We start from the raw sequence: 72,089 nt of genomic DNA on the forward strand, positions 1-72,089 counted from the left end.
GGGTCACGTTTTAGTTTGACACCCCTTTTACACGGAGTTCACACACACTACCAAACGTTTGTTTTGATAGTGTGCGTGAGCGCCGTGTAAAAAGTGACAGTTCGTCACTTTTTAGTTTGACTTTGACCAACCAACGGGGTACAAACTAAAAAAGTGTCAAACGAAAAAGTGACCAACCACCGGGGGTTGAGTGTACTCTAGGGAAATGAGCTGAGTGGTTTTCCCCTTGGGGCTTTAGGACCCTATCGAGAAATTAAAAAAAAGAGAGATGTGAGCCGGTAAAATTGAGTGAAACTTTCGCAAGTGTCATGGAGAACTTCACAGCAGCTTGACAGAAAGTTGAACTCCATGTTGCACTTTTAATTTCACGATAAGAAAATCAAAAGTTAGGTATTGGTTAAACCGTTACAAATCTAGCATCGAATACCTCTTAAATAAGAAAGAGAAATAAAAATAATAAATTTATATAACAACCCTGGGAGTGTGATAACCAAGTTGAAATCAGTAAACTTGCCGCTAATAGCTTATTTAAGTATATATCAACTTCCAACTACAAGATCTTTATTGTTCTTGTACCCAATTGAGACAAAAATGCTTCCTTCTACCAAGGAAGGATGTATAAACTCATTGCTGTCCGTTTTGTATTCATTAACGCCCCTCTCTCTCTCTTTCGAAATCTTTTCCCCTTTCCCTCATACTTGAACCATTCCGGATAAAATAGTCCCAACATGAATGAAGGATGGAATTTAACCTTTGTTTGTTTTTTAATTGTTTCTTTTTTTGTAGAGGTTCACCTAAAATTTATCTATTTGCAGGAATCGGTTTCGTTTAATGCAATTTGCTTACAGTTTTCTGCTAAATATGTTAACATCTGTTCTTCAAATGTACAATCTTTTTGCTTAGTTCAACGTTTAGATTTTATTTATGTGGTTTGCTTTTTTTAATGTTCGAAGTCCAAAGTGGTTTCACAGTTACACTCAACCCCCGGTGGTTGGTCACTTTTTCGTTTGACACTTTTTTAGTTTGTACCCCGTTGGTTGGTCAATGTCAAACTAAAAAGTGACGAACTGTCACTTTTTACACGGCGCTCACGCACACTATCTAAACAAACGTTTGGTAGTGTGTGTGAACTCCGTGTAAAAGGGGTGTCAAACTAAAAAGTGACCCCGTTCGTTTGACAACAGTTGGTGTCAAACCATCGGGGTTTGAGTGTACTAGGTTTATCAAAGTTTATAGTTATTTGCTCTGTTATTGATGTGATCCAGGATTGCATGCACAATTGTTTGTATTTTTCTGTTTAGATGTTCAGAAGCTTGTTTGAGTCTATATTGGCTAATAGGTTTGTTGATGTACGATACTTCAATGGAACCTTCTAATCTAATAGCTGTAGGTCTGCTCTGATTGATAGCCGTTTTGTAATAAACTTAATAAATAAAACAGAAAATATAGTATTTTAATTTTTTATTTGTTATCAATTTGTTGCAGCTAAATAAACAATACAAATAAATTATAAAATACGAAGAAAAAATAGTGGCTAGGTGAAAAACTGTTTACAGCATTCAGATTTGCTTTTCATGTTCACCTATTGTGTGCAGTTTATAAATGTTTGCTTTTTAATCTGTGTGTTTATTGTTGTATACAACTTTCTGATCGTCGTCACTTTACGACGAGTTTTCCACCTCATCGTGCTCCAAGATCTCGAAATCTTTTCCTGTTGACGACCGCTGGGATCCCTCCGACTCGCTCTCCGAGGGGGTACTGAAAGGGGGGAAAACACGTTTTACAATTAATGGTCATGTTATGCTCGTAGATGGTGTCATTCGCTCTTGGGACAATGACTATCAATGATGGTACTGAATTCAGGGTTCAGAAATAGTAAATTGAAATGAAAAAATAATCACGATATGTAAAATGCTTCTTTCTTAAGATTTGAATGTTTCTCTAAAACAAACATGGCCGACCAGGAATGATACCTTTCAGAGACATATCTACGAAGTAGAAACATCTACAAGAGATGTAGGTTAGTGCCAATGTTCGTATAAAGAAGTGTAAAATGGAGTTAAATTTTCTTTCTTCATTCAAGCTGTTGTGAAGTTTTCCATGACACTTGCGAAAGTTTCATTTCTCGATATTGTGGATTTAGCTCGTAGCTGGATTTTCTGGCATCTTCTCATGGTCATTGGAAACGGTCGTCAAATGTGTTCAATTTATAGAAAAGTTATGGATTAACATTTTGGTTTTTAATCACTTCTCCGACATCAGCAATAATTCTCGCAAATTTTTTATTCAGTCGGAAAAATATTATTTTTCTTGCAAAAAAAACTTTTATTTCTAATCATACGATAATTTTGGCTCGATGCCGCCAAGAGAATGAGAATGATGGAAAGAGAGTATAAATAGTTTCAAGATTGTTTAGGTGTAAACCGAAAACGCGATCAAAAATGAAAGTGGAAGAAATGGTGTTAAACCTGGATCCCTTCCACCCGACTGACGACGTCCACAGGATGGCGAAGATGGAGCTGATTGACGATTGGCTTCTACGAGTGCTTCCAAAGTTTTGGATGGGGTGTGCCACCTCAGCTAATCCTGTGCTGCAGCGGATGTCCCTTTGATGTGATATTAGAATAAGAAATACCTCCTTTGCTCTAACTATCCCCTATCTATTAGCAATTTCGAAGGTTATTTTGTAACTTTTTCCTTCCCCTGCTCAAATTTTCTCCCGTGTACCAGTAAACTCTAACACCGTTTGAATTAGTCAGCTGTTGAAAGGTACCCCATATCTCAGCTTAGGATAATTACTGCACTGATGTTTTTGCCAAAACAATCCAATAAATGAAATGAAATGAAAGTGGAAGAATAAGGCTTCCAGCTGCTTATTTCAAGCAAAACAATGTAAATGGGCCAAAGCCGAAGTGTAACCAAACAGTCTGTCCTGATCACGTCAGTGTATGTTTACACTAGGAACGAGCAGGACAGACCGATTGAATTGGGTACTAAAGCCCTATGTCAATTTTAATGTACAACGGTAAAAAAAACGATTAAAAACCATTTCTGATCACTTTTTTCATTTTAATGCAAACAAAAAATTTGACAAGACAACATTTTTTCGATGGATCAACTATGGTCCCCTTGGAACGAGATGTCAAGTAGGAGCTTTTCTGTCAAGAAGGACCACGAGGTTAATTTTTCAAAAATTGATTTAAAAAACCATTTTAAACTTTTTGTGGTCGTACAAAGGGTAATTTTACTCAGAAAAATAAGCTTTATCGCTGTTAACAATAATATCAGCAATCTAAGCTTCATTTTAGGACCCAATTATATCGAGAAATTAAAAAGAGAGATGTGAGCCGGTGACATGGAGTTAAACTTTCGCAACTGTCATGGTCAAGGTCATGATAAACTTCACAGAAGCTTGACAGAAAGTTTAACTCCATGTTGCACTTTTAATTTCTCGATACCACCCAGTTCGGAATTCTGAAACGGAAATCAAATCGAATCGTTTACGTAAGAACCCGATTCTGTGTACATACCGGTTGTTGCGTTTGAAACGGAATGCGTAAACGATTCGAATTGAATTCCGTTTCATAATTCCGATTGAGTTAACTGGGCATCAGTCTGATCCCCAGTTAACTCAATCCGAGCTCTGAAACGGAATCTAATTAGAATCGTATACAAATTCCGTGTCAAACGCAACAACCGGTTCTGTGTTCGAATCGGTTGTTGCGTTTGAAACGGAATTTGTATACGATTCTAATTAGATTCCGTTTCAAAATTCGGATTGATTTGACTGGGTCGGAGCTCCGTTACATTTCTCAGAGGGTAACTTTTTGCTCGGGGTCTTGGGATCGTTATAATAAAACGAGACTGTCATGCTGACAGCGCATCCTCCGTTACTACCGTTACTTTTTGGAAGCGTCCCGCGAAAACAAACTTGAATCAGTTGAAATGCGGACGTAATTTGCTTCGGATGTGCGAGAGGCCCGTGATTATTCCGGAATTTCCCAAAATTTAAAACAAGGTTTGTCCTCAACCCAGTTGAATCTCGTACAACTTTTCAAGTAAAGTAAGTCCATTCGCTTCGACCAGGATATGGCACCAAATCTTGATGCCCCCTCCAAGAAACCGGACGAGCAGAACCATGACGATTCCGCCCTGGAAGCGATCGCATCGCTGGCCAAGCAATCAACCGCTGGCCAAGCCACCTCCTCGGAGGACGACTTCAAACTGCTGAGTGACGGTGAATCGATCGAGGTACTGGAGGCGGCCCCCGATGGGCTTGGTGCCCCGGCCGGAAGCGGTTCCAGCGATCCGGAAGTGACCGTCAGAAACGATCTGCTGGCTGAACAGAACGAGGAGACTGAGATCTTGCAGGAGTTGGAAACGCAGAATGATTCCGGCGAGAAAGAGCGAATTGCGCTGTATGTTGACGAGGACCAGCGAACGGAACTAGACACTTCGGAGGTGGTCATTGCTAAAGTCGAGACCAAAGGTAAAAGATGGAAAGAGTTTGTTGTAAATGCCCCAAATAAAAATTTATCAATATAATTACAGTTCCGGCCATCGTCCACGAAGTACCGAAAAGCTTCACACGAACCCCCACCGGTGGAGTCCGGTTTGAGAGCTCCAACGGGCTGGAATTCATCTCGCTGGGACCTACGCTGCCGTTGAAGGTCAGTCAGCTGAAATTTTCGGCGCGAATCTTCCACGACGGAATGGAAATCCGGCTGCACAACGAGGGTTGTCTCTTTCTCATTGACGACAGCTTCATGGCCAGGGTTGAGCTGATGCACGCGGTTCCGGTGCTGAGTGCAGGCCACTTTTCCCAAGCAAAAACGGCACTCTTCCGGTAGAAACTATAACACCAGCACTTAGAACTATTACTGACTAAACATGCTTGACTCTTTAGGCAACTCCGCATTGGCCAGATCTTTGTGGATGAGGTGATGGCGTCGCGTGACCGCGAACGAGCCCAACTGTTGGCCACGATCACTCGCATCCAAAAACGAGCAGTGACGGATCCCGCCACCGCGATGCAGCTCTTTTCCGTTGTCCAAAAATCGCCCAACCTCAACTACATTGACTTCTGTGAACTGCTCTTCTACAGCTCAGCCACGCCACCAATCCTGAAGGAACAAGCCGTCAAACTACATCGAATCGAGAAAGTCACGGAACGCAGAAATCGCTTCCTGGGGCAATTCCACGTCCGATTTGCCAACCCGACCCACGAGCTCAAGGCCACGCTGAAGGAGTTTTGCACCGCAGTTGTGGAAAATCGCGCCAACTCGTTGCTGGACATGGCTCCGCATTGCCTTCGAGAGCAGTTGAAGGATGTTCCTCAGCGGAGCATATTTCGGACGTGAAAGTGTTTCATGATCTGGACCAGGTGCTGAACAGAGAAATCTTCCAGAAACCATTGGAAGATCTTGCCGGGCGGTGGATCAATCGCGTGAATGCTTTGAAACCCAGCGATGCGATCATTTCGGTCGTGAATCCGATCTATTTCTCGCTGTGTCGAAGTCTGGAAGAGTTGATTTTGGAGATCGTCAGTAAAACCGACCACAATCCGGAAGAGTTGCTGCTGAGCGATTGCAAAGGCTGGCATGCGATGAAGACCGCGATCCGATGGAAGTCTGAAACGAGTCTGACCAAGTGTCTTCAGCAGGAGTACTTCTACGTGGTTCGATTGTTGAAGCATTTCGATCCGGCATGGGACAATCGGAAGCCGTTCGACTACAAGCCACGTCGACTGCTGGGCGGCGCTACCAAGGAATCGATGCTGGGCAGTTTGTTCCGACGACTGATCGGCGAACCCAAGAAAAACCCGCTGGGAATCTCGGACGAGTTCTACGTCTGGTCCTGCCTGCTCGACGACGTTCTTCACCACGTTCTGCTGGATGACGACCACGCTCTGGACGTTTTCGAGCAGATCTTGCAGAACTTTGTTCAGCTGCTCAGCGTGGCCACGTTTGAGCAAATGGAGATGGTTCGGGTCATCACGCACAGCATTGGGCGGTTCATCGTGCAGATTTTCCTCTTCGTCAGCTCGGACAAGGCGCAATCCTACGAGGACAAGCAAATCCTGCAGGCTCAGCTGGACGTCATCAACCGGACGATGCTGGGAGCGGAGTCGACGAAGTTTTTCCGCGATCTGATCGACGTTTTCAGCAGCTACTGGAAGAATCGTTGCAGCATCATCGAGAACATTCCGTCTAAGAATGCCCTCGGGGAAATGGAACAGATAAAGAAGACGCTGCTGGCGATTGTGGTCGTTGCCTTGCGGAAGAACGTCGGCGCCGAACACGTGATCAGCCTGTTTCGGTGCTTGAACGACTTTATCGTCGACCTGGACGACGTGTGTTTTGATTGGTTGATCAAGGCCATCCCGGAACTAGCGATGAGTGGAATGATTGATTTAAAACTAATCAAGCCGGTGGACAACAAGTGGAATGGTACCAGGAACCAGGTGTACCACGTTGTCAAGCCTGTTGAATTCCAGCAGATTGCTCCTGTTCTGCTAGCAGGTAATGCTGGTCCAAAGCACTGCGTCATCGAGGTGATCTCCACGCTGCTTGGCTGCATTCATACTCAGCTTAAACGCGAACGCTGGACGTCCAACAAATGCCTATCTCCGTCAGACCAGATCGTGTCCAGCAGCGTTCTAATTTCGTCGATCCGAAGCACGCTGATCTATCTGCGCGAGCAGGAAGAATACGTTTCGTTCGACATGTTCGTAGAAGAAAGGATCAACCCGTTCTGCAAGGTCGTAGAGACCTGTCCATCGCTGAGTGACTTTGTCAAACGAGTCGGAATGATCAAGGAGTCGTTCTGTTACATGCGAAAGCAGAACGAAATGAGCGTCGCTGAGGCGTTGAGGATGTACGGCGAGCAGAACGACGAGAACGGGTACAACGCAGAACAACTCCAGCAAGCGTACGAGCAGTACAGTGACCAGTTTGAGACGTACATGGCAGAAACAGTTCCGGAGGAGGATTTTAAAGCCAAGGTTGCCGTTCTGACCAAGCCATTGCTGGAGTCTGTCCAGCCGGTTCTGTTCAAAGAGTGGACCGCCGAGTTCAAACGGACGGAGATGCCGAAGATCCTCGCCGGTGTGGCCGCCGTATGGTCCACCATGGTGTCTGCGGATGTCTCCAGCACTGGAAAGTACTTCAAGCCTCACTGCATCCAGATTTTGTGCGTGCTGAGGCTGCTCGGAGCGGATTGCGGAGAGAAGGGCGTGTCCAAGCACCTGGCGCAGGTTCTCACCGGTCAAGGAAAGTCGCTGGTCCTGGCACTGATCGCGGCGGTCTTGGCTCTGACGGGTCATCAGGTGCAGCTGGTCTGTTACAACCACTACTTGGTGAAACGGGACGCTAAGGATTTTGCTGACTTGTACGACATCTTGGAGATTGAAGATGCTGTTAAGTACAACACATATCGTGAAATGGCCAACGCAATGATAGCTCCGGAAGTCAATGGTAACAGGATGTGCCTTCGAAAGTTTGTGGATGACTTAATACTACCGGAACCAGGAAATACGCGACCGGAGAAACCCAAAGCGCAAGTACAGGACAACTCGGTTCTTCTCATGGACGAAGTGGACGTTTTCTTCACCAAGGAATACTACGGAACGGAATACTGCCCAATCACTATTCCTGTTGTACCCGGATTGTGTGCGATCCAGGCAGAAATATGGAATCTAGTGAACAATCGTGGTATGGTTGACGTTGAGCAGGTGAAGGAACAAATCCAAATCTTCATTTCATCACCGCGATTTGTACGTAAGGCAACATTTGACGAGTTTTTGAACCAACCAACAAGCTATGAACTACTGATCCTCAATGGCGAGAACTACGTACGTCAGCTGTTCACAAACAAACGACTTTTCACAGAGCATCTTGAGACGATGATAACGAATGCCATTTCGATCGCCACCGCTCCGTCGTTGTATGAAGACTACAAAATCAACAATGAAGGTGCGATTACGTGCAGAGTAAAGGAAAAGTATCAGAGTGATACTCTTACGGAATACCTTTCAGTTTTCAACTACTTCCGCCTAAAGAAGGAAAATTACATTCCTTTCGTAAGCGGTGGTGACAACTATGGCTACCTGAACATTGATTGCGGTTCTCTGTCTTACGCCACGCTGCCGAAGGCCTACCCGCTCATCCTGGGAGTCACCGGAACGCTAGCGGCGTTGAACCAGTACGAAAAAGCGGCCATCGACCGACTGTACAACATCAACCGATCATCGATCATGCCGTCGTTCTTCGGGTGCTCAAATCTCCATTTCAACCTCGAAGAAAACTTCACCCACATGGCCACCAAGCCACTTTGGACGGGCAAAATCTTCACCCAAGCCCACGCCGCAGTCGGAGCGAATCGTGCTGCGATCATCTTCTTCTACGACGACACGCTGCTGGAGGATTTTCGCGCGCAGTACTGCGGCCAGTTTGATCGTCTGCAGGTCCTCACCGAGAATACTGAGCAAGACAAGCATGAACACTTGATCAGCGAAGCGGGTGTCGCTAAAACGGTAACGCTGGCCACGCGAGGAATGGGCCGTGGAGTGGACTACAAGTCGAGCGTTGCGGTGGAGAAAAACGGCGGCGTGCACGTGATCCAGAGCTTTTTTTCGCTGGACGTGAAGGAAGAAACGCAGATCCGGGGAAGAACCGCCCGGAAGGACAACAGGGGAAGCTACGAGCTGATTGTTCTCGATGAACATTTGAAGACTCAAAGGTTGGTCGAGGGAGGACAACAGAAGGTGACGTACGCGGGATTAGATGCGGCTCGTACGAAAATCGCGCTGAAGGAGAACAAGGACATTGAGGTATCGATCGAGAAGAACACCAACAATCATCTGACTACGCTGGCCTACTTGCAGTCGTTCTTCAAGTGATGTAGTTGAAGCTGTACAAACAGGTACGTTCGAACGAATAAAGTTTTTAAGCGGATTTCCCCTTCCTAGTCTTTACGAGTCTTTCGTCAACTTTAGTACGTATGTCTTTATTGCATGCAACTTAAACATAATTTAAAAACAGTTACTCACTTTTTGTCGTTCTCGTCGTCTTCCTCCTCCTGCTCATCGCTGGCCGGTTCCTCGACCTTTCCCTTGCCCGTTCGTCGGTTGCGCAGCTTGCTTTCCGCGTCGGCGGCGATCTTGGCCTTGTCTTCCTCTTTGCCCTCGTCAATCTTGGCCGGAACGTTCGTCGTCGCGCCCTCGTCCTCGGCGTCGCTGTCCTTGTCGCGCTTTTGCTTTTTCTTCTTCTTGCCCTTGTCCTTGTCCGTGCTGCCGTCCTTGTATTCGTGCTGGAAGAAATGAGATTGATTAGAAGAAGTTGTTCTGAAGAATCTAGCTTCTTTTTCTTGCTTACATCATACAACGGCCAGAACGAGGCGAAGAAGCCCACGTCCTCGGTCAAATTCGGCAGCAGCCAGAAGTGATGCTTGCCACCGGTCACGATCCAAACCAGACAGAAGATGACGAACCGCAGCACGGCCAACCCGAGGATAAACACCAGGAAGCCGGCGGCCGCTATACTGAGATAGTAGACTCCCTTCCGCAGCAGCGGTGGCCACAGCGGAAACAGACAGATCACGATGGCACCGACCACGAGCAACGCCCCAAAGATCCAGTAGTGCATCGGGATCGGGTCGTAGAGCCAAACGTACGCCTCGTGTCCGTCCACAAACAGCTGCTCCGGGTGCATCTCGAGCCGGATCTTGCGCTTGCGTTTCTCCTTGTCCTTGTCGGCGGCGGCACCTCCCTTGCCCTCGGCATGGCTACTCTCGCCCCCGTCCGTCGTCTTGTCGTCCTTAGCGCCCTTCGGCTGGTCCTTTTCCTTCTCGCTGCCCTTCTTGCTCTTGCCGCGCAACTCCTGCTCACTCACCGCGACCTTCCGTGCCCGGTGAAACAGCTTGTGGTGCAGCATTTCGTCCATAAAGTCGATTACGGCCTGCCGGTGCGGAAACAGACAGTTGTCGCCTTGGGCAAACTTGGACGCGAGCAGCGCGTCGATGGCGCGCACCGCCGAAAAGTACTCCACGTTGTGATTCAGAAACTTGGTCTTCTTCGTCGGGACGTTCGATTTGAGCCACTTGGCCACCTTCAGCTCGTCCTTGGTGGCCTTCTCGATCTCCTGCTCGCCCGGGCCGGTGTATTCCTGGGGGAAAAAAGGTTGGATAAGTTGAGGCCATAAACGCTGTGACTTACAAAATCATCCGCGAATTTTAAAATTTAGTTGTTCAACCTAAAGTGTAATTTTGTTCCAGTTCGCCTAGAGGAAAACACCCTTGAGGAGTATTATTAAGCCGTCAATTCAATTCAATTCAATTGTATTCGGTTTTATTGGTGAATACAGTATTTGTTCGGTAACTGGGCTGAGAACGTAGCCCAGTCACCGAATGCTGCTCGCTAACTGGGCTGAACGAAAAATTACGAGGGGATCACCGATGCATAATATTTTCCACATGAAATATTATAATAAAAGTTACTCAAATTATTTATAATGCTTACTTTTCATACTTCTTCAATTCTGACTTGAAATTAAATAAATGTTTGAAAAAAGTTTTTGTATTCATTGAAAATCACTTTTGCATCCATTAACCCCTCGGTCATTTCGGTTTGTTTTGGTTTTTTGACGTTTGACTGCTTTTTAACTGGGCTACGGCCCAGTTATCGAGCGCCCAGTTAAAAAGCAGCCCAGTTAAACAGCGCCCAGTTACCGAACAACTACTGTAATTAAATTACAGAATTTGCAGGGAACAGCATCTAATTCCAGCGTTCCTCTAATGTTGCCATATCAGCGCTTTGGCATTCAATTACAGCTGATTAAAAGCGTTTTCAACTGAAATCGAGTGATAAATAGCTCAATAATAAGTGAGCAAGCAAGTTTCTATCAAAAGTTTAGCAAAATTAGTTGTTAAAATAGAGAAAATCAGCAAATTGGATGGAGTTAGGAGCGAGTGCTTAACCTGCCAAACATACTAGAATTTCCCCTACATAAAAGTTTTTGTGTTCATTTTAGCTGTGTGTTATCGTAAAAATTCGTTTGGCGAGATTGACCAACCGTGGTCTTAGCCTGTCAGCCCAAAGGAAAAAAATAATAATAATAATTTGTTTTAGAGCTATTGTTACTATAAGTGCGGTATGCTGATCGGAAGGAACGCGGTCAAGAAATGTTGCGTGTTCTTTTCGTGAACGGAAATTAGGAAACCAGGGAATTAGGAAATTTGGAAATTATGATATTAGCAAATTAGTAAAATATAGAAAATAAGAAAATTATGATATAAGGAAACAAGGAAATTAAGAAATTAGGAAATTAATATAAAAGGAAATTAGGATGTTAGGAAGTTAAGAAATTTGGAAATAAGGAAATTAGGAAGTTAGGAAATCAGGAAATTTTTAAATTAAGAAACTAGGAAGTTAGGAAATTAGGATATTAGGAAGTGTGGAAGTTAGGAAATTGGGAAATTAGGATATCAGGAAACTAGGAAATTTGGAAATTAAGAAGTGAGGAAATTATGAAATCAGGAAATTAGGAAGTTAGGAAATTAGTAAATTAGGAAATAAGTAAATTAGGAAATTAGGAGTTTAGGAAGTTAGGAAGTGGTTGTCCCCCTATTGCGTTTGTTTTTCTACCCGGGCGGTTTCGCGGAGTTTGACAGTTGCGTTCGTGAAGTTGAACGGTGCGGGTCGCGGTCATCACGCAAGATTTTCGTTGCCGTTTCCGTCTTGTTGTCCCCCCGATTGTGTTTGTTTTTCTATCCGAGCGGTTTCGCGTTTTCGCTTTTTCGAATATTATTTGGTTTTATCTTTCCACAGCCGGCTGTCTAAGATTGAATCATTTATTCTAAATCAACACCAAATAACCGGGAATAGTCTCATCCGCATCATCCGACTGTTTGCCTTGAGAATTCATAATCCATCACACTATTAAACAAAATTTATTGATTATTGGGCCGCATCATCATCCTCTATGATGAATCCTGGCCATTACCTTTACCCACTAACAAAATCCCAAGTAGAAGTAGTTTTCCGGCACACGTGGGGGTGTGGATATCGTATAGAACCCACCCTTGATAGCAACCTGTGCTAACTAACATTCCCGTCCCAATCCCCCGAGATCTACAAACTGACATGGCGGGCGCCGTTGGTGGCCAACGACTGTTACCTATTTGCTCCAGATCTAGTTTTGATGATCTTGATGTTTTATCTTTTCAGCGCATTCATATGTGCTGTTGATAAGGGAAACACCATTAGATCGTTGAAGCGTATGACCGGTTGTATTGATAGGATATTACGGTCCTGTTCAGCAACGGAGAAGGACAACCATGGGTGGTCTCTCATGCTCATGCTCATGCTCAAATTAGGAGTTTAGGAAGTTAGGAAGTTAAGAAATTTGGAAATATGTAAATTAGGAAATAAGGATATTCGAAAACTAGGAAATCAGGAAATTAGTAAATTTGGAAATTATAAAACTACCAGCCTTGTTTGCCAAATGATTCTTAAATACTTAAATTCTTAAATTCTTGAATCCTTAAATTCTTATATTCTTAAATTCTTAAATTCTTGAATTCTTATATTCTTATATTTTTAAATTCATAAATTCTAAAATTCTTAATTTTTTTGAATTTACAAACTCTTAATTTTTTTAAAATTTGGAAGAAATAGAGTTTTTGATTGTTATAATTTCGAGGTTTTCGGAAATTTGTATTTACGAATTTCTATATTTTCAAACTTTTTGAATTCAGACTTGTACATTCGTTTCGAATTTTAAAATTTTTGAGCTATTGAATTTATAAAAACTTTAATATTATAATTATTATTCAAATCTGTTTTTTTTTTAATTTTGAATTTCCAAATTTCAGATTTTTGATGAAATTTTCTTTAGGCTGGTACAAATATTTTTAAAAGTTTTTGTCACCCCCTTCAAAATTGGCCCGAAAAATCAGGGGGCAAAAAAAATATTTTTACAATAAATTTCAAAATTTCAATGAAAATTCAAGTGCAACCAGCTGAAATCAAATTAAAATACATTCTTCTGCGTTTAAAATCATTTTTAGCATGTTTGGGTTTATTAAAAAATCTTAATTTTTTTTGAAAATTTTCGATGTAAAATCTTTTTTTACGATACAATTTTTATTTTTGTCAGATCCTAGATTTTTTGAAAACTAGAGATTGCAAAACAACTGAACTAGTGTAAAATGCATTTTAAAACACTTTTTTCATTTAAATGTGAAGACTATGGCTTGTTATTTAAATTTTTATATTTTTTTATTTTTTTGCCCCTCCCTTGACCTCGGCCAGGGCCGAGGGACAAAAACTTTTTTAAATATTTGCATCGGCCTTATTATTTAAAAAAAATGTTATTTGAAATTTGTTTGTTTTTCATATTTTTGAATTTGTTGTTTGGTTTGATTTCAAAATTTCAGATTATTATTGTATTTTTTAGTAAAAACATAGATATTTGTATGATTATTGTCAAGTTTAATTTCACTCCGATTTACTTCATTTTGGACCCGCGAGTGTGGATCAATCGGGCAGCGCAGGGGACTCATAATCCAGAGGTAGCTCTTTGGTACTAGCAATAAATAGTTGGTGACACGATGGCCGACATCTATATAGACAACTTATTTTTTTTACTCCATTTCGACCAAAAAAATTAAATCTGCCCTTTTAATTTTAATATTTTGCTTTTCAAGATTCGGCGGGAAATTAAAATATTTTGATACCCAATACAAAATTATTAAAACGTTTGTAATTATCAGTCGCATTCAAAATGGAAAATAACAATTCTTTGATTTTTTCATCAAAACATATTACAAATAAGCACCGCGCGAAGAAACGTCAAACGCAATCTTTCCGTTTCTGTTTTTTTTTTATTAAATTTATATTTATTCAAATTTTCTTTTCCATGTACATTCATTCAGTTAAAATATTATTGAGTGTCCAATCACAAACGATGACTTTTCACCTCAATTTTAAATACTAGCAACTTTCATTTATTCATGAAATATTGTAGCTTTCGCTATTCAGTGATTTCAAATGTAGGAGGTCCTACATGTACAAAAGTTTCCGTTTCTGTTACTTTTCAGCTGCGTACCGCTTAAGAAAAATCTTTTCGTGACCCTTTCCTTGACCGTTTCTTGGGCATTTTTTCATATGGAGTTTTGCGTTCCTTCCGATCAGCATACCAGCCAATAAAATAATGAAACCGGCTCCGTGGCTTAATGGTTACGGCTTCTGCCTCACAAGCAGAAGGTTCAGGGATCAAATCCCGGTCGGTACCTTTGAAATTTGGAATCAGGAATTTGAACTTTGAATATGAACAAAAACGAAAATGAATCAGATGGGATTCGAACTCACACCTTTGAATTGGTGGTCTGGGACGCTAAGCAATCAGCCATCAGCAGGTTAACACTCTAGCTTTGAATTGATCCGTAGTGTTGAAAAATGTTATCTTCTCATATTAAATACGCGCTGATCCCTGATTTGCCTGACGGGATTGGAAGTCTAAATATAGATCGAGTTTCCTTCAGATGCTTGCTTCTATGTTTAGGCGGGGTCGAACAATGCCCAACGACCTCGGAATTGGACCGCAAGGAGCTCTGTCATTCTGAAATGGGTCGTTGGAAGCAGCGCGAGGGCTATCACCACCTAATACCCGGGACTGAGATAAGTTGTATCAGCATTCGGCACATAGACTTATTAGTTAACGAGTATTGGATTGGACCACACACACACACACACACACACACATTGTTACTATAAAATAATGAATAAACAAGAGTAGGACTCAGCAATATGTCCAGAGTTTTTATTTTTTTACCGAATACGGACAATTTTACCGATTTTTCAACTGCTGAACATTTCGGTAAACTGAATAGTACCGAATTTGGTAAAATGTTACCGAAATTCTGTAATGAAGTTCCTTGTTGTTCATGTTACTAAAGAATTTCGTTAAATTTTTGTTCATTCTGAATTTTGACAGACGTTTAACCGATTTTGACGGTAACATTTCAAAAGGCATCATGTACATTTTGACACTTTCTGGGTTATTGCATATTCTAAAAGTACTCCTAATAAGCTACCTCTCCACCAAAAATGAGCAAAAGTTACTTCAGTAAAGTCTGTTTAAATATGATTTTAAATAAAGTAACATAAACAAAATCTCTACCATCAGCAGTCCCTGTTTATATAGCCCTGTCAACCTGTCAAACAAAAGACTACATAAACCTCGTGACGAAAAAAAAGCATCATGAACAAAGCGCCATGTACATTCGGCGAAGAAAAACGAATCATAACAAAGCGTCCCCCTCAATGACAGCAGGGTGATATAGACGTTGGTGATTTCAAAAGAAGTTATGTTTGTTTTTCTTAAATAAAACGACGGAAATAATGTTTTATGGAATTTGGATGATCAAGTATCAATGAAAGCAAAGTTTTTCATCGTTTGTTATTATTAGAACAAATTATTTTGCTTTTATATTAAAATGGGAATTGAAAATGGATGCTAAACATTCAAATGCGTTTTTCTCAAAACGCATGGTTTGTACATGATGCTTTTTGAAATGTTGGCGTCGATTTGTCAACAACCGGATTCCGTAAAAATGTGTACCCATTTTTTTACTAAGAGAACTGAAGTTGATCTATAGTTTTAAAAGAATGCAAGCAATTTAAAAAATTGTATTTCCTTAAAAAATTTGAGCAAAACATTGTTACATCACCTTAAAATTTAACTTTAAAACATTAAAATTGAAAATTCTAATAAGGCTTTCTAGGCCCAGTGAAAAAAATATAATTTAACTCAAAAATGACGAACTCCTCGTCACAGTGTCCTGATGCAAACAATGATCGAGCTGTAGCTGTCACAGCCCTGCGAACTATGTTGGCTGACATATCGGGCAGTCAGTCAAAAAAACCAGCTAGAAGTCGCCTGACAAAAATTTTTGCTAGAAAGAGATAGGAAACCTGATGCAAACAAACGTCCAGCTGTCATGTAAACATACTTTGAATGTGTTGGTAAATTTCTGACTAGAAAGCCTTATAGAAGTGGCGTGTAATTTGATTTACGTGTATTTTCTTCCAGAAAGATCGTCCAATTTCCTAAAAGTTTGTCTTTGACCACTTTTAGATACGATGCAACGGATTCGAGATGCAGTAATTTTTCAATTACAAAATACAAAAATATTTAAATAACTTACTACAAGGTTTTATTGAAATCGGAGAGGGTCGGGTTCAAAAGTATCAGCAAAATTCTCGATTTGAGCTGGAATTGCTCATAAAACTCTAGAAATGAAATGAAAAAAATATTGTCGCTTGAGCACACAAGCAAACAGATTGCAAACGATATCATTTTTTACAAAAGAAATGGGCAAAATCTTCACCAACCCAAAACATAATTTCAATCAAAACACAATTTCTGGAGTTTTTTTTTTTTGAAAAGGACCAATAAACCAAATTTCCGGTTTTTGCTTTTTGGGTGTTTTTGGAAACGCCTTGAGTTAGGGGTATTGAAATTTTGTTATTCGTCCCAGCTGATCATCAACCCTCTCCTCCAGCAATCTGGCACCCCTGCCAGACGCTGTCGTCATCAATTCTGTGCCTGCCTGCTTTCTCCCAGTTTTGCGTTGTCGTCACTTTCACACTGCCGTCGTGCTTGCGTGTCCCTTTTTCACTCACTCACTCACAGCAGCAACACACTCTCTTTCCCGTTATGAACTTGAAAAACTCCGCCCATCACTCCCACTGCGCGTACAGCCAGGACACATCAAAGGAGGCCACTTTTGTTATCAAACCAGCGGTCCTTGCGACCCGGCCTCAAGTTTGCCATGGGAGGAACCTTCCTCGGAACTTTGCAGGCTAAACAAACCACACGTCATCTAATCGACGAAGACGACGACAAAACAGCAAAACTTTCACCTAATTTTCTTGAAAACGAACGTGAGATTCTTATCAACCCCATTTCTTCGCAGGCGAAAGCTGCTGAGCTCAGACAAACTTACATCTTTGCGCTTCTTGGAGCGTTTTTTATCCGCCATCGGGTGTAGGGTTTACGGACTTCCGGCTTCGGTGATAAGGTGTCCAGCTGGCGCGGCGATTTGTTTGCTTTTTGCGGGCGCAGAATTACTACGCGTATTTAAAATCGGCCACCGTCGCAAATGCGAGTCGCAGGTAAAAACGATGATGACAGCTAGCCCACCTCCAGTGGTCTTCTTCCTTTCCGCGAGTTGCTTTGCTCTCTCTCCTGATGATGTTTTGCCAACAAATCGGCCGTTTGACGTTTGACGCTGAACCGGTTCGGGAGGGGTAGGAAACGGTGAAGCTGATAATATCTCGACGAGGTACCTCAACGTCCTAAGACTGCCCTGACTGACGGACGGGGCCGACAACGGCCCGAAATCCGTCCGACGGCTCGACAAAACGGCCCGAATTCCGACGGTTTGTCCGACGGAATTCGGGCCCTTTTCGTGCCTATTTGCAACACTTTGTCCGACGATCGCCGAAATCGACGTTTGAGAAAATCGACGTTGACGGGCCGTTGTCGGGCCGTTTTCCGGCGACTTTGTTATTTAGAATGTCCTGCCACTGTCGGACGCTCACGTTTTGGATTTAGGGGTTAATTTAATAATTTAATACATAAAAAGGAAACTTTATTGCGAATGACTTTTTTTTTCTTTATAAATATCGATAATTGATGTATTTTTGTCTTCGATGAGTTCTTGAAAGCCTGTTTTGATCCAAAGAAGCAGCTCTGGCATGTTCTATTTTTGTCTTTGTCTAAGAGAAAGGGTAATTTAAGAAAATATGAAAAGAAGAAAAACAAGCAAATAAAGAATTTACCTCTTTCTCCACCGCATCACCTAATTGACTGACAGCTGCTTATCCCTGATGATGGCCGAATCCACGCCGATTAAAGTTCCCTGGTGGTTCCTACGGAGAGATCAATTTGTCCACCGCGGCCGGATTCCGTCCAGGGAAAAACATTTTTGTTTGACTTGTTCCCACTAGTATCATTTTAAATAAAATTTAATAAATTTGGTGAAAAGACAAACTGTTAAAGGCTCCACTTAGTGAAAATCAATGATCTGTCATAAATTTTATCACCGCCTACCTAGTTTTCTGTACGCCGATCAAACGCAGGATAAACGCTCGAAAATGGCAGGACAAGATCGATTTCGAGTAGATAACGCTTCGAATCGCACGACCGCGGGACTTCAGTCTAACAGGGTGGTTGCAACGCGGCTCTACTTTGTTCTAGCTGTTTCATTTTTCAAATAGAACTGAAACAGACCACCCGCAACGCGGAGTTGCAGTTTTATTTTTCGAGCAGTATTTTGAAACCGGAATAAAACTGCTCGACGAGTTTGTTTCAAACGTGAGACGATTTGGAACTGGAATAGAACTCAGTTTCAAAAAAAAATCAGATATATAGAGATATCCACGTATTCTTACACACACACTATGATGCTGTGTTGATAATCATACGCACACAATTAAAAGCATTTTTTTGAAACAACATTTAGATCAGCGCGTTGCGAGCACCGTGTTCTAGTTTCATTTCCGCCAGTTCTAAAAATTTAAAACTGCTCGCAATTTGAAACAATTATAAAACTTCGCGTTGCAACCAGTCTAAGAACAAATCCAAAGTTTTTTTAAAAAAAAAGGTCGAATAAACCAAATTTCCCGTTTTTGCTTTTTAAGTGTTTTTGAAACTGCCATAAAGGCTGGTATGCTGATCGGAAGGAACGCAAAACTCCATATAAAAAAACGCCCAAGAAACGGTCAAGGAAAGGGTCACGAAAAGATTTTTCTTAAGCGATACGCAGCTGAAAAGTAACAGAAACGGAAAGATTGCGTTTGACTTGGCGTTTGACGTTTCTTCGCGCGGTGCTTGTTTGTAATATGTTTTGATGAAAAAATCAAAGAATTGTAATTTTTCCATTTTGAATGCAACTGATAATTACAAACGTTGTAATAATTTTTATTGGGTATAAGAATATTTAAAATTCCCGCCGAATCTTAAAAAGCAGAATATTGAAATTAAAAGGGCAGATTTAGTTTTTTTGGTCGAAATGGAGTTATAAAAAAAAGAAGTTGTCTTTATAGATGTCGGCCTTCGTGTCACCAACTATTAATTGCTTGTACCAAACAGCTACCTCTGGATTATGAGTCCACTGCGCAGTCCGATTGATCCACACTCGCGGGTCCAAAATGAAGTAAATCGGAGTGAAATTAAACTTGACAATAATCATACAAATATCTATGTTTTTACTAAAAATACAATAATAATCTGAAATTTTGAAATGAAACCAAACAACAAATTCAAAAATATCAAAAACAAACATTTCAGAAATTTCAAATAACATTTTTTAAAAAATAATAAAGAAAATTTTAACAAAAATCAGAAATTTGGAAATTCGAAATAAAAAAATGCAGAATTGAATAATAATTATAATAATTAAGTTTTTATAAATTCAATAGCTCAAAAATGTTAAAATTCGAAACGAATGTACAAGTCTGAATTCAAAAAGTTTGAAAATATAGAAATTCGTAAATACAAATTTCCGAAAACCTCGAAATTATAACAATCCAAAACTCTATTTCTTCCAAAATTTAAAAAAATTAAGAGTTTGGAAATTTTAAAAATTTTAGAATTTAAGAATTTAAGAATTTAGGAATTTTAGAATTTAAGGATTAAAGGATTAAAGAATTTTAGAGTTTTAGAATTGTACAATTTCCTAATTTACATATTTCCAAATTTCTTAACTTCCTAACTTCCTAAACTCCTTATTTACTGGTTTCCTAATTTCCTAACTTCTTAATTTCCTAACTTCTTAATTTCCAAATTTCCTGGTTTCCTGATATCCTAATTTCCAAATTTCCTAACTTCCACACTTCCTAATATCCCAATTTCCTAATTTAATTTCCTAACTTCCTAATTTCCTAGTTTCCTAATTTAAAAAAATTCTTGATTTCCAAATTTCCTAACTTCCTAATTTCCTCATTTCCAAATTTCTCAACTTCCTAACATCCTAATTTCCTTTCAAATTAATTTCCTAATTTCCTAATTTCTTAATTTCCTAATTTCCTAGTTTCTTAATTTCCTTGTTTCCCTATACCATAATTTCCTAATATTCTTATTTTCTATATTTTACTAATTTGCTAATATCATAATTTCCAAATTTCCTAATTCCCTGGTTTCCTAATTTCCTGATTTTTTGATTTCCTTATTTCATGATTACATATTTTTTGATTTCCTTATTTCATAATTATTTTTTTTTTTAATTTTAGTTTTTCTAGTTTCAGAATTTAAGAATTTCTATTTTTTTTGTTTTTTTTTTTTAAAGAAATTTTCAATTATTGATTTCTTAATTTTGTTCATAATTGTTGTTAAAAGTTTTTGAATAAACATTTTGAATCTATTTAATTCCGATTTAATTTTAACTTTTGAATATTTTTAATCTTTTTATTTTTTCCTCGAAAGAACCTCAAGCGCGCACACCGTGAATCGCGCTCATACCGAACTGTCAACTTTTCTTGGGGGGGTCACGAAAAGAACACGCAACATTAGGTCTATTCCCGTACTTGCAGAATTGCAGAATTTCTGCAGCTTCTGCAGAATTCTGCAGCCAGCATAAGTCACTTTTTTGCAGCACGTTCCCGTACTTTTCAGCTCGCTCTCTTCATCTCTCTCTTTTGCAGAAGTTCTGCAAGGAGAGAAACGGCAAAAAATTTGCCTGGGTAGCGCGTTCCAGTACTTTTTCTGCAACATTGTACACAGTTGAGTGGATTTACTCAAATTGGGTATTCTTTTTTTTTATTATTTCAAAATATTAAAAAAAATGGTTGGCAAAAAAAGTAATTGAAAGAAGTTTACCTCTAGAACTGGGATATTATTGTTGTATGCAGCACACGTTTTATTTAAAAAACCAAAGATGTATTATTTATTAAGTAACTAGAAATTAATTATGCTTAGGTAGAAGTTATATATTAGAAATAATCTAAAAATTTTACATTAGGTAAACAATTTTTCAAATGAGAGTGGCAGGTACGTTTAATAAATATGATAAAAAAGACAAACAAAGTTTTTATATAGAACCATAAGTACATGTTTAATAGCAGAATGTATAAAAGATTATTCAGGATAACATAAATAAATTATGACTGGATGTTACATGAAAGAACAACGGTGACGAAGTAAAATTGACAAATAATAAAAATGATCACAAACTCAAAAATTGATTTAGCAATCTGGAAATTAAGAAATCCATACTTAAAAATATGAAAACTTAAAAAAAAACATTAAATCAGATATTTGTGAAGTAAAAAAAGTTCAAGATGGTATGTCAGAGACATAACCGAAAGACATAGGACCAAACAATTTGAATGTGTTTTTGGATTGCTAGTGAAATCTGAAATAAGATTTTTTTATTTTGTTTCATAGATTTGTCGGCAAAATTGTCATAAATGTTCTCCCAAGGTGAACCTTCTATGAGGGCACCGGCAACTCCAGGTTGTGGCCACTACGGTCGAAATGTCAATTTTCATGTTCAGTATCAAAAACCATGAATTTTGATATCCATATTGCCACAACTCGTATGGTTCTGTAAAAAGTCCTCCGGGCCCCGGAGGAACCTTCTTTGAGGGCACCGGCCGCTCCAGGTTGTGGCCACTACTGTCAAAATGGCCATTATTATGTTCAGTATCAAAAACCATGAATTTTGATACCCATATTGCCACAACTCGTATGTTTCTGTTAATGTCCCCCCAGGCCCCGGAGGAACCTTCTTTGAGGGCACCGGCCACTCCAGGTTGTGGCCACTACTGTCGAAATGGCCATTATTATGTTCAGTATCAAAAACCATGAATTATGATACCCATATTGCCACAACTCGTATGTTTCTGTAAATGTCCCCCCAGGCCCCGGAGGAACCTTCTTTGAGGGCACCGGCCACTCCAGGTTGTGGCCACTACTGTCAAAATGGCCATTATTATGTTCAGTATCAAAAACCATGAATTTTGATACCCATATTGCCACAACTCGTATGTTTCTGTAAATGTCCCCCCAGGCCCCGGAGGAACCTTCTTTGAGGGCACCGGCCACTCCAGGTTGTGGCCACTACTGTCGAAATGGCCATTATTATGTTCAGTATATAAAACCATGAATTTTGATACCCATATTGCCACAACTCGTATGTTTCTGTAAATGTCCCCCCAGGCCCGGAGGAACCTTCTTTGAGGGCACCGGCCACTCCAGGTTGTGGCCACTACTGTCAAAATGGCCATTATTATGTTCAGTATCAAAAACCATGAATTTTGATACTCATATTGCCACAACTCGTATGTTTCTGTAAATGTCCCCCCAGGCCCCGGGGGAACCTTCTTTGAGGGCACCGGCCACTCCAGGTTGTGGCCACTACGGTCGAAATGGCCATTATTATGTTCAGTATCAAAAACCATGAATTTTGATACTCATATTGCCACAACTCGTATGTTTCTGTAAATGTCCCCCCAGGCCCCGGAGGAACCTTCTTTGAGGGCACCGGCCACTCCAGGTTGTGGCCACTACTGTCGAAATGGCCATTATTATGTTCAGTATCAAAAACCATGAATTATGATACCCATATTGCCACAACTCGTATGTTTCTGTAAATGTCCCCCCAGGCCCCGGGGGAACCTGCTTTAAGGGCACCGGCCACTCCAGGTTGTGGCCACTACTGTCGAAATGGCCATTATGTTCAGTATCAAAACCATGAATTTTGATACCCATATTGCCACAACTCGTATGTTTCTGTAAATGTCCCCCCAGGCCCCGGAGGAACCTTCTTTGAGGGCACCGGCCACTCCAGGTTGTGGCCACTACTGTCAAAATGGCCATTATTATGTTCAGTATCAAAAACCATGAATTTTGATACCCATATTGCCACAACTCGTATGTTTCTGTAAATGTCCCCCCAGGCCCCGGAGGAACCTTCTTTGAGGGCACCGGCCACTCCAGGTTGTGGCCACTACTGTCGAAATGGCCATTATTATGTTCAGTATATAAAACCATGAATTTTGATACCCATATTGCCACAACTCGTATGTTTCTGTAAATGTCCCCCCAGGCCCGGAGGAACCTTCTTTGAGGGCACCGGCCACTCCAGGTTGTGGCCACTACTGTCAAAATGGCCATTATTATGTTCAGTATCAAAAACCATGAATTTTGATACTCATATTGCCACAACTCGTATGTTTCTGTAAATGTCCCCCCAGGCCCCGGGGGAACCTTCTTTGAGGGCACCGGCCACTCCAGGTTGTGGCCACTACGGTCGAAATGGCCATTATTATGTTCAGTATCAAAAACCATGAATTTTGATACCCATATTGCCACAACTCGCATGTTTCTGTAAATGTCCCCCCACGCCCCGGGGGAACCTTCTTTGAGGGCACCGGCCACTCCAGGTTGTGGCCACTACTGTCGAAATGGCCATTATTATGTTCAGTATAAAAAACCATGAATTTTGATATCCATATTGCCACAACTCGTATGTTTCTGTAAATGTCCCCCCAGGCCCCGGGGGAACCTTCTTTGAGGCCACCGGCCACTCCTGGTTTTGGCCACCACTGTCGAATTGGCCATTTTTCATGAGAACCGCCGCATCATAGCGACTTCCACGCCGTCCGCTTCGCTCGAATTTCCTCCTTCTGCTGCCGGTGGTTCTTCCTTCTGGTTGCTGGTCCTCTTCTTCTATTGGCCGCTGCTGCTGCTGCTCCGCGCCGGCCCGACGTGCACAGTTCGAGTGCTCGTTCCAAAGTGACTTGTTTTTGCGAAATTTTCTGCTTAAATAGCGGCACAGCCGGAGAACGGCACAAAAGGGGCGCGGTCTCGAATGCATACGCTCGCTCTGATTGGTCATCTGTCCGATTTGTACTGAAAAATTACTCATTTTGATTGCATGTTTTAAGTGCTTTAACTATGTTTAGTCAGACTATCTATGTAGTTAAACAATAGCTGAAGTCTTCCTCTTTCGATTGGTGGTCCAACCGTCTGGATTGATTCACAGGGAAAAAAGATATAAGCGTTCAAAATGTCCCCTTTTTTAACGCTTAAAAGTGACGCTTTGGATCGAATTTCTGAACTGGCCCCCCAATATAGTAAGTAGAGACATAGTCCTATGTCAAAAACTTAAAGAAATTATAATTTCAAATACAAGTAAAATTTAAAAAAATATTTAAATCAAAATGATTAATGTTAAAAAATAAATAAAATAGGAACAGTCAAAATTTTCATTCTCTAAATCCTCTAAATTTGAGTTTCTAACCTAAAATATGCCTTAAAAAATGTGTGTTTATTATGATTCAAGATGGCGTATAAATTAAAAGTTCAAGAATTTAAGAATTTAAAAATTTCCCTGGAGATGGAACCACACGTTGCCGTCGTTTCAGGGCTATTTGCCAAGATGGTTTCCGATGTTGATATATATCACACATTTATTTTATATTTATATACTTGTGTTGATAGAAATCACAGCTTTTATAATATGTAAAATTACAAGATATTGAAATTTTTTATTCGAGTCTCAATATTCTTGTTCGTAAAATCTGTTAGAAACAGGTTTAAAACTGTTTGAAAATGGGGAGGAATAGTTAGTTTTTTTGTATCTTTTTCTAGGTTGTTTAATAATTCCAGACTTCAGTTATGTGTAAGCCAGTTTAGTAATGCTATCAGAATTTCTGATTTCAATTGAAGTGGTATACTAACCATTCTGAATTGTCAAAAAATCCACAGAGTCTCGATCAATCAATAATGAAATGATATCGGACAAAATTCGTTAATCTGTTGAACTAACGGTTTTCGGATTATGGTTGTATCGATCATTGTTGCGAATCGAGGATCTACTGGAGTTTTGACGATCAAATAGAGCCTAACATTTCAAAAGGACACACAGGTGTGAACAGGATTGTGTCTCTTTCACTCAAATTACATAAGATATATGATAGGGATACACTCTTGTTTGCAGAGCTTGTGTGCCCTAATGAAATAGAAGGCACGAAATAGTCGTATTAACAACGAGTGTTCAACTTGTAAAATATGAACGTTTTATTAATGTTTATTGTTTTTGGAAGCAGCAAGACAGGTTTTAAAAATAGGCAAAGAAATATTTGGCTTTGTAATTAAAATTTCGGGGATTTGAGATTCAAGTTACTTTCAGACAGTTTAGTTGAGGTTGTTGTTTCAAGTTAGTTAGTTTTTTCTGAAATGAATAATTGAACATAAATGATTAGTTAAATTAAAGTTAGTTGCAGTGTACGACAAGACTACTGACGGACGCGACAGGACGGGGTCCAGAAAAAATGCCCTTGACAAGTTAGTTTTCATCTTTCATTTTCCAGTTAATTTCTTTGATTACCTTTAGATTTGAAATACATCATAGGTTCCCTTTGTATAAATCTCAATTGAGTTTTTGATTGAATCATAATTTTAGATTTCCTATATTCAGTTTTAAAGTTAGATTAACGTAACTGCTTAAGTCATCCAAGTTCTTACTACTCACATCTACACTAATTTTCTTTCACCTTCCCCTCCCGATCCCCTATATCTTCCGGTGGTGTTCATTTGGTATGCAATACTAGTTCGGCCACTACCCTTTTTTCCACAAGAAACCGGACTTGGACTGACTTGAGGCCGCGTCCCCCACCTTGCTCCGTAAAACGAAAACGAAACGAAAACGAAGAATTTAAGAATTTAAAAATTTAAGAATTTTAATTTCAACAGATAACATTTTTTTGGTTCATATAAAAATACAAATTGGTAGCACCGTTAAAGGTATAATTTATTATTTGCCAATTAAATTTACCTGTTATTTAACACACATATTTAGTATATTCCGAGGTATATTCAAAAACAATTGAAGATCAAAAAATATTCCTCAACAAATATCTATTGAAATTATGAAACTCAAAAGAAATGTGTCTTTTAAAAGTTTTTAAAAACAATTTGTTTTTATAGTACAATTTTTTGTTGGGGTACTAGCCGTGCTGTAATACTATGGCTTAAGTTATCAATTTTTTATCAGGTAAAAATATAAACACTAAAAAAATCGCTATATCATTTACATAAATGAACTAAGCCTGAAATCGTTTACATGAAAAATCGTTCTCAATAAAACCAGACATAAAAAAAATAACTCAAAAACATTTTTTATTACAACTTATAATAAAATGGTTAATTTCACCAAACTTGCAGATTTTATGTAAGCGTGTAGTCAACATCAATCACACCAAATTGCAGTAACTTTTCAACAGGAAAGAGAAGAGAGAGCTTGCAGAAAAGTACGGGAACGGTTTTGCTGCAACTTCTACCTCTCTCACTGCAGAATTTCTGCCTGAGAGAAAAGTTACTTTTGTGCAGAAAAGTACGGGAACGCTCTGCTGCCGTTTTTGTGCAGAATTGCAGAATTCTGCAGTACGGGAATAGACCTATTTCTTGACCGCGTTCCTTCCGATCAGCATACCGTACTAAAAACAGAAAATTTGGTTTATTGGATTAAAAAAAAACCTCCGGAAATCTAACGTTTTACTTGGTTATTGAAGAGTGTGGAATAAAACACGTCTGTAGAGGGTTTGGAGTTTATTCGGGTAATGAACTAATTTAACTGTTGACTTGCAGTCCTTCTTCTTCGTTAGCACCGGCCTACTCGGTTATCTCCAACACTCCTCCTCGAGGTGCTGGTGCTAATCCGCACGCTCCTGCCAGCTTGGACATCCTGACTCCCGGTAGTGGCTTCGTCAAGATGTCTGCTACCATCTCCTCTGTTGGGCAGTAGACGTACTTCACCTCGTCCTTCTCCTTCACGTCCCGGATGAAGTGGTACTTCGTCGCGATGTGCTTGGTGCGGTTGCTGAACTTCTCCTTCTCCAACATCTTGAGGCAGCTCTGGTTGTCTTCGTTGACCGTCACAGCGCCGTCCTCGTCCAAATCCTCCAGCAATCGCTTCAGCCACAAAGCTTCTTGTGTCGCTTCAGCCAACGCGATGAACTCTGCTTCCGCCGTTGACAGCGCGACGCACGTCTGCTTGCGACAGCTCCAGCTGATCGTCCCACCGTTGAACAAGAATATCTGTCCACTGTTCGACTTCCTGTCCGCGGTGCTCTCCGCCCAGTCTGCATCCGAGTATCCGATCAGTCCAGCTTGTTCATCGGTCTTGCTCACCTGCAGACGATAGTGGCTGGTCCCCTTCAGGTACCGGATGATCCGCTTGAGCTCGGTCCAGTCCGTTTGAGTCGGTGCAGCTGTCTTCCTGCTCAGTATCGAAATCGCTGCGGAAATGTCCGGTCTCTCACTTTACTGAGGAAAGGCTATAAAATCACCCGAAAAATGAACTTCTTAATACGACCTCGTAGACCCTCCTTCACGTATACCTATCGACTCAAAATCATGTTCTGAGCAAATTTCTGTGCAGATGTGTGTATCACACAAAAAATATTACTGTAATGACAAAAGTAACTTACTCTTGAAACAAAAGGTGGTCAAAATTTGCTACATTAAAAGTTTTTTTCTTGTTTTGAAAATGAAAACTTTTACTGCTACAATTTTTGAAAATCTCTTTGCTTACCGACTGTATAATTTCTTTTATTTTGTCGTTCTCGTGTAACCGTCCAAGTCCAAAATGTAAACAAACGTTTAGGTGCAGGTGATTTCGGTGGTTAGTTAGTGGTGGTCCACGACGACAATCAATACCGAGCGCGGCCACAGCCAGGACATGGACCTCGACTTGGACGAAGTAGGATGGTGCGGGTGCGGAACAAGTTTGGGGGTTTAGGGGAAAGTTGGTTTTCAAAGGAAAAGGCCAGCTTTCTGCAGGATCTGCAGCTGTTTTACGACCGGAATGGATAAAAAGGAAGCTTGGGTGTTTGGTGGCGTTTGTGATTGATTTTGTTTGTTTTTGTAGGACGCCGTTTATGCGGTTGCCGAATATCGAGGTCGGGATGTGGATTTGCACCGGTTGTATTCGGTGGTGGTGGCCCGGGGTGGGTAGACGAGATTGAAGTTGAAGCAGATTTAGGTACATCCGCTTTTTGAGCAAGTACGATAAAGTTAATTTTAACGGTGAGGAGAAGGATCCGACTGAAAAGGGAAATGAGAAGCGGCATAATTGGAGGTGGTCAGCGCGGATGTTGCACTCGGTGCCGGCGGTTTACGACCATCAGCAGCATTATGTGCCGGAAGTGATGACGGAACAGTGTGGGATGTCCCGAATGGTCCGCAGTCTATTTCTCGTTGCGGGACATGTTTGATGAGTATTACCTAAACATCCGGAAGAACAGTTTGCGCCAATTCTGGAAAATCCCAGTTAACTCAATCCGAATTCTGAAACGGAATCTAATTAGAATCGTATACAAATTCCGTTTCAAACGTAACAACCGGTTCCGTGTTCGAACCGGTTGTTGCGTTTGAAACGGAATTCTTATACGATTCTAATTAGATTCCGTTCCAGAATTCGGATTGATTTGACTGGGAAGGACCGTCTGTACGAAAGCCGCAGGTCCTGGAGCTGTCGTACTCGGATTGCTTCCAGAGGTTGGAGAACCTGATCAAGAACATCTACCTGGGGTACCGAAGAAGTCACCGGTGAGTATTGAGAATGCGTTCAGTGTCTAGCCGATTTAATTTACTTTCAAACTCTTTCAGCAACTCCCGCCCGCAAACGCACATCTCACATAAAAAGTAAAAAACTTTTACCGATACAACGATTTTGTTGCAGAAATGCATGGTACTATCAAAAACTTTCCAACTTTCAAATTAAAAAGTTTGAACTTTCGACGAATATTCACCAACGCGAACTTTAAATCCAACGAACGATCTTTTTAAATTTACAGTATTTTTTTCTTTGTGTAGGCTGACAAAAAACGTTTGCTAGAAAGAGATAGAAAATCTGATGCAAACAAACACAACATTGTGAATGCAGACAAAAATCAAAATACGAGCGCAACCTGTCAAAGCGCCACACGCTAACGACAAACTACTAGGTTTTTACGCACAACAAAAGTGATGTGCACTTCGGTTTCGTGCAGCGCGCATAATATGTCAGTGAATTTTTAAATTAGGAACGAGCAGGACCGAGAGCAGGACAGACTCCATGTTTACACTTCGGTGTTGGCCTATTCACATTGTTTTGCTTGATTTGGAATTTTTAAAATCAACCGGTTCATGACATTCGTATCCCCCGACATATTGAACCGGTATATTTTTCCTTCAACTGATGACAGGCGCAAACGTCAACACCGTCTCGCGAAGAAAAGGTCCCCGTTCGTTCTGTCATCATCCAGCAAGCGGCGTGTCGTGCGGTGGTGATTCCGACAGTTTGCAGAATTTCAACTCGTTACGGAAGCGAAATTCCGGTAAACATCTGTCCGACGCATTCTCCGGTGAACCGTCTGCGGAAGCAACCGAACCATGCCTCCGAAGAAGCCTGCCGCCGGTCCTTCCAAGAAGACCGAGACCAAGAAGAAGGAGAAGGTCATCGAGGTAAGAGGATTGGTGGGAGGAAGGATTTTTTGGGGGTAATTTTGACGATTTTCTGGTGTTTTTTAGGACAAAACCTTCGGTCTGAAAAACAAGAAAGGAGCCAAGCAGCAAAAGTTTATATCCCAGGTGGAGAAGCAGGTCAAGAGTGGTGGACACCACAACTTGGCGGCCAATCCGAATGCCAAGAAGGAAGAGAAGGAAAAGAAGCTGAAGGAGCAGCGCGAGTTGGCCGCCCTGTTCAAGCCGGTTCCGACGCAAAAGGTGGAAAAGGGCGTCGATCCGAAGTCGATTCTGTGTGCGTTCTTCAAGCAGGGCACCTGTACCAAGGGTGACAAGTGTAAGTTCTCCCACGATCTGACGATCGAGCGGAAGGCCGAAAAGCGGTCCATTCATGTGGACATGCGCGACGGCGGCGAGCAGGCCAACGACACGATCGAGAACTGGACCGAGGAGAAGCTGGCCGAGGTGGTGGCCAAAAAGCACGGCAAGGAGAAGACCATGCCGACGACGACGATCGTGAGTATTTGGGCGGTGAAGGTGGGACGATTTCAAAAACTTAACATTTTTTGTTCTATTTCTTTGTCAGATTTGCAAATACTTCCTGGATGCGGTCGAGCGCACGTTGTACGGTTGGTTCTGGGAGTGTCCCAACGGGGAAAAGTGCATCTACCGGCACGCGCTTCCGCCCGGTTACGTGCTCAAGAAGGACAAGAAAAAGCTGGAATCGCTAAAGGAGGAAATTTCCCTGGTCGACCTGATCGAGCGCGAACGAGCTGCCCTCGGGGTGAACCAGACTCGCGTCACGCTGGAGACGTTCCTCGCGTGGAAAAAACGCAAGATTCTGGAGAAGAAGCAGCGCGAGCAGGAAGAGGACGAGCGCAAACGCAAGGACTTCAAGGCCGGTCGCCAGAACGGACTGTCCGGCAGGGAAATGTTCAGCTTCAACCCCGATCTGGTCGACTTTGGCATGGATGACGGCGAGGAGGCCATCGAGAGCTACGGCCGAAACGAGGACGACGACGAGGACACCAACGAGTACAAGGAACTGGACCTCAGCATGTTGTCGCTGTCGATCAAGGAGGTGGACAACACGGGAACCGTTGCCGAGGAGGACCGCTGGGCCAAGATGAAGGCGACGCTTCCCACGGTAGAGGAAAATGGAGAAGCCACGGCGGCAGCAGCAGGCTCGACGGAACCCAGCGCAGCACCCTCGGACGCGGCACCCATCAACGAGAACCTGTTCCTGGACGAAGACCTCGAAGGAATCGACGACGAGCTGAGCGATGACGACGATGATGATGATGAGGGAGATGAGGGAGGCAAAAGTGAAAAATCGTGATAAGGAGAAATTTTGATTGTTTTATTTTTGCGTACGTTAGTTCTCTCGGCACACATCTCCTCCGGATCGGGGAAAAGACAACGAAGGATTGCGTCGAGATATTTGAAAGTTCACACCGCGCTGATTGTTCCCATTTAAATGTTTTGAAATTTGGCTCGTAATTAAATGCAACAACTTCAACAGAACCGTTTTATTTACTTTTATTTTAAGAGTATTCGAAATTTCCTCATAACATGAAAAAAAATCTTATTACTATTCATTTTCGATACACGTTATCGAAGATAATATTCGCAATTTTCAGTGTAAGAACGGGCCTTGACCGATCTTATGCACTAGGTTCCCGACGAACACGCACTGCCCTTACACCTACATCTCACCCTTGCTCTGAGTCAGTACGAGCAACACGCTGGAACACGCTTTGAGTGTTCGTGCCAGGCATGCACACCTTCTTTTCCGGTTACTCATTTTAACTCGGCCGGAGGTGGTACATTGCGTAGGGTTTGATGTAAGTATAAGGGCATCTCCACCGCAGAGATCTAATTGCGTGGCAAACCTACCCAGTCAAATCAATCTGAATTCTGAAACGGAATCTAATTAGAATCGTATACAAATTCCGTTTCAAACGCAACAACCGGTTCCGTGTTCGAACCGGTTGTTGCGTTTGAAACGGAATTTGTATACGATTCTAATTAGATTCCGTTTCAGAATTCGGATTGATTTGACTGGGTATCGGTTGGATCCCCAGTTTTAGCTTTGCTCCGTAGCTAATACACGTTTTCGCACCGCAGGGAGCTAATTTGACTACCGAATCAAGCCCACCGCGGGGATCTAATTTATTCATTTTCAAATTCTAGCCGTTTTGTTGATCGAAATCAATAAAAATACATTCTATCATGATAGAACATGCTTCCAATTGCATTATATGCCCAAATTGTTTGCTTACATCAATAAAATATCATTTTCAAATTTTTTAAAGAGTTCATCCGATTTGCTCCCGACATGTTTGCACCCCAACTTTCGCACCGCGCTTTGCTAAAGCTAAATTAGCCTTCGAGTTCATTCAGCGAAGAAAAAGTTCATCGGGGATCTGTCGAGTAGCCAAGATAGGTGCTCGAGAAGTCCCGGAGCAGCGGGTGGCTAATTTTGCCAGCGATTTTTAGAATGATTTGTATTGTGAAAGCAGACAAAAATCGAAACACGAGCGCAACCTGTCAAAGCCTGTTGCGCCACAGGCTGGTGTACACGCTTACGGTAAACCGCTCCATTTTTGTATGGCGCAACAGATTGTTTTGCGCAACAGAAGAGATGCGCACTTCGGTTTGGTGGAAGCTGCATAATATTTGTTTTGGTTGAAGATGCATTTATTTTGATTATCAAATTTGAATGAATATTGAAGAAATCAGTAATTTGGTTGAAAAATTGTGTTATTCATCATTTTTTAGTATTTTTTTTTTAATAAAAAATAATCAACCACCTATATTTGTTATAAGCAAATCATCACAGAAAATTTAAACATGAATGTTCAGAATTTACAAATAACTTTTTTTTAAATAACACATGTTTGAATTATGTATTAAAATTCAAATATATATCAAGAATTTTTATGCGACTGAAACTCACAAACGTTTTTAATAATATTGTATTCGATATAATAATATTGATAATCCCCGAAGAATCTCATGCAGAATTTTGAAATTAAAAGGACAGATATAGTTTTTTGGTCGAAATGAGTAAAAACAGAAGTTGTCTTTATAGCTGTCGGCCACTATTTCTAGTACCAACCAGCAACCTCTGGATTGTGAGTCCAGTGCGCTGTCCAATTGATCCACATGGATTGAAATGAAGTAAACCAGAGTGGGACCATCCATAAACCACGTGGACACTTTTTTGGGAATCTGTTACCCCCCCCCCCCTTCGTGGACAATTGTCCATACAAAAAAAAATCTTTTTTGTATGGATCGTGGACAATCGCCATACCCCCTAAAGTGTCCACGTGGTTTGCAGATGGTCCCAGTGAAAATAAACTTGACAGATATCAAATACCCAGTGAAAATAAACTTGACAAATATCTTTTATCTGACTGAAAAACTCAATAGTAAAAAATCTTAAATTTGGAAATTCTAAACAAAAAATATGCAGAATTGAATAATAATTTCAATATTAAAGTATTTATTTTATTCAGAAATTACAAGTCGAAATTACAAAAGCTTATAAATATGAAATTTAGAAATTCGAAAATATAAATTTGCGAAAAACCCGAAATTCTACCATTCAAAAACACTATTTTTATCAAAAATTGAATTCAAGATCAGGAATTTGAAAAATTGAGAATTTAAGAATTTGTGAATTTCAGAATTTAAGAATTTGAGAATTTGAGAATTTAAGAATTTAAGAATTCATGAAATTAAGATCAGGATTGCAAGGATTGCTTGTTTTCAAATCTGTATTGGCTTATTTAAATTGTTATGCTTGAATTTTGCTTTTTACTCAATACAAATGACTTGTCTCTTGCATGACCGGCAGTAGATCGACACCAAAACGACCATAATTAAACAAACACAGCCCCAATTTGACCTAAAAAACTAAGCTGTATCACCCCAGATTACCAAAAGTAATTTTTCATGCGTTAACTTGCAGCACGGGAGGGAAAATATCTCCAAACTCGAAGAATTGAAATCGAAAAATCAATCATTTCTCCTAATGTAAACATTTACTGACGTGAGTAAGATAAACTCTTTGTTTACAAACTCACATTTGCCCAATTACATTGTTTTGCTTGAAAAAACCATCCGTCAGACAATTTGCTCTCGGTAGATCCCGGAGCTAACCTGAGTTTTGTTTAGATTCGGATGAACACGGATGAACTCGAACCTAAATTAGCTCTCGCACAAGTACCGCGGTGGGCTTGACGCGGGTGCCAAATTAGCTTTGCAACGCAATTAGGTCCCTGCGGTGGAGATGCCCTAAGCGTCTAACCATTTTATAGTGTGCCTAGGGTATATGGCCCTATTTTGGACCTACTATGCAAAGCGTCAACATATTTCGCATTGTTCTCAGAAACAGTCTAACTAATTTGGCTCGTTTTAGGATTGTTTTGTGCCTTAATTTATGTTTAACAAAGTGCACTATTGAAATTTGGAAATAATTTAACCATTTCATTGTAATAAGCATTTCAAGTAAAACATTTTCAACTTTCATTCAACTATATCAACTTTCATTAAAGCAAAAACTGTTTTATTTTTAGTTTAAATTCAAAAACTAATTGTTATTTACTGTGTATTGTTTTCTCCTGAAATCTTCCCTAATGTTGAATCGTGTTAAACTGTTGCTATTTCTTCTGTCGCGGTGTTTTGATACAATGTTTTGGACCTAAGCATGTTATTCAAAAGTTTACCAAAAGAACAATAGTGTTATGTGTGTGATCATTCAATATATTGAGTAAGGACTAAACAATAGACAATAAAGGAAAGCAAACTACCTATAGTTCGATACTGAAAGAATAATTGTAGTTTGAACTTCAAAGGGAAGGGAAATAAGTACCTGCACTTATAGTAAGGTAACTACGATAAGCATCGAACTTTAAAATATTTGGGTGCGGTGCTGGTGCATATTTTTCAAACAAGGTAACTATGACTTGTCTTTCTTTGTTACCACAGAAAAAATAACTGTTGTCAACATTGTCAATTAAAACTTGTTTTTTGGTCAGTTCCTAGCAGATTCTGTACTTCTTGAGGAGCAATGGCATGTTACAATGTGGCCAAAATTAGACATCTGTGACCAAATTTTGAGTGTAGATCGTGAGAAGAAGACGGCTTTGAGTCCTATTTTTGAGCAGACTTCAGAATTGGTAAAACAATCACTGTCTTCAAGTGACTTTATTTGAACTTTTACCCGGAATAGGGTCAATTGGCGTGGAGGCACCAAATCCTTCATAAAGATGAGGCAGAAGAGTGTGAAAATGAATCATGAGTAATACAGGATGTTCATGGTGCAGCTGTTTAGACCAAGTAAAAAGCCACTTTGAACGCAGGCTACAATCCCCTTATGTCCCTCGATCTCTATGAAAAACGTTTAAAAAATGTCATCCGTCAATTCTCGCAAGGTCAAATCCGTACTGAGGGAAATGCTGCGGCATTTCTTCCTGTTTTCAAAAAATGCCAAGAAGCAAGAAGATTAAAATTTAAAATAACAGCTACAGCAATTATCTCCAAATATACATACAAGTTTTATCATCCTAAAGCCTAAATAAAAAAAAAAACGTTGCAAAAATAAGCACCTTCAAGCTGGGGTGCTTATTATAAGCACCCAAAATAATGGGTTCTGGTGACAACTAAAGCACTGCACCTTTGATATTTCGCAAAACATGGTGCCTATGTTCGTTCTCAAACTTTGAAGGAAAGGAGAGTAGGAGCCGATGAAAATTACATTTTAATAAACAAGACAAATTTTCAAGGAATTCATTGAAAACATTGTTTTGCCAAGTTCCTTTTTTAATTTTGTAATTTTTGATATTGAATTTTTTTATCAATGTTTATTTATCTAGCGGCCACTATTCAACTATTTTTTTAAATAAAAATTCAGTGTGATAGGGTATTTTAACCATAAGTAGACCCCCTAGTAGAGCCGAAGCGTATTTTTTTAACAATTTTTCAATATTTTAAGAACTTTTTCATAACCCTTTGTACAAAACAATGAAATCTGAAGTCTTTTGAACAATTTTGACAATTTGTTTCATCAGTTATTTGTTTGTGTGCAGAAAAATAGCCATTTGAAATTAAAGTGTTTTTTGCCTGTTATGGACCCCCTTTTCCTATAGTGGACCCGGGTCCATAATCCGATAGTGGACCCGGGTCCACTATAGGAAAACTGTTATTTTTATATCAAATTTCACCGATATTTGATGTTTTGATGCATGGTGTAGGTCTAATGATAGATATTATTAATAAAAAGATTAATTTTGCTCACTTTTCCTCATAAACAAATATGTTTTGTTAACAATTTTGGCTTAAAACAACAAAAAACCTAACAGACATTTAAACACATTTATTTCCGTCAAGTAAAAAAAAAAGGATCAGAGAAAACGTTTCAAAAACTACTGTAGACATAAAAATGATTAAAAAAGTAATTTTGATGCAATTTTTTTTATTAATTACATATTAGGGTGTTTCATCCAAACAAAAAAGTTCTCAGAATCAGGCAAACCGAGGTTCCCCTAGTAGAGGATACCCATAGGGACTCTCGTGCCAAATATCAGCCCATTTGGTTGAGAATTGGCCTGTCCCCAGCGGTTCAAAATTTACATGTAAATTACTATGGGATTTGTGTGCTTTTCGTTCAATCGTTCCTACAGGTCTGGGGACAACATGGACTGTCGGAATAAAGACAGGTGTGTAGGGGATGGTCCAATGAACAAATTCCAGAAGGAACTAGGGTTGTCCATTCTGTCCCCAAGGTGCGAATTGGATCGACGTCCGGTGTCTCCAGAATCAACAAATGTACGCATTATCCTTAGTATGCTATGACGGCTAGGTTCAAATTATGACGCCCCATGTCAGACGGTGAACACGTGGAGAAGCATCGATTGCATTATTGTTACAAAATCATCATGTTACGTTATTTGGAATAGTTCAAATTGTTACAGGAACATCAAAAATTATAATTATCGCCCTTTTTGTAGATGGGGCAAACGACATAATCCATCCATTCCTCCGGTAGCTTCTCCTCCTCCCAGATCTTGGAGATCACGCAGTGAAGCGCCCTCGCCAGTTTCACTCTTCCATATTTGAAGAGCTCACCAGGTAACCGATCCTTGCCGGCAGCTCTGTTGTTCTTCAGTTTCCTGATCTCCCTCTTCACCGTCTTTAGATCAGGCACTGGGAACTGTTCATCAGCTGCGGGCGCTCCAAGGTTAACTCCTACGCCGTCTCCGTCCGCTTCATCGCCGTTGAGGTGCTCGTTGAAGTACTCCTTCCACCTGTCCAACACCTCGCTCTTGCTTACGATCCGGTTCCCCTAGTTGTCCCTGCACACGTCGGCTCGCGGCACGAAGCCTTTGCGGGAACGGTTCACCTTCTCGTAAAACTTCCGCGTTTCGTTAGCTCGGAATAGCTGCTCCATTTCCGCACAATCTCGGTCTTCTTCATGGCGCTTCTTAAGCTTGAAGACCGTGACCTGCCGATTCCGAGCCTGTATGTACTGTTCCACGTTCCCTCTCGTCGCCTTATGCGGTAATCTGTTGGCACTCGTCATCGTACCAATCGTTTCGACTGACTCGGATCGCGCAACCCAGCGTGGCTTCTGCTGCACTGCCGATGGCTGAGCGAATACGGCTCCAACCATCTTCGAGCGAGGCTGCGCCAAGTTCCTCCTCACCTGACAGATTCGCTTCCAGCTGCTGCGCGTACCTGTGGGCCACTTCCCCGTTCTGAAGACACGCGGTGTTGAACGGAGGGGCCCGCCGGCTCCGGTGTTGGTTAAACACCGTCGACAACTTTGAGCGCATGTCAACTCCATCTAGGTAGTGGTCCGAGTCAATATTCGCACCGCGAAATGTGCGCACGTTCATCATCGGACTTTTCCTCGTGGGGGCAGTGCACGTTGATGATGCTATAGTTGAAGAAACGGCCTTTTATCCTCAACTTGCACATCCGCTCGCTGATCGCCGTGAAGCCGAACACGCGATCCTGCATCTTGCCCCGCGCAATAAAGCCGGTACCCAGCTTCTCGTCCTTGCCGCCGCTCAGAAAAAAAAACGGGAATCGGTCTGCCGACCTGGCCAGTCGAGCACCCGCTCCTCCTCCAAGCACACCTCCTGCAGTGCCACAACATCGAAGTTGCGGGGTTGCAACTCTTTCGCCAAAGCGAATTCGAAACCCAGAAAGTTTAGAGACCTGCAGTTCCAAGAACCGAGTCGCCTTTTTATGGGCTTCAGCCGTTTGTTCCGGATCTCCAATCTTCTTGCCATTCGTGATCCTCCCTTTTCGGTAGGCAGCCTTATCAGGGCCGCGCTACCTAGCCTCGGGGCGACGAGTTCTAAGAGCTACCGAAACTAACGTTTTTAAACTCTATTTTTTAAATAATTTAAAACATTAATAACTTTCAAAATTGATCATAGCTGAGAGGCATTGGAAAATATAGAAATGTTGATTACAAACTCATGAGTTTACTGCAGTTGAAACCGAACGGGTACCTATATTCTCAAATTACGAGACAGGGACTCGAAGAACCGGGTATAAAGTTTGTTGCCAGGCTCAGGTCGAAGCTAGCACGCGGTCGACGAGAAGCGGTTTATACGGTCTCAGTTCTTGAAGGGAATGGTCGATCAAGGCTTGGCAGCGACGTCGAGGTCGATCGTTCCGGCCAAGATTGACGAGGGCAAAGAGGAAGATAAGGCCAAGATCAAGGGATAGGTCGAGGACGACAAAAAGTGAGTAACTGTTTTTAAATGATGTTTAAGTTGCATGCAATAAAGACATACGTACTAAAGTTGACGAAAGACTCGTGAAGACTAGGAAGGGGAAATCCGCTTAACTTTATTCGTTCGAACGTACCTGTTTGTACAGCTTCAACTACATCACTTGAAGAACGACTGCAAGTAGGCCAGCGTGGTCAAATGATTGTTGGTGTTCTTCTCGATCGATTCCTCAATGTCCTTGTTCTCCTTCAGCGCGATCTTCGTACGAGCCACATCCAGTCGCGCGTACGTCACCTCCTGTTGTCCTGCCTCGATCAGCTGTTGAGTCTTCAAATGTTCATCGAGAACAATCAGCTCGTAGCTTCCCCTGTTGTCCTTCCGGGCGGTTCTTCCCCGGATCTGCGTTTCCTCCTTCACGTCCAGCGAAAAGAAGCTCTGGATCACGTGTACGCCGCCACTTTGCTCCACCGCAACGCTCGACTTGTAGTCCACACCACGACCCATGCCGCGCGTGGCCAGCGTCGCCGTTTTGGCGACACCCGCTTCCCCGATCAGGTGTTCATGCTTGCCTTCGTCCGTATTCTCGGTGAGGACCTGCAGACGGTCAAACTGGCCGCAGTACTGCGCGCGAAACTCCTCAAGCAGTGTATCACTCTGGAAGAAGATTATCACGGCGCGATTCGCTCCAACAGCAGCTTGAGCTTGGGTGAAGATTTTGCCCATCCAAAGTGGCTTGGTGGCCAGGTGGGTGAAGTTCTCTGCCGGGTTGAATTGGAGATTTGAGCACCCGAAGAAGGACGGCATGATCGAGGACCGGTTGATGTTGTACAGACGATCGATGGCCGCTTTTTCGTACTGGTTCAGCGAGGTCAACGTTCCCGTAACCCCCAGGATGAGCGGGTAGGCCTTCGGCAGCATGGCGTAGGACAGAGAACCGCACCTAACGTTTAAGTAGCCATAGTTTTTCACAAAATCCACTTCAACTTGAAAATTGTGTTGTTTCAATCTTAAATAGTTGAACACTGACATATATCTTGGTATGGTCCATGTCACGAAACGTTCTTTGTCTCTGTAAGCGATACAGCCGTAGGCGTCCAACTTGTAATATCTGTGCTCAGATGCAACGCTATTGACCGCAACGGCATTTTCGATCATCTCCTTCAGATGAACACTAAACAAACTTTTGTTGGTAAACTGCTTTCGAATGTAGTTTTCTCCAATGCAGACAACCAACTCGTAAGATTTTTCGTTGTTCAGAAATTTTTCAAAGTCTAGTCTCCGTCCAAAAGAGTGCGAGGAAATGAATTCGTTGATGTGCAGCGTCACTTGCTGAACATCACGCAAGCCAAGTTTGTGTACCAACATCCAGATTCGCTCCTGAATGTGATCCAAACCAGGTATAATAGGAGTAGTGATAGGCCAGTATTCCGTTCCGTAGTATTCCTTGGTGAAGAAGACGTCCACTTCGTCCATAAGAAGAATTGAGTTGTCCTGTACTTGCGCTTTGGGTTTCTCCGGTCGCTTATTTCCTTGTTCCGGTAGTAATAAGTCATTTACAAACTTTCGAAGGCCCATCCTGTTACCATTGACCTCCGGAGCTATCATTGCGTTGGCCATTTCACGATATGTGTTGTACTTAACAGCATCTTCAATCTCCAAGATGTCGTACAAGTCAACAAAATCCTTAGCGTCCCGTTTCACCAAATAGTCGTTGTAACAGACCAGCTGCACCTGATGACCCGTCAGAGCCAAGACCGCCGCGATCAGGGCCAGGACCAGCGACTTTCCTTGACCGGTGAGAACCTGCGCCAGGTGCTTGGACACGCCCTTCTCTCCGCTATCCGCTCCGAGCAGCCTCAGCACGCACAAAATCTGGATGCAGTGAGGCTTGAAGTACTTTCCAGTGCTGGAGACATCCGCAGACACCATGGTGGACCACACGGCGGCCACTCCGGCGAGGATCTTCGGCATCTCCGTCCGTTTGAACTCGGCGGTCCACTCTTTGAACAGAACCGGCTGGACAGACTCCAGCAATGGCTTGGTCAGAACGGCAACCTTAGCTTTAAAATCCTCCTCCGGAACCGTTTCTGCCATGTACGTCTCAAACTGGTCACTGTACTGCTCGTACGCTTGCTGGAGTTGTTCTGCGTTGAACCCGCCATCGTCGTTCTGCTCGCAGTACATCCTCAACGCCTCAGCGACGCTCATTTCGTTCTGCTTCCGCATGTAACAGAACGACTCCTTGATCATTCCGACTCGTTTGACAAAGTCACTCAGCGATGGACAGGTCTCTACGACCTTGCAGAACGGGTTGATCCTTTCTTCTACGAACATGTCGAACGAAACGTATTCTTCCTGCTCGCGCAGATAAATCAGCGTGCTTCGGATCGACGAAATTAGGACGCTGCTGGACACGATCTGGTCCGACGGAGATAGGCATTTGTTGGACGTCCAGCGTTCGCGTTGAAGCTGAGTATGTATGCAGCCAAGCAGCGTGGAGATCACCTCGATTACGCAGTCCTGCTAGCAGAACAGGCGCAATCTGCTGGAATTCAACAGGCTTGACAACGCGGTACACCTGGTTTTCAGTACCGTTCCACTTGTTGTCTACAGGTTCAATAAATTCCATCGTAATTAGGGCTTTCATCGGCTTTTCCGGCAAGGATTTAATCAACCAATCAAAACACACGTCGTCCACGGTAAAGTCGTTCAAGCACCGAAACAGGCTGATCACGTGTTCGGCGCCGACGTTCTTCCGCAAGGCAACGACCACAATCGCCAGCAGCGTCTTCTTTATCTGTTCCATTTCCCCGAGGGCATTCTTAGACGGAATGTTCTCGATGATGCCGCAACGATTCTTCCAGTAGCTGCTGAAAACGTCGATCAGATCGCGGAAAAACTTCGTCGACTCCGCTCCCACCATCGTCCGGTTGATGACGTCCAGCTGAGCCTGCAGGATTTGCTTGTCCTCGTAGGATTGCGCCTTGTCCGAGCTAACGAAAAGGAAAATCTGCACGATGAACCGCCCAATGCTGTGCGTGATGACCCGAACCATCTCCATTTGCTCAAACGTGGCCACGCTGAGCAGCTGAACAAAGTTCTGCAAGATCTGCTCGAAAACGTCCAGAGCGTGGTCGTCATCCAGCAGAACGTGGTGAAGAACGTCGTCGAGCAGGCAGAACCAGACGTAGAACTCGTCCGCGATTCCCAGCGGGTTTTTCTTGGGTTCGCCGATCAGTCGTCGGAACAAACTGCCCAGCATCGATTCCCTGGCAGCGCCGCCCAGCAGTCGACGTGGCTTGTAGTCGAACGGCTTCCGATTGTCCGATGCCGGATCGAAATGCTTCAACAATCGAACCACGTAGAAGTACTCCCGCTGAAGACACTTGGTCAGACTCGTTTCAGACTTCCATTGGATCGCAGTCTTTATCGCATGCCAGCCGTTGCGATCGCTCAGCAGCAACTCTTCCGGATTGTGGTCGGTTTTACTGACGATCTCCACAATCAACTCTTCCAGACTTCGACACAGCGAGAAAAAGATCGGATTCACGACCGAAATGATCGCATCGCTGGGTTTCAAAGCATTCACGCGATTGATCCACCGCCCGGCAAGATCTTCCAATGGTTTCTGGAAGATTTCTCTGTTCAGCACCTGGTCCAGATCATGAAACACTTTCACGTCGTTGTCGTGCATCCGGAATATGCTCCGCTGGGGAACATCCTTCAACTGATCGCGAAGGCAATGCGGAGCCATGTCCAGCAACGAGTTGGCGCGATTTTCCACAACTGCGGTGCAAAACTCATTCAGCGTGGCCTTGAGCTCTTGGGTCGGGTTGGCAAATCGGACGTGGAATTGCCCCAGGAAGCGATTTCTGCGTTCCGTGCTTCCCTCGATTCGATGTAGTTTGACGGCTTGTTCCTTCAGGACTGGTGGCGTGGCCGGGCTGTAGAAGAGCAGCTCACAGAAGTCAATGTAGTTGACGTTGGTCGAACTTTGGACGACGGAAAAGAGTTGCATCGCGTCAGCGGGATCCATCGCTGCTCGTTTTTGGATGCGATTGATCGTGGCCAACAGTTGGGCTCGTTCGCGGTCCCGCGACGCCATCACCTCATCCACAAAGATCTGGCCAATGCGGAGTTGCCTAAAGAGTCAAGAATTTTTGGTCAGTAATAGTTCTAAGTGCTGGTGTTTTAGTTCCAACCGGAAGAGTGCCGTTTTCGCTTGGGCAAAGTGGCCTGCACTCAGCACCGGAACGGCATGCATCAACTCAACCTTGGCCATGAAGCTGTCGTCAATGAGAAAGAGACAACCCTCGTTGTGCAGCCGGATTTCCATCCCGTCGTGGAAGATTCGTGCCGAACACTTCAGCTGACTGACCTTCAACGGCAGCGTAGGTCCCAGCGAGATGAATTCCAGCCCGTTGGAGCTCTCAAACCGGACTCCACCGGCGGGGGTTCGTGTAAAGCTTTCCGGTACTTCGTGGACTATGGCCGGAACTGTAACAATGTTGATAAATTGTTAATTGTGCGTTTACAACAAACTATTTACTTTTTTTACCTTTCGTCTCCGAAGAGACTTTAGCAATGACCACCTCGGAAGTGTCTAGTTCCGTTCGCTGGTCCTCGTCAACATACAGCGCAATCAACGCCTCCAGGATGGAATCGTCCATACTCTGATCGGGCTCGGCAGGCCGTCGCTCCTCCTTGTCGAAATCATTCTGCGTTTCCAACTCCTGCAAGATCTCAGTCTCTTCGTTCTGTTCAGCCAGCTGATCGTCTTTGACGGTCACTTCCGGATCGTTGGAACCGCTTCCGGCCGAGGCATCAAGCCCATCGGGGGCCGCCTCCAGTACCTCGATAGATTCACTTTCACTCAGCAGCTCGAAGTCTTCCTCCGAGGAGGTGGCTTGGCCAGCGGCTGGTTCAAACAGCGATGCGATTGCTTCCAAGGCGGAATCGCCATGGTTCTGCTCGTCCGGTTTCTTGGAGGGGGCATCAAGATTTGATGCCATATCCTGGTCGAAGCGAATGGACTTACTTTACTTGACAAGTTGTAAGAGATTCAACTGGGTTGAGGACAAACCTTGTTTTAAATTTGGGAAATTCCAGAAAAATCACGGGCCTCTCGCACATCCGAAGCAAATTACGTTCACATTCAGGGCCCCGGCGATGGCCTGATATGAGCTACCGAACAACATTGGCAATATGGCGTCGTTTGTTTACAAACATAAGATTGATTGTGGACAAACATAAAAATTTACTTTTTTGTAAAAAAAAATATAATTATTGTGCAATAACATTAAGTCTTACAAAACAAACAACATTTTGTCAAATTCTCGACCAGAATTTGATTTATTATTATTTTTCAATTTTAACCTCTTTTATCGTGATTCTGATCAAAATTGCACAGCAAATTATCGTGCCTTTAGTGTATCTTTAGTTTCCACATCGATTCGCTGTAGATTCGTGTTTAAATTTTGAAATTTAACATAAATTAAAATAAGTTGCAAAATTCCCAACTTCAGCCATGTGCAACAATTTCCACATCACCCGTGCGGGAAACCGATAATGGGGTAATTCATGCGTTCCAAACTGTCAAAATTCCAAAACGTCATTGCCATTCTTCGGTTCGCTGCTTTTGTTCGTGTTTGAAGTTTCGGGCCGAGACTCTGTTCACATTCCAACTGAATCAAGTTTGTTTTCGCGCGGGTTCAAAACAGACGCGTCCTAAAAGTAACGGCAGTAACGGAGGATCCGCTGTCAGTGTGACTGCCCACATCTCTCGTGATTATTTTAACGATCCCGAGGATCCCGAGCAAAAAGTTAGGCACTATCTACAGAGAAACATATTTTTACGCGATGCGTTAGGTCTTTTATTTTTCTAATTTGTCGATTTCTCTGAAACGACGCAACATTTTTGAAATCTTTTAAAAGCAATTTGTAGGTTTTGTTCAGATCTACAAAACGTTTTTTGAAGCTTGCAATTATTTTACACTGAAAGACCGCTCATATTAAAAACAGGTGAAAACGAACGCAAAGTTATCGAGAAATTAAAAGTACAACATGGAGTTAAACTTTCTGTCAAGCTGCTGTGAAGTATTCCATTACAGCTGGGAAAGCTTCACTCCATGTTACCGGCTCACATCTCCTATTTTAATTTCTCGATTGCCATAAGAACCTGGGTGCTGAATAGTGGTTCGCAAAACGGCCTCAATTTTGAACTGCCAAAGTGGGACCAATTAACTGTTCGCCAAAAGTAGAGAGTATTGTTATCGATCATTAAAAATAGTTTTTTTTTTTGCTAGGATGCAAAATGTGTGGCTTTTGATTCCAAAATCAGCCACGGAATTTATCTACGCATCGCCGAATGACACTCTCGCCGCAGTTCTTCGTCACCCGTAAAAAAAGAAAAATCTCTTTTAACGTGAAGACTTCCATCATTGCCATGATTTTTCGTTCAAAGATATAAATTTTGCGTCGCTATCAATATTTTCATAACATTCTGTAGCGGACTGTATTTAGATGTTGGTCGAACCCGCTCCGGCGTCCGAACCGGGAGGCGAAAATTTCCGGCGGATTCGCGAGCAGAAAATAAAAGACGCGTGTTTCACCCTTCAATGCTTTCCAACTGACGTTTATTGATGTTCTTCTTCTTTTCCCACCTTAACGGCAAAACAGCACGAAACGGCGCCAAAGACGCTCACGTACACAGACCGGCCGCGCACCGAGGGGTCGACCGCTGTTTAACCGCAAACACATTCTTTCTACAAGTTGTTTAGAATAGTGCCCTACACTTGCTGATTCTTTTTTGGTAACGATTATCCCATTCCTTGCGATGTTATGGAAATCATTATTAATCAATGATTGCCAACTAGGACGTCAATGATTGTACCACAAAATTATATAAATTTTTAAACACAGTTGATTTAGATCAAAAATTCCTTCAGTGGCTTCAAGAAGGCAACAACCGGCACATGCTGATTCAAATTGGTGCAGAAATTCGTTAAATTGAATTCAATAAAGATCATTTTAGAGTGATGATCAGTTTTCGGCTCCACCTTAACCCTTCTAACCGATCGAAACGCGACAATTTTCCAGCAAAAAATGTCAAAAACTAGAGTGAACAATGTGCCATTACATCCGAATATAAAAAAAATGCAAACTTTATTTTCAACATAAATATATTTTTCCTTTTTTTTATTTGGAAGGTGTGGGGGGATTTTGACGTAGACTTACGTCTTTGTCGAAGGTACTGGGGTGCCATTTCAAAAAACCCGGGCCGAAGGCCCTGGATTACTGCGTCATCCGTCAAACGCTTATATCTTCCTTTCCTCTAATCGAATCGACACGATTTATGTTCCATTCGATTCGAAAATTATTCAGCAATTTGCTATAAAACTTTCATTGAATGCAAAATAGTTTAACTATTGAAACAATTGAATGTTTTAAAATGTTTTCAAAATGCAGAGATTTTGCAAGCAAAATGAGCGCTTCCCACTCACGGACGGGAATGTCAAGTACCTATTTTGAGGGGAAAATCATCTGAGCAACGCGACCGAGTGTCGGTCGCGAAAAGGAGGAAGTAGCGGGCCGAAATGCTATATAAGAACGCGCGCCAGATCCCATTCTATCATTCACGTCTCAGACGTCGGACCGGCAGCAGCAGCAGCAGCAGGAGAAAGGGACCAGAGCTGGAAAAGAAGCGCGCATCGCCTTCTCGTCGTCACCGTCAGCCAGTTGCCTCTCGATGGCCGGACCGTTTGGATCTTTCGTGGTTGCCATGGTTTGGAGTTGCCTCACTCCCCGTCCTTCGTCCCACCCGGGACGAGGCATCAACGAGATGAGGCGCGCGCCTGCTGCCTTCCGCTGAAAAGCCTCTCGTGGGTCAAGCCGTGGTTGTGAAACAATCAGGAAGGGGGTGAGAACTTCCCAACTCTTCGGAGTTGCCTCACTCCCCGTCTCTCGTCCCACCCGTGAGGAGTCGGTGAAATGCCTTTCAGGAACTAGTGTTGGTCTTCGGGGGTGACGGATTGCACAGCTTTCTGAACCCCTCTCTCTCCACCACATTATGCTACGGGACCATCCATAAACCACGTGGACACTTTAGGCGGGGGTATGGCGATTGTCCACGCTCCATACAAAAAGATTTTTTTTGTATGGACAATTGTCCACGAGGGGGGGGGGGGGGGGTTCGAGATTACCAAAAAAGTGTCCACGTGGTTTATGGATGGTCCCTACCAAACTTTCATTCGGTTCGCGAAAAAATCGTTTTTCGTTCATCTCTCCTCCATTCGATGTTTCCATTGTTTAAATAAGGCTTTCAGTCAAAGATTTACCAACACATTCAAAGTATGGTTACATGGCAGTTGCGGTTCGATTGAGTTGACTGGAGTGTGTAAGTTCTGTTTTGTCGGGGGACCCATCTCCCATTTACGATCTTATTCCGTTAATGTATTTCAAGTATCTAGCTAATTCTTCAAAATTAAAATATGGAAAACTCTATGTCCACATATCAAAACTTTACGTAGTCTACGCCATTCCGGTTATGTCTGTGACATACGAGGTGACATAACTACTTTGACTTTTTTTAATTACATTTGTACCTATCAGTCTAAAAGAAATTTAAAACAGATGTATTCGGATACAAATAAATAAAACAATCTCAAAGCACGAGTTGAAATTTTGGTGAATTTACGTTTCTCTCATTTATTTCTCCATAGGTTTTCTTCTCGCAATAGCTTATAAGTTACATATAAATTGGTACGATAATTCATCATCTATTATTCCACATCCTGTTTCAGATTTTTGCTTGGTTTTTGCATAATTTTCTCTTCCGTTCTTCGTCATAAAATTACATTTCTTTCCTTGTTACGCTCACAATCTCTAATGTTTAGTTACTTTTTTTACGAAAGGATTCTCCACTTACTAGTTTTTTTTTATTTAGCACAAGTTTAGTTTTGCGACAATGGATTTTTTTTCGTTATATTTCTAGTTACACGCTTCCACGCACATGACTAAAGTTACAAATGATGGAAATTGCATGACTGTTATTTGCTTACCTTGCTAAATCGTGTTTTCTTCCTACGGGCTATTGATTAGAGTTTATGCTTCTAGTATTTTAGGATCCTTGCGTGTCTGTGTTTGTTTTCAAATTATTTCTTATAAACTTTGTTTTCCAAATAAGTTTTGCAATAACGGGAAATAATGAAGCAGACTTTTACGTTTTCTTTTGTTTTTTGCACTTAATTCTAGCGAAAAAAAAAGAATACACATGACTTGATTTTTGTTCCATTCTCTCTTTCTCTTGGCGGCTGTATTTTACACGATTCCCTTAACGGGAGCGAACTCCCCACAGAATTTCACGTTCATAAATCAAAATGGGGTTTGTTTCGCTCGGGATGCTGGTGCTGCATTCTAACCTATCCGCTAGAAGTTTAAATTTACGAGTGGTGCTATGCGTCTTTCTTTACACAGATTTTTCCTCTTTTGTTAGTTCAAACTTTTCGCGCTAGCATTTTTTTTAACTACAGTTGCTTGTTTTGTTGGTTTTAATTTTAAATTGTTTATTTTGTTCTCTATTCTCATTGACGGCATTGTGTAATTACTTTCGGTTTTCTGCATTCGTTTAAAATCTGTTTAATTTTATTTTACCTTTAGGCTGCTGTTTTCCTCAGACATTGCACTGTAGCGAACGTGGTTGTGTGTGTAACATTTTTGAAACGAAGATTTCTTTCAATTATTCGGCCTTTTGAAAGTTTAGAGGAGGTTCTACAAATCTTAATTTTATTAAATATAATGAAGTTTTACAAAATATTTATTTTTGCTATTGAAAATCGGTTTAATAGTTTTTCAGATACGTCGATTAAAAATTGAGAATCAAATAAGTAATGCCCAGAAAAAAAAGTAACTTTACATGTATGCCATTAGGGTGTAATATGGTTGTATGGAAAAAAATAAAGTTGTTCAAATTTAGTGAGCACAGCAATTTTTCAGTTCCTTTTGGGGTCCTAAACAACTCCCCAAAGTTTGAGAACGATTGGTTCAGTCCTCACATTGCGCAAAGCGATTCAATTTTCCATATAAATTTGTATGGAAAAAACATTTTTTTTGGATTTTGATATTTTAAAAATCCATGTTTCACGCTATATTAAAACCGAATTCATATTTGATTGCTCTGAAATGTGCTCTACAACTTTCCTGAAGAGAGTATGGTGCTAACTTGTTCCTATAAAAAGATACAGCGTTTTCAAAACTCGTCTAAAACGTGTTTTTTGCTCGAAAATCACGTTTTAGACGAGTTTTGAGGACGCTGTATCTTCTTTCAGGAGCAAGTTAGCACCATACTCTCTTCGGGAAAGTTGTAGAGCATCTTCCAGAGCATCCGAATATGAATCCGGTTTTAGAACAGCGTGAAACGTTGATTTTATAAATATCAAAATTCAAAAAAATGGTTTTTCCCATACAAATTTATATGAAAAATTGAATCGCTTTGCGCAATGTGAGGACTGAACCAATCGTTCTCAAACTTTGGGGAGTTGTTTAGGACCCCAAAAGGAACTGAAAAATTGCTGTGCTGGAAAATCGATTTTGTTATTACACCCTAGTATGCCATATCTCTGCAACCAATAATCGCATCAAAACTGTAGAGAATTTTACATGAACTTTTGGGTTTTTTTTTCTAGAAATGAACGAAAACGAACAATATTTTGAAATTTGAACGATTTTTTTTCGAAAAAATTAAATTCAAAAATGATTCTAACTCGAAAACGATGCATTTTTTTTAAACAAAATTTAATTTAATTACTTTTTGATTGCATGTTCAATTTTAGTTTACTTCATTAAAAATTTTATCTGATTTTTAGGTGTAATTTGAGAATATTCAAAAATAACATTTTTTTTCAGGAATATAGCGTCCATCGTACACTGTAGCTCAAAAGTGGACACTTTTAGATCACAAAAAATATCAAAAATTGAATAAAATCGAATTCAGATATTTTTTAAACTTTTGTTATCGAAAATAAATGTTAAATATTTTTAAAAAGTTTAATAATTGATCATGTTCTGACTGAAAACTTTGCCGAAGACATCAAAGCGATCAGAAGATCCCACCTCGATGACAGATTTTTAAGATATTTTGTTTGGACAACTTGTACAAAATAACTAATTATGCAAAATGGTCATTAAGCCTTATATTTCAAGCCCAGTGAAAAAAATAACCTAAATCACTATAAGCGATACGCAGCTGAAAAGTAACAGAAACGGAAAATAATTTGTATTTGCTTATTTGAATGGGATTGAAAATTACAATTGAAAAAATAAAAGGAATTTATTGTTTTTTTTTTTGCTCAAAAGCAAGAAAAACAGATGGGAAAGCCATAACAACAATCATTGAAAAATCAAAAACTTTAAAATTTAAAAACTTAAAAAATATTAAAAATTTGGAATTTAAAAAATCCACAATATCAAAATTCAGAAATTTTTAAATACAAGATTGGAAAATCTGAAAAAAATAAAAAATTCAAAAATGAAGAAAAAATCAAAACTTTAAAAGTTTAAATTGAAATGAAAATCCAGAAGATTAATGTTTATAGATCCAAAATACATAAATTCCAATAGAAAAAAGTCTTAAGTTCAACAAGTCAAAAACACAAACGGCAAAATAGATAAATAAAAATTAATGGCTTCAATAATTTGGAAATTCATAAATGCAAAAAATCTACAATCTCAAAATTCAGAAATCTAAAAATTTTAAAGCCTGGAAATAAAAATAAAGCAAAAAAAATCTAAAATTAAAATTAAAATAGAAAATCTATAACAACAATCGTTTAATTTTCTGGTAAATCAAAATAAAGAAAAATAAAAAAATCCGAAAACTTAATAAAATAAATGAAGAAATAAAAATACAGCAATCTCAAAATTTTGTAACCTGAAAATAAAAAAAAAACATTCCAAAATCTGAAACGAATAAAACAAAACCTCAAAAATTAAAAAGTGTGCAGAAATTTAGGAATTCAAAATTGAAAAAAACTAATTTCAAAATAATTAAGTTAAGAGATCCAACATTCAAAAATTTAAAAATTTAAATTTGAGTTCAACAAAAAAAAACTAAAATTGAAAAAACTCAACACAAACAACAAATAAAAATTAAAGGCTTGAATAATATGGAAATTCAGTAATGCAAAAAAAATCAACAATCTCAAAATTCAGAAATTTCGAAAACAGAAAAAAAAACAAAACAACAATCATTTAATTTGCTGGCAAAATCATAATAAAAATAAACGTTACCTTATCCACATTAAGGTGGTTGGTGCCTTCCTCACATGCATATAGTATACAGAGTAACTTCTTCTGGTGATTATTTCATCGATTTCTCTTAAACAATACAATATTGCAAGCTTCAAAAAGCGTTTTGTAGATCTGAACAAAACCTACAAATTGCTTTTAAAAGATCGCAAAAATGTTGCGTCGTTCCAAAGAAATCGACAAATTAGAAAAACGTAACGAATCGCGTAACGACGTTTTTGGTCCGTTTATATTGTTATGCTTAGATTGAAGTCGTCGACAATCGACTGTCATTTTTCATATATTGAATCACCTTGACAATCGAATATTAGTAAACAAAAACAAATAAAAAAAACCTGTTGGGAAATAGATTTAGGTTATCTCAATTCTTAAAAAAATCGTAATCTACAAGAAAGGTCATTTCAAAACCATTCTAAAAATGTATAATATGGCAGGTCTTCATGCAAAAACCACCCTTTTTTGCCAATTTGTGAAATTTGTATGCAGTAGTTTTTTAAGCATGACTTTTGATGTGCTTTACTAAATCTTTTGAATTTTAATAGGGACTTATGGGACCCCAAGACAAATCGAATGAGGCCAATACGGTCAAAATCGGTTCAGCCAGTGACGAGATATTCCAGTGACATTGATTTGGTACACATGTCTACATAGAGCCAAACACAGAAACATTTGCTCAGCTGGTGATTCTGAGTCGATATGTACAAATGAAGGTAGGTCTAGGAGGTCTTATTAAAAAGTTCATTTTCCGAGTGATTTTATAGCCTTTCCTCAGTAAGGTGAGGAAGACAAGAAAAAAATTTTAAAAACCTTAAAATAAAAAATAAAAATTTTGAATTTAAAAATCAGCAATATCCAAATTCTGAAACCTATAAATATAAAAATCTGAAAATAAAAAAAATCTTAAATTTAAAAATGTCAAAATGCAAAAATTTAAGGATCCAAAAATGAAAAAAATAAGTTCAGGGATCTAAAATTCAGAAATTAAAAAGATCTTAAATTCATGAATAACAAAATTTATAATTTCAAAAATCAAAAACACTGAAATTTAGAAACTCAAAAATATAAACAACAAAAAATAAATAAAAGTAAAAGGCTTGAATTATTTGGAAATATAAAAAAGCTATAAATATAGAAATTCAAAAACCTGAAAATAAAAAAAATAAAAACGGAAAATCCAAAATTCAAAAATGTACAAAAGCAAAAAATTAAAAATATAATATATATATAAAAAAAAATAAAATAAATAAAAGTATAAGGTAAAAAATCAAGCTTCACTTTTACAATTTTCTGCTGTCTAAATATTTTTTTACTCGAAATAACTGAGGATACCTAGTTGCTTACTTTTATTTGAGCTATTTATTATTTTGAAATAGTCAAAAACACTTTAAGCTCTAATTCAAGGCCAAAGTGCTGATAATTTGGTCCTCTGACATAAAATATGTCAAAAAGTAAAACATAAAAAAACAATTCGATTTTTGTTTTGATACAGTCATCCCACATATTCGGAACACTTTTGTGATAATTTGTCAAAAACATGCCATTTGCCTCTTTTCTGTCGACCCTACTATTTTTAGGACCTTTATTTAGCCATTCTCTTGCTTTTTCACTAATAAAAGTAGTACTTTTAAAACAAAAAAAAAAAAAAAACTGCATCTCAAGACTATTTCATTCAGAGCAGCAAAACACTGCATCCAAAATGCCTGTTTCATAATTGTGGAACACCTGAATTTAACGGATATTTCCCAAAAAAAGTTACGAGAACATTCATAAAATATTACTAAGCTTAAGTTTCACTGGTTTCAGTGTGTGAAGTCATTATATTATTATATTTTGTAAAAAAATATGAAAAAGTGTTCCGAATTTGTGGATTTCAAGAGACAAAGTGTTTCTCAAAAAACTTGATATAAAAGTTAAAATTTGAAGTTGTTTGATACAGCATCCGAAAGATCGCAAGAAAAGCTTTCAAATGAAGGTAAAAGCGAGTCATTAAATTCAATTATCGAATTTCTATGATTTTTTTTTTTTTGTACTTTGGAAGATCTGTAAACTGTTCCGAATATGAGGGATAACTGTAGACACATTCTGAATATTTTTTTTTCTAAAACATACATAGTGGGTCTCGTGGCGCAGGGGTAGCGGCTTCGGCTGCCGATCCCGATGATGCTATGAGACGCGGGTTCGATTCCCGCCTTATCCACTGAGCTTCTATCGGATGGTGAAGTAAAACGTCGGTCCCGGTTTCTCCTGTCTCGTCAGAGGCGCTGGAGCAGAAATCCCACGTTAGAGGAAGGCCATGCCCCGGGGGGCGTAGTGCCAATAGTTTCGTTTTTACATAGCCGACCGGCGCACGACACCTTAAAATGACTCTTCGAATTGAGCGATTATCATTGAAACTTTATGTGTTGTAATTGGCTCATGATAAAAAAGTAAAACCTTGTTACTAGACTTTCTCGGCTGTATTTGCAATTTGTTAAATACACTAAAAACCACGCAACCACACGCTCGCTTGCAGTGAAGCACGAAGGAAAAGCACCACGCACGCACGCACGCCCACACACGCGCACTTCGAGAAGAGAGAGAGACTTAGCAAAGCGCCACAGCGAATCACGACAGGATGGCCACACTGCGCCGCACGTTGCCCTGCTGGTGGATGTTGTCGATCGAGGACCACTTTTTCATGCCGTTCTTGAGCGCCTCCGCCGTGGCCTTGTCCTGCATGACGCGGCTCATCGCCTCCAGCTTCTGGGCGCGCTCCTTCGAGAGGGGTTCCGTGGGGAAGGAGAGTTCGTTCGCTTCGGCGAGGGTTCGCAGGTCGAAGTAATACTTGGCGTACACGGACGAGGGCACGTTGATGTTGAACTGGAGCAGTTCGAGAAATTGCCGTTCGAGCTCGTTCATGTCCTCGACGGTGATGTCCTTGAGGATCTGGCAGTAGTCGACGTTCCAGACGGCCTGGTCGTCCCAGACCTTGGAGGCGAGCAGGATGGCGCCGAGGACTATCCGCTTCCAGTTGCAGGGTGCGATGTCGAGTTCGGCGTACGTGAGCAACCGTTCCAGGTAGATCAGCGTGATGATGGCACATTCGGCGGTGAGTTGGGCCGCGTTGAACAGCGTCCGGACAAACTTGTAGATTTGGCGATGTTCGGGGTTGTGCGCGTCGTAATCTTCGGGCACCGGGTCCCGGGTGAGTGGGTGCAGCTTCTCGTCGAAGATGTCTATCCGCCGCTCGCTGGTGCGCGTTTTGATGTGGTAGTAGATGGCGAGCGAGACACACTTGACCGTGTTCTTCAGGTTCGGCTGGGAGACTGTCGAGTCGTCCAGGTAGATGGTCGAGCAGGAGCTGCTCTTCTTGAGGACGGGTGGTCCTGCGGAACTGGAACCGCCTCCACCGCCACCGCCTCCGCCTGTGCTGCCCTGGCTGGCTGCGATCTGGTGCTGGGACTTTTTCCTCGTCATACCGTTTTCGAGGCTCTGCTTGGACCGCTCGAGGAACATGGTCCCGGCCGACGGGTCCACCGACGGATCGTGCTCGCCGTCATCGCCCTCGCGCTCGGAAATGTGCTGCAGGTTGTTGGTCGAGAGTTCCCCCTCCGGCAGGTGCTCCTCAAACACCGGCGTCTCCTTTGCCTTTCGCGTCGGCGGCGGACTCGAGTACGAACAGCACGAGTTTTTGTTGCCCATTTTTTGTTCTCGTCTAACTTCTAGCAGATTCTAAACTTTGTTATCCTATCGAGACACACACACACAAACGCAGAGCTTCTACAGCGCAAAAAATTGGTCGTCGAGCATGGTTCTTCCCGTTTCCTTTCGTATCACTCTTTTTTTATTTCATGCAAATGCAACTCTCTACGTTCTACTTTTGGCTTATCTCTTCTCTTATCGCACTTTCTCTGCCTAATCGCGTCGAGTCTAATCTGATAAAAAGCAGCAGCTTGCCAAATCTCTCGTTTGTGCCTTCTTCCCTGGGGTCGGTGACTAATAACGGAAAAAAAAAATCGTTACGTTACAAAACTGGAGAAAATCAGAATTTCGTGTTGCGTTCTTGTTTGCCTAAATGTATAAAAATATATCTAAAGATCTTTAGTTTGACTAGTACACTCTCTCCCTCCAAGGTAGCGCTAAGTAACTTGTTCTGTACAATCTTAAGCGGTAAAATTTGGCACTGGATCCGCCCTTGGTATGGCCTAGAATCAAGCACTTTTTAAAGTTTAAATAATCTTCCCTACAAAACAACGAAGAAACGATTTCTTTTTTCGAGCTGCGGTTGTGCGTTCGGTTTCCGGAAGGGGGCGAGAAAAAAACGGAAGAGCAGATTCTATGGTCACCACCGCTTTCAAGTGGGGATGCTGGACAGGCAGCGAGCGCGCCGGGGTTGGTCGTTATCGAGCACCGCAAAATTGGGTCCTGAAAGCAGAATGGGGAAAAGAGGGGGGTTCTTGTTAAAAAAGAGGTAATAATATTCATATTTATATGGGCGGGTTGCCGAATAAGAAAGCTATTTTTGGGATGGCCCAGACCGCGGTCGATAGGATGAGTTGGTTTGAATTCTCGTTTCAAAGGGAAAATTTTAGCGAAACCCTTTCTAACATCCTGAAAGACTTGCCAGCAAATTTAGCATTCAACATTCAAACAAATGAATTCTTAATTACAGAAACCATTTACAAACGATGTCCTCCATCAAAATGGCCAGCGCCTGTGGATCACGTCTTCATGTTCCGTGCGCCGCCGGTTCGTGATCCGTACGTTTTAATCTCTGAATGGCTCCACACCGCTATTTAGGGGGGTGTTCCGTGTAGCACTCCGTCTATGCAGGGTGTAATTCACATTTACCACAACTCGAACCGTGTTAGGAAGAACGTCTTGTCTGGATTATATCAAGCACAGTATTTTTTTATTCTTAATTTTAATTTTTTTTTTATAAGTTTATCACGAAAAAATATCCGAACTGATCCTCAAAAAAACATTTAAACACAAATAAAAACAAATTACAAATTCATCAAAAAGTTACAATTTTATTCACTGTGCATAACAAATTGTGGCGGCGGCACGCGTCTCGTTCCGCACTGTTGTTGCCAGCAGTAGCAGTCTGGCTGGAGGAGTGTTGCCAAAAAGGCGATACCCCCTTTGGATGAAATGGCTCAGTCTCACGTTCATTTTTGTGTGTGTCTACAGAAAACACTCTCATAGTACTAACGTCGTGACGTGGTCTTGGTATTGTGGCGATGGTGTGGCATTCTGGGAAGAGCAGTTTGGAAGTTGTGGTTTATTTCTTTAATATTTTTTTTGTATAAAAAACATGAAAAAATAATATCATTACGATCTTATCCGTTTTCTTCCCACTAAAAATATTTAAAATGAGATAATAATATCATAGATCTGGCCACCCTGTATGAGGTTGAGAGCATTTAAATTACATTTACATATTTTTAAAAACCGAAATCTTTGAAAAAAAAAAGTTTCGAATAAATGATGCAAACGACAGTATTTTTTTAAATTATCAACAGTTGGATGTAAAAAGTATTAAACAGTAGTACACTTGTTTTTAAATAATAAATTTTTAAAAAAAGTAAGTAAAAAATAGCGGAAAATTCTTTTTTTCGGTACTGTGCTTCGACATTTCCCAATTGGTTCAATCACGCTTAAAACTGAGTGCGGAATTCAAAAATTCTAACTATTCTAAATTTGAATAATCTAGACTCTGAAATTTTAAAATTTACTAATGCTATAACTTTAAACTCTAAACTAATTCAAAAAATTTCATATTCTCAAATTCTAAAGATTAAACAATTTTAAAATTCTAGAATTCTAAAAAAAATAAAAAAGATATATTTTTTAATTTTGAAATTCAATTTCTCTATCTTTTTTTTTGTTTCCGAGGTATGACCATTTCAAAAAAAGGTTTTTTTTTTGAAAAAAGAAAATGACGAAAAACGCAAAACTTTGGGGTGGTGTCAAAAAGAAAGGGTGGTCCAATTTGGTTCAAAATCGGGTTTCTAAAATTTTTGATATCGAAAGTTTTCACCAAATTTGAACTAGATCAGAGAAAGTGCAAATGACCTATATTTTAGGTTAGAAATCCAAATTTAAAGAAAGATGGAAAATTAAATTAATTCTTTATTCTTGATTGGATTTTTGACTTTCGAATCATTAGGCATATTTTATTTAAAGTTTTTGGCCCAAAAAACCAGGAGGCAAAAAAATAATTTTTTCAAAAAACTTCTAAATTTCAATGGAATTTGAACAGTGATCAGCTGAAATCAATTTAAATTAATTTAACTGGATCGACCAACGAAATTTCAATGGTTATTGGTTAACATTCTATATTAACTAATGCAGGTTGAAACAATGAATAGTTGCAGAGAAATTTAATTTTGAATCCAAAAATTAGTGGTGCTCTGGAGTAACCATGGGCGTTAGAAGGTTAAAAATCTTTTGATTTTTTAAAAATTGTCGATGTTTATTATTGCAATTTTTTTTCGCTAAAAGTTACATTTTTTGAAAACTAATGATTGCAAAACATCTGAACTAGCGAGGGGGGGCCCCCTCGACGAGGGACAAAAACTTGGAAATATATTTGCATCGGCCTTAAGATAATAAAATTCAGAATTTTTGAAAATCAAATTATATTGAAAAATTTAATTGAGGAATTTAAAAAATAAAAAAAAACTAGAATTTTAAATTTTTGTTTTCTTGATTTTTTTTTCAAATAAGGATTTTGTAAATTATGTTTTTTTTTAATTTTTGAATTTTAGAATTTTAAGTTTTTTGAATATATTACTGATTTTTAGATTCATAAATTTTTGTAAACAGTCCAGATTCGATTATCCGAAGGCCTCGGACAAGTTTCACTTCGGATAATCAAATCGCGTTTTCCGTTGTCTTATTTTTTATTCTTAAGCTAAACTATGACCCATAAATTACCTTAAAATGATTCAGAACGTTCAAATCCAACAGGCGGCTTTAATGGCATTGATGAAATATTGAAAAAATGCATTTACAGTCCTGACTCGATTATCTGAAATCCTTGGAAAAAAATCAATTCGGTTCGGACATTCAAATCTTCGGATAATCGAATCACGAAAAAAATTGTTTACTGTCTTATTTTTGACTGTCGAGCTCAAATATGACCCCTAAACTACTATAAAGCGATTTAGAATGTTTAAATCCAAGATGGCGGTGATGAAATATAAAAAAAACCGCATTTTGTAATTTAATGAGCAATTAATAACTAAAATTTGATTAAAATGGGGTCACACAACTCGAATTTTATGTTAACAGTAAGAAAATAAAATAATATAATTTTTTTTCGTGATTCGATTATCCGAAGTCCTATACAAACTTTCGGATAATCGAACTTCGGATAATCGAGTTTGGACTGTAGTTGTATTTTTAAATGTCTAAATTCCTGATTTTATTTTAAAAAAATCCCAATTTTAAAATATTCGATTTTTTTAATGTTTGTAATTTTGAATTTCTTAACTCCTAAATTTTTATATTTCTGTGTTTAAATTTTGTTCTCACCAATTACCAATTTTTTATGTTGATTAAGGCTTATTTAGGGAGCCCCAAACATTCATTGCCAAAAAATCGACCAAATCTATGCGAAATGTAGAAAATTTTCGTTTTCCTCTTAAAAAGGTGGGGCATCAACACTTTTTGATTTGTAAATCCGTTTAGTTACACCATTGCAAAATAAGACGGGAGCGTTCTGGTAAAAAAACAACAATGTTATGGGTTCAATCAAATTAAAAAATGGCTTTAAAAAGCTCGAATAAACAACAAATTATTCTAAAACTAAGAAATTGAGCTCTTCAAAAGCATTTTTTCTTGATTGAATAAAAATTCTCAAATCACCCTATTGATGCACCAGCTACTTTTAAAGCTCGTGCCAGCTGATTTTGTGGGTTAGAGTAGCATGTTTCACACAGACAGAATGATGGTCCATTCTCGGTTACGTCTCCGCTTTTTACCCCACTCGCTCCCCTGCTCAAAACTGGGCCAGTAGTTTTACGATGCTCAACAAAGTCGAAAAAGGATGGCGTGTCTGCAGTCGATTCATTTGTCCTCTTGTTTTTTTTTATTCTGAAAAGCGCCGCTGAAGACCATGTTCGGCACTTGAAGCGTTGCTCGACTCGACCCATTTGGCACGCGGACAGAGGATTCTCCGCCGGAAGTATGCCCGCGGATTGGGTGGAATTTTCGTGCTGGTCTTGGTTTGTGTTCTTTTCCCACACTTGCAGTAATGAAGTGAGGTAAACGGATTATTTTGATGAAAAATTAAAGTTTTTTCCAGAGTTAAATACTTTGTTTTCGAAGAAGTAATACCAAAATTTATTTAGATAACTTTATTGAAAAAAAAAAACATCTAAAAAATTCACCCTCGATTCCCCACTCAATGCAGTTCAATTCTTTTTATTTGGGGATCCTTATTTTAAAAAATGGAAAGAAAGCAACGAGTTGTGCTGGAAATAGGTCACAGTTTTCACTCTATTTACTCAGGTCAGGGGTTTATGATCTCTGTATAATACGAATTGCACATGGAACTGTATAAAGAAGTAATGCAAAATTTGAATGATGTTGTTAAATCAAGCACGAAGAAGTTCATCGATTGACATTTTACTTTTAGTAACAAACAAGCTTATTTCAAATTGTTCAAAAGGTCTTGAAAACATAATTTTCTGCAACCTTGACCCAATATTGGTTCCGCTCCAATTGCACTCAATATTTGCAATTCCAATTGAATTTCCTTCGATTCTCCGCCGGCGCTTTCATTATGTTCCCTACCCAAAGAACTGTTTCTCTCAGTGCAAATAACTAGACCCGCTGATAATGCCATTTGCAGGCTTAGTATTTGCTAAAATAATTAAAACAAAATTAAGCAATCCCACAAGCGCGCCCCTCTCCTCCAGCGAATTGTCATATGTCTACAAGATTATCAGCTGGCCAAATAATTAGCTGAGAACATTTGCGCGTGCACTTAAATGAAGTAAGGAATGCCACCTTAATTTACTACTTTGTGTAGTTCATAATGCCAATGTGGTTCTAGGTTGTTATCGGGTGATGTAAAGTTGGTTTTTATTTGATCAGGTTAACTTTTAATTTAATGATAAAATTGTTTTTTTTATCACCGAATCGACCAAAAAATCCCTTCTGAAGAAACTGATTTTCGAAGAATCTATGACATTTCCCCGAAACCCACATTCCCGAAGAGACATTTCCCCGAATGCCACATCTCCGAAAAGACACTTTCCCGAAATGTCATTTACCCGAAAATCATTTCCCCGAACAATCCATTTCCCCGAACGGCCACATCCCCGAGTGGCGACTTCCCCTAAAAACCATTTTCCCGAATGGCCACTTTCCCTAATATTCCACATCCCTGAAAATCATTTTCCCGAATGACCATATTCCCGAACGGCCATTTCCCCGAACGCCACTTCCCCGAACCCGGTCAGGCGGGTATGGCCGTTGCCCAGAACCGCGCGCGCGGTTCTGGGCAACGGCCATACCCTAGAGCGTCCAATTTCCCGTCCCGGGAAAAAAATTCCCGGGAATTCCCGGGATTTCTCGAAAAAAAATATTTCCCGTTTCCCGGGAAATTTGTAAATTTCCCGGGAATTCCCGAAATTCAAGCGGAAGTATACATTTTCTCAACTTTCTGGTACATTTTTTAAACTTTCAAGAAAAAATCTAATTAAAAAAACTTATTTTAATAAATTTAATTTACTGTTCTTATTGAACTTATCAGTTCGTCTAAAAATTTTATGTCAAGATTTATTTCAGATGATAATAATTTCTGAAGCATTCACAACTAGGTATAGATCTTGTACGATATTATGAATAAACTTACGATATTAAAAATAAACTATTAAAATTTTGGTAAGCATTTTAAGCAAAAATTCTTGTTATATCATTTGAAAATAAGGTAACTCTTCCTGCCAAGATCAAAATTGATTTTTTTTTGTTTTGTTTCCCATTACCAAATTATTAGGTTAATTTGTTCAAAAGTATTCGAGAAATTACAGTCAAAAGTTCAAAATTTATAGAGCACTTGAGCTACACTCAAAAAAATGAGTTCGCGTAAACGTGAACAGAGCTCATGCCAACGGGAACCAGGAAGAAAACTATTCAACTTTTATAGTTCATTGCACCATGAAAGTAAACAGTTTTCTTCCTGGTTCCCGTTGGCATGAGCTCTGTTCACGTTTACGCGAACTCATTTGTTTTAGCGTACCAAGGGCGTAAAGTTTAAATCTGAAACTACTAAACAACTTTTTTTTCTATGAAAATTCTTTTTACCGAAGTCTTTTATTAGGCCGAATCATTAAAAATATCATTAAAAAACTACTTCAAAAAATGTAAACATATTTCAAATACTCGCTCCAAACATTTGAAAACTGGAAGTTGTAATTACATAAAAATGGTATTTCGAGTGAATAGCAGATTTTTAAGGTAAATTCAATGCTTATATATTTATTCAGGAGATTAATCCAGTAAGATTTGTTCTGAATAAAATATTTGCCATGAAAAACATACACCTGGCTATTTCTTATCAATACAAAATACTAATCATTATATTTTGAGCGAACGAATTTAGAAAATTTATATATTTTCCTGAAGTTGTATGTTTTTTTTTACAAGCAGCCAAGGCATTAAGTGAACCTTACACTTACTCTGACCATTAGAATTGCTATTTAATACTATTTTGTTGCAAAATATTGACCAAAACCAGGATCAGAACAATTTTCGATTAATTTAGAATTTCCCGGGAATTCCCGGGATTTCCCGGGAAATTTGTTGAAAATTTCCCGTTTCCCGGGAATTTAGTAACCCCGGGAAATTGGACGCTCTACCATACCCGCCTGACCGGGTTCGGGGAAGTAGCGATCAATGAAGTATCATGTCCACAATTGAACGTTCAAAAAATTCCGAGCTTCACTTGAATTTTGAATATTCAAATTGATGTAAGTGCGACAACTGGCCAAAGGGATTTCAGGTCAGAACATGTTTGCACACGTTCAGGCCCGACTACCGCAAAAAATTGTAATTGTTACTCGGGACCTTAGCAACCAAAATCAGCTGTCGAGCTTAAGTATAGCCCCTAAACTACTTTAAATTGATTTAGTAATATTGAATCTAAAATGGCGGTTATGAAATATTCAAAAAATGTATTTTGTAATTTAATAATCAACTATTTAGATAAGATTAAAAGGGTTGATTGCAGAACTCGAATTGAAAGTAAAAAAATAAAAAAATCCAACCAAAATTGATAAAGAAAAATCAGTTCAGTCAAACAAAATCTAGAACAAACAAAATCCTGCGCATCGAGTCGTCGCATAAAGCTATCGTTGCTGTTCTATCCTTACCACGTAGATACCGTTTTGGAAAATTGTCCTTTCTGAAAATGGCCGCTACAAAAAAAAAAAATCTTTTTTATGGAACGTGGATGATCTCAATACCCAGCACTCTTGAAGTGTCCGCGTGGTTTATTAATGGCCTGCTACGGTTATTTGTTTTTTTTAGTCTTACAAAACACATAATTTATTATTAACGCCATACTTTTATAAAAAAAATCCCTAAATAACAATTTAGTTTATAACTAGGTTATCATTCGGGAAATTTGATTTTTTGGTGAGGTAACCATTCGGGTAAATGTAAATTCGGGAAAACGACAGTTCGGTAAAATGGCCATTCAGGTAAATGACATTCGGGGATATGGAATTTTCGGGAAAATGATTTTCGGGGATGTGGAATTTTCGGGAAAATGATTTTCGGGGAAGTGGCACTTTCGGGGAAATGATTTTCGGGGATGTGGAATTTTCGGGGAAATGATTTTCGGGGATATGGGATTCGGGAAAGTGGGATTCGGGGATAAGGGATAAAACCATTTTCGAATGGTTTTATAGCACTTTCCTATGGACAGCCCCCAAATTTATATGAAGACCAAGGTTTCGATTAATTCAACCATATCATGTTAAATTGCAATGCTTTCACTAAGAATATATTTTTTGAAAATATAGTAAGAAACCATTCATAAACCACGTGGACATATTTTTTTTAATCTCAGACCTCCCCCTCTCGTGGAAAATTTTCATACAAAATAAATCTTTTTTGAATGGAGCGTGAACAATCGCTGAACCCCCCTCCCCCCGGGTGTCCACGTGGTTTATGGATGATCCCAAAGTTTCAAAGTATAAATATGTACTTAAAAATTGTTCACAAAAACCGTAATTTTCGAAAATACTCAAATTTTCAAAATGTACAATATGGGTATCAAACGAAGCGAAATTTTAATGCTTCATACATACATTCAAATTGTGTATGCTTCATACAAAATTTTGCGTCGTTTGATATCCATATTGCAAATTGAAAAAAAAAGAGATTTTTTAAATAAGGTATTTTGTATTTTTTTATTTTTTACAAAAAAAAACTCTAATCAAGTGAAAAAACAAACAAAATTTCGCTTCGTTTGATACCCATATTGCACATTTTGAAAATTTGAGTATTTTCGAAAAACTTTGTAGACATGTTATCCTAGGCCTATATAAGCCATTTTTGTGTATATGGAGCTAATTGTACTCGAAAATAACATTTGAGAAGGGCGTAAGTTATTTAGATATTTTTGTATTCTGTAATTTAAAAATGACTGTATCTCGAAGCCGTTGCATCGTATCAAAAAGTGGTCAAAGACAAACTTGTAGGAAATTGGACGGGCTTTCTGAAAAAAATACACTGAAAGAAAAATACACGACACATCTATGAGATTTTTGGATTTTTAAGTCTAAAACTTAAATTTAAAGGTGATGTCACGATTTTTTTTCGTTCAAATTTTTTGAGGAAATAGCCTAAAATGTTACAAAAAGAATCACGAAAAATGCAGGATGGTATGTCTCTCCTAAAAAAATCCAAAAATCATTTACTAAAACTGTTTTTTTGAAAAGTGCTCTAAACGTCAAATTTTCAAAAACTGAGAGTGGGAATCGATTCTCCAGACAATTTTACATAAAAGTCTCCATATTGACCATTGTCCTAAGTCCAATCCTTGCGAAGTTACAGCGGTTTTAAAAATAAAAATGCTGAAAAAACAGCATTTTTGGTGGTTTTTGGCATTTCCTATATGACAGACTTGATTTTTAAACCTCGAAAATATTTTTACCGGAAAGCTCGTCCAATTTTCCATAAGTTTGCCTTTGACCACATTTCAATTGGATGCATGGGCTTACTGATATATGCTCATAACTTAAAACAGAATATTTTTTTCAGTGTGGTAGAAATCTTGATAGTAAATCATCTTACGTAAATATTAAAACGAGTAAAATTGAAAAGGTGTCAAAGGCAAACTTATGGGAAATTGGACGAGCTTTCCGGTAAAAATATTTTCGAGGCTTAAAAATCAAGTCTGTCATATAGGAAATGCCAAAAACCACCAAAAAAGCTGTTTTTTCAACATTTTTATTTTTAAAACCGCTGTAACTTCGCAAGGATTGGACTTAGGACAATGGACAATATGGAGACTTTAAGTAAAATTGTCTGGAGAATCGATTCCCACTATCGGTTTTTGAAAATTTTGACGTTTAGACCACTTTTCAAAAAAAAAAAAACGGTTTTAGTAAATGATTTATGGATTTTTTTAGGAGAGACATACCATGCTACATTTTTCGCGAGTCTTTTTGTAACATTTTAGGCTATTTCCTCAAAAATTTTGAACCAAAAAAAAATCGTGACTTCACCTTCAAATTTAACTTTAAAACATAAAAATTTAAAAATCCCATAGAAGTGACGCGTATTTTTATTTCAGTGCATTTTTTTCAGAAAGCTCGTCCAATTTCCTACAAGTTTGTCTTTGACCACTTTTTGATACGACGCAACGGCTTCGAGATACAGTCATTTTTAAATTACACAATACAAAAATATCTAAATAACTTACGCCCTTCTCAAATGTTATTTTCGAGTACAATTAGCTCCATATGCACAAAAATGGCTTATATAGGCCTAGGATAACATGTCTACAAAGTTTCATTGAAATCGGAGGGGGTCGGGTACAAAAGTACCAGAAAAATTCCTGATTTGAGCTGGAATTGCTCATATGAATTTCGTTTGATACTCATATTGCAAATTATAAACATTTTAGTAATTTTGAAAAAATATGGTATTTTGTGAAAAATTTAGTACTTAAAAAAAAATCTAATAAAGTGAAAAAGCATAGAACTATCGTTATCGAGTCTCGATAATTTTATCGTTAACAACCTTGATGGAGACTTGTATGGCTTTTTTGGAACATAAGGAATTGATAGACACAAAAATACAATGAAAAACCGATTTGCAAAATTCTAGAGAATAGCTCTGTGCAAGATTTGAAAAAAAACGTAGTTTCTCAAAAGGGCTTTCAAAGGAAAAATAAATAAATAAAAATTTACTGTTTTTTGCTGTTGTGTTCAAACCTTTCCCCAACCATTAAACCAAAACAGAGCCTACAGTGGAGTGACAATAAAAAAAATCGATCTCAGGGATACTCCCTGATTCGATTCCTTTGGCAAAAATAAGTACCTGTGAAAATTTGGAGCGAAATCGGTTAAGGTTTAAACAGCTTTAGATCGTTAAAGTGGATGAAAAAAAATAAATATGCATAAATATGCAAAAAATTATCTTACAATCGCTAATAACTCGTCTCGTCACCTTCTCGTGGAATTCTGATTTTTTTGCTTTTCTCCATACATTTTTGCAAATTTTCTCATACAAGCTTCAACGACCAATATCGACCCTTAAACGGTTTGGCTCAAAATTGTCAGTTTCTTATTTTTAGCTGAAGAATCGAGCCAAGGTTCTCTCTTAAGATTTTCCAAAATTTTCAATTTTTCTTGTCACCCTAGTGTACAGTCCTCTTGACGCCACATAAGCTGCCACACCGGGATTAGGGATGTTCCACTTCAATTTCTTAGCCAGAAATCCGATAGCCCCTGCTTGACTTTCGCCCTAATTGGTGCTTGAGCGTTACTTCGTGCGCTCTCATCGCATCAGCGCCTAGAGGTGACACGGAGTACAATAAAAAAAAGAACGACCCCGCATAAAGAGATTAGCCCAGCGGCAGCGTGACCTGACCAAACTGACCACCTGTACGAGGCGCGTCGTCGCGGTGTTGCTTTTCACGCTACCCCCCAATAAAGCGAGGGTAACTGGCTCTGTAGTTGGATTATTGTTTTTTTTTTGTAACTCAAACTAAAATTTAGCTAAATTAACTTCGAAAATTTTTCAATATCAGCAAAATTAAGCACCGAAATAGACCCCCTTTACCTTGATTTAAACAAAGTGCCAAACAGCGATTACGATTACCGCATAATTACAGCCCGCGGCAGGCTTGGTGACTTTTTGTCGGTCGTGGGAAATTACATCAGAGCATTTGCCTGGCACACTCGAGAGGAGGGCCGCCTCCTTGCGATAAGCGCGGGACCGCTCACAAAACCTGTCCTCGAACCAGTCTCCGTCAGGGGTGACTCAGAGATGTGACGATTTGGACAGGTGACAGTTTTCACATGGAGAAAGGATTCGAATGATTGTAGGAACATTTGATTAAATTTACGTTATTTTTTTGTTAAAGTTATGGTAAGCAAACAGCAATTATTAGAAAAGTTAAGTTTTTCATTGTTTTGATCAGACGCCCTCAAAATTCAACATTCCTGAATGAAGCCAACCAGAGTCATTTGAAAAGAAAAAAAAAAGTTTGGTCGCAAACGTGTTTTTGCCACAGACGAGCGATTAATTCCCCGAAAGTCGAATGGCATAAGAAGTAGCTTGAGCACAATCAAACGTACGCAGTCATCAATCGTATCAAATCAATTTGATTGCTAGAAGCGAAAGATTTTGTGTTGTTAGCACTGTAACAAATGATACAATAAGTATCGCCAAGTCGAACTGTTCTTTACTTGTAATAGTACACGAGAGGTATTTCCATCATCTTAAAAACCCTAAAAAATCACTTTTTAAAAACATTTGGAAACATTTATTTGCAATTTCATGATCATGATAATTTTCCTTGCACATTCCGGAAATTCCCCTGCTGGCCAACCAGTTACGGAGTGGTCAGATTGGGTCAATGGACGTTGAACCGCAGGGTGACCACTCAAAACCCCATTTTAAAATTCCCGATCTTTCTCCGACTTTTCCATAGAACCAAAAATTTGGCATTTCTTTTCTAAATAAATATTTCAAACAAAAAATAATTGAATCAAGACTAACATTTCAAAAGGGCGTAATATTGAATGTTTAATCCTTTTGAAATGTTAGTCTTGGTTTAAAAATTTTGAACATATTTTTTTCGAAAGGATCGGAAATTTCACGACTGTTTCATATTTTAACATCGAAAATCGGACCATTAGTTGCTGAGATATCGACGTTAGAAAATGGTGGTGTTTTTGGGTGAGACTTAAAAAACATCAATTCTCCTGTTTTTAAACCTCAAAAAAGATGATAATGTTATGTTAAAATATTTTTTTAAAAATTGGGCAAACATGGGCACTAATTTTAAAAATGAATAACTGCGACTATTTTCAAAAAAGTTATTTAAAAATGGCTATAACTTAAAAACAATGCACTTTATCAAAATTGCACTAAAGTACTTATTGATTGCAAATTCGATTTTACATCGAAAAATGAAGTTGAAAAATGTTTGCGACCAATATTTCGATGCTTTGAAAATTTTTTATTGTTTCAAAAAATCATAACTCGGTTAAAGATGTTTCGCACATTCTGCAAATTTCTGAAAAGTTGGCATTTGATGTCCTCTAAAACAGAAAATGAAAAAATTTAAAAATAATGTTTTTTGCAAATCAAGTTTTAGTGAAAATTTAAAATCACCAAAAAATTTTTTACCGTGTATTATTTTTTTCAGTGTAGTCCATTGCCGAAGACACCAAATCGATCAGAAAATTCCTTCAGAAGATACAATTTTTTTTAATATACACATATCATTTTTGTATGGACAGTAGGGTGCCCAGAATATGGGACTTTTTTTCAAAACCTCGCTCCACAAGCTGAATATTGTTCCTTGACCTATTTTAGGACTCTGGGCCAAATATGAGCAAAATCGGTCATCATTTACCCATTGATACTCGGAGGTGAAGTTTGTATGGAAAAAATCGAAAAAAGGTAAGGAAAACCCAAGTTTCTTACGGTTTGGTCTCCACAGGGTGCTACTCCCATCTAAATATTCCCAAAAGTGAGATTCTTATTGAAAAATTTATGCTCTACAGCTTTGTAGAACATACCAAAGCTGTAAAATTTGATCCTAAAAGTTATTAGCGATTTAAAAAAGTCATTTTTGTATGAAAAACATTTTTTTCGCCAACTTTAGGCTCGGGTATCAAAGGGTTAATCTCAACCAATTTCGCTTTTTTTTACACATATGCTTAAAATAGCCAAAAAAACCGTTTTCCGCTTGTGGAGCAGGGGGTCATTTTTTTCTGGGCACCCTAATGGACAGCTGCAAAATTTGTATGGAAAATTATATGGACAAACTAATGATGCAAAATGACAGGGTGACCACTGAAATCCCATTTTCAAATTCCCGACTTTTTCCCGATTTTTTTCCAGACTTTTCCAGAAAGCTCAATAATAATAATAATAGGCATTTCTTATCTAAATAATGAATTCAAACAAAAACTCTATAAGAAAAGTCAAAATCAACCACCGAAATTTATTAAATTAATTTAAAAACATCCAACTATTGGTAATTTTTGTAAACACAGAAACTGAACAACTAATAAAAAATAGTTCAAAAATGGAAATTCATTATTATGATTGAGTAGAAACACAAACAATTAGTCTTCAAAAAAATCGAGAGTTCAACAATACTTATAACTTTCATGATATTTTTTAAATTGACAAACGTTTAGTTTTTGATACTCCGTTTCAACTGGAAATTGCATAAAGTTAAAGATAATTGAATTTAAAATTTTATTCCTATTTCTCCCACTTATTTTAAGCAAAATGTTCGAAGAGAAAAAATGTTCAAACAATTTTACCGTAACTCAAAATTTCTTGTTTTTTTTTGCAATTTCAATATTTTCATCATGTTTTAACGCTTACACTTATACTCACAAAAAAAGTTCAAGGGCAATATTTGGAAAAAATATATTTGAAATTACTTAATGAATTTAGTTAAACAATTGAAAACATTTGCAAAAAAAAACATTGCCAAACTCAAGTTGAAATCAGTTTTCAAATATACAATCTATGTGACAAAATTAAATAGAATCATAACTCTAAGCTGGGCACCAGACTCTATTTTTATATTAGTTTTTCATTAACTTTACCTCTTGTTGATAAACAAAAATTAATAGAGATCATTGGATTCATCTAAAAAATATGAAAATCGGTGTATTTATTAAGATTTTGAATGTCTTAAACAGCTATTCCATACTTAAATATATTGAAATTGTGGAAAGATCCTGAAATTTAAAGTAATTTACAAAAGCAGAATTGAGTGAATTTAATTTGAAAATTGTACACAATATAACAAAATTATTCAAGAGTTAAAATTAATTTTCAAACAAGTTTGCTTGGAATTCCCGACTTTTCCCGACTTTTTGACAAAAAAAATCATAAATTCCCGACTTTTTCCCGATTTTTGGCGGATTTTGGCGAATTCCCGACTTTTTCCCGACTTTCCCGATTTCCCGACTTGAGTGGCCACCCTGAAAATGGCTTTTTTGGGCTTACCGAAGGCACCAAAAAAGTTTCAGCAGGATTAAAAAATTCAAAAAATATCGAATGTACGAAATCTCAGAGAATTGCGAATTTATCTCATTTAGATCGGAATTTTTTTTTCAATTCGGTTTTATTGGTGAATAATCAAGATACAATGAGTTATTTTTAAGTGCATAACAGAGTTTTGGAGTTCCTTACAGCTGTGTGTTGCATCATAATCCATTTAGGAACAATTATTTCTTTAACTGAGGCACTAGCAAGAGTAAGAAAAAACTATAAAAAAAAACTTACAGAAATTGCAGATATAATATTTATTACGATTTTTAATGTCTTAAATGGCCTTTTAATTTTAAAATAGATTAAAATAGTGAAAGGAACCTTAAACTTAAAATAAGTTACCTGAAACAAATTAGCGAGTTTAATTTGAAAATTGTAGAAAATATGACAATATTATTTAAGAGTTAGTAAATAATTTTAAATGTCGGATTCCCGACTTTTTGACAAAAAACACAAATTCCAGACCTTTTCCCGATTTTTTTTTTGCGGATTTTGGCGAAGTTTGATATGCCGCATGATAGGGTTCTTTGCACATTTTGGAAGTGGCCACAGTGGCCACCGGTAACCGGTTCCAAAGTAGCCACGTTGGATCAAATGACGTCGGCATGTCACCTAAGATAATCATGATTTGCAAATTCCATGAAGTTTGATAGGCAACATGACGGGTTTCACTATAGAAACGTTTAGGTGATACCCTGGAACCTGTTCCGGATTACTCACAGTTGGCCGGAACCGAACCAAAACATTCAAGGGCGTATGTAGTGTCACTTTATAATGATTTACAAATAAAACCTTCCAAAAGAATGGCAGAAGTGTCGATTTTCTAACAAAAACTGTGAAAATTATGTTTTTGGGATGTTCCGGGTTTATGGAACCGGTATCCATTTTCCTTTCTTACGGTCGAATGATCGAACATCGGCTAAAGTTCCTAATTTTGACAGGCAAAAACATGTCTGGGAAAACCGTGGCCGCGTAAAAAAAAATCACCCGCCGATGTGCCTTCCGAGCGACGATGCTAAAGATAGAATGGATAATCTTTCTATGTTGCTCAAAACTCAGGAACAATAAAATTAATCAAATAAAATCAACTATGTCTGATAGGAAACAACATCAATTCCAAACCTTTTTCATACCCAAACCAACTTCGACATGTATTGGAAACCCAAAAAAAAAAAAAAACGGCTCATTGATTATTCGTTCCACGCCAACGTGACTTATTTTATGTCTGTTATCAACATGTTGTACACACATACATTGTAGTATTACATCTCCCCTGTCGGCGGGCTACCGAAACCCCGTCGCCGGTGCGGTGACGACAAGTGTATCGACAACCAGAGTCGCAGAAAACAAAAAAAAAAAACCTTCGCCAAGACGGTGCAACACTACAGGTGTAGACATTCCTCGCATACCCTTTCTTCTCTGTTCAAGCAAGCAATGGGTGTTGGTTGTGTTGTTGTCGTTTTCGTCGTCGTGCTACCCGTAAAAAAACTCAGTGCAATGTTGACACTCTTCATACAAAATTGTGCTTAAATAAACGCATTGGTAATGTGTTTTTTTCAGAAGCAGTTTGTCCACATTTTGGGAAAATTCATAGATTGATCAACAAAGCCAAACTTGTTTGTTATTGTTTACAAACGCTTTTTTTCGGGAAACGTCAAAAAGTGACGTGCGACAAAATAACACACTAACTTTGATTTGCCGGTAGTGGTAGTGGCAGAGCAGAAAAAAAGTTGTCCAATGATGACATAAATTTGCGGTTTTATTGCCGGTTGGATGGCGCAACAGAGACCGTGTTGGGGTGCAGGCAGAGAAATCTGGAATGTTTTGTTTTGCTTCCACTTGATTTACGGCCGCCGGGTGACAGATGGTTGTTGTTGTTGTTTTTGGTGGAGGTGGGGCTTGGCTGAAAGGTGTGCTGTGGAGCAAGCAGGTGAAATTTTATCGATGCTATCTCACGTGGCCAACGCAGATAAGGGTTTCGTAATCGGAATGTAATAACTGAGTTGCAAAAAATGATAAAAATACAAATATCAAAAACACGAAGTTAAATTCTGCTAAATGTTTGTTCTATTTTTGTAGGTAGTTTAATAATAGATTCAGATATCTCACAATTTTTTTTTCTTAAAAAAGTGCAACTATTGCACACTTATCGGAAACATTAATGCAACGTTTAACAATTTCTAAAATGGTCCAAACAACAATCGCTCTCTCACCATAAAACACGCAATCCCCGCTGCAAAAACCAACAATTATAAATAAATAAAAAGCAAGGGCGAGTTTCGCTGACCGGAACTGGGCTTTCGAAACCCATTCAAACGGAACATCATTTGCGCACCGTGGCCAGGATTTCGCTCATTGAATTGCGGATGAGGGATCAATTGGCAGCCATTTTTTGAACATGATAAAACGCCCGCGCGCCATGCTCGAGTTAGTGCATTATTGTTGGTGCTCCTGTTTTCGAAAGGTCATCCTCGAGGACTCACACTTTATCAGACCGACGACGACGACGACTCTGGGGGTCATAAATCTAGTTTTATCGCAAGGTGGTGCTATAATAAGACCTTCGACGAACTGCAATATGTGCTCTTCCGTGAAATTTAATAGCGCTTAGAAATGCGATTCTGCGATACGGGCGAGACCCGGTTTGGTTGGTGCTGGAATGTCGAAGGTGAAATATGATAGGGACTGGGACTGGGATAGGTAAATGTCACTTTTTCTACCAAATTCCGAGGAGCCGTTGTCAAAGGTAATGGGAAGC

The 72,089-nt window shown here is 39.5% G+C and overlaps 3 protein-coding genes across 4 annotated transcripts in view; 1 reads left to right on the forward strand and 2 right to left on the reverse strand.

The window, feature by feature from the left end:
* Nucleotides 1-524: 524 nt before the first annotated feature.
* LOC119766890 (translocation protein SEC62) lies at nucleotides 525-17,226 on the reverse strand. The gene is made up of 4 exons (XM_038253240.1): nucleotides 17,008-17,226; nucleotides 9,375-10,163; nucleotides 9,050-9,309; nucleotides 525-1,758 (listed from the first exon to the last, which is right to left on the reverse strand). The coding sequence occupies exons 1-4, from the start codon at nucleotides 17,041-17,043 to the stop codon at nucleotides 1,662-1,664; spliced, it is 1,182 nt and encodes a 393-aa protein (XP_038109168.1). The 5' UTR covers nucleotides 17,044-17,226; the 3' UTR covers nucleotides 525-1,661.
* A 12,032-nt stretch (nucleotides 17,227-29,258) lies between these two features.
* On the forward strand, nucleotides 29,259-31,040 carry LOC119767592 (zinc finger CCCH domain-containing protein 15 homolog). Its single transcript, XM_038256499.1, has 3 exons — nucleotides 29,259-29,516; nucleotides 29,583-30,032; nucleotides 30,103-31,040. Exons 1-3 carry the CDS (start codon nucleotides 29,445-29,447, stop codon nucleotides 30,853-30,855), a joined length of 1,275 nt encoding a protein of 424 aa, XP_038112427.1. The 5' UTR covers nucleotides 29,259-29,444; the 3' UTR covers nucleotides 30,856-31,040.
* Nucleotides 31,041-52,970: 21,930 nt separating this feature from the next.
* Nucleotides 52,971-72,089, reverse strand: part of LOC6054263 (cyclin-Y-like protein 1) — a 65,380-nt gene continuing 46,261 nt past the window's right edge. For both annotated transcript variants that reach the window (XM_038255016.1, XM_038255015.1), the window contains one exon: nucleotides 52,971-54,976. In XM_038255016.1, the coding sequence (XP_038110944.1) occupies nucleotides 53,177-54,253 (1,077 nt within the window). In that variant the 5' untranslated portion in view covers nucleotides 54,254-54,976 and the 3' untranslated portion in view covers nucleotides 52,971-53,176. The remainder of the gene's footprint in view (nucleotides 54,977-72,089) is intronic.

This window comes from Culex quinquefasciatus, chromosome 2 (assembly GCF_015732765.1).
Source record: "Culex quinquefasciatus strain JHB chromosome 2, VPISU_Cqui_1.0_pri_paternal, whole genome shotgun sequence".
NCBI classification, from domain to species: Eukaryota; Metazoa; Arthropoda; class Insecta; order Diptera; family Culicidae; genus Culex; species Culex quinquefasciatus.

Bases quoted from the DNA above. Each gene is read 5' to 3' on its own strand.
- LOC119766890 (XM_038253240.1), bottom strand. From the start codon at position 17,043: ATGGCGGATAAAAAACGCTCCAAGAAGCGCAAAGAT. The intron at 10,164-17,007 runs GTAAGTTTGTCT...TTTTTCCCCCAG, and splicing joins GCTCCAAGAAGCGCAAAGAT to GAATACACCGGCCCGGGCGA. The intron at 1,759-9,049 runs GTGAGTAACTGT...CCCCCCTTTCAG, and splicing joins GACGACGAGAACGACAAAAA to TACCCCCTCGGAGAGCGAGT.
- LOC119767592 (XM_038256499.1), top strand. From the start codon at position 29,445: ATGCCTCCGAAGAAGCCTGCCGCCGGTCCTTCCAAGAAGACCGAGACC. The intron at 29,517-29,582 runs GTAAGAGGATTG...GGTGTTTTTTAG, and splicing joins AGAAGGAGAAGGTCATCGAG to GACAAAACCTTCGGTCTGAA. The intron at 30,033-30,102 runs GTGAGTATTTGG...TTTCTTTGTCAG, and splicing joins CCATGCCGACGACGACGATC to ATTTGCAAATACTTCCTGGA.